The sequence below is a fragment of the Gastrolobium bilobum genome, unplaced genomic scaffold (genome assembly GCF_033153095.1).
Source record: "Gastrolobium bilobum isolate Gb01-03AN ecotype WA unplaced genomic scaffold, APGP_CSIRO_Gbil_v1 utg8591, whole genome shotgun sequence".
NCBI classification, from domain to species: Eukaryota; Viridiplantae; Streptophyta; class Magnoliopsida; order Fabales; family Fabaceae; genus Gastrolobium; species Gastrolobium bilobum.
Window position 1 is genome coordinate 74,835 of NW_026897887.1, and position 71,901 is coordinate 146,735.

At 37.1% G+C, this 71,901-nt stretch overlaps 6 protein-coding genes across 7 annotated transcripts; all 6 read right to left on the bottom strand.

Moving 5' to 3' along the window:
• Positions 1–59: 59 nt before the first annotated feature.
• On the bottom strand, positions 60–1,256 carry LOC133311210 (uncharacterized). The gene is made up of 2 exons (XM_061512225.1): positions 618–1,256; positions 60–512 (listed from the first exon to the last, which is right to left on the bottom strand). The coding sequence occupies exons 1-2, from the start codon at positions 1,254–1,256 to the stop codon at positions 60–62; spliced, it is 1,092 nt and encodes a 363-aa protein (XP_061368209.1).
• A 4,250-nt stretch (positions 1,257–5,506) lies between these two features.
• LOC133311193 (putative E3 ubiquitin-protein ligase RING1a) lies at positions 5,507–11,979 on the bottom strand. Of its 2 annotated transcripts, none has more exons than XM_061512199.1 (10): positions 11,632–11,979; positions 11,420–11,462; positions 8,672–8,730; positions 7,915–7,996; positions 7,642–7,762; positions 7,504–7,545; positions 6,605–7,120; positions 6,371–6,478; positions 5,852–6,079; positions 5,507–5,772 (listed from the first exon to the last, which is right to left on the bottom strand). In XM_061512199.1, the coding sequence occupies exons 1-10, from the start codon at positions 11,945–11,947 to the stop codon at positions 5,740–5,742; spliced, it is 1,548 nt and encodes a 515-aa protein (XP_061368183.1). In that variant the 5' UTR covers positions 11,948–11,979; the 3' UTR covers positions 5,507–5,739. The 2 variants fall into 2 exon arrangements, with proteins under 2 accessions (XP_061368183.1, XP_061368184.1); XM_061512200.1 differs by having other exon boundaries at positions 10,950–11,462; positions 11,632–11,731.
• Positions 11,980–27,958: 15,979 nt separating this feature from the next.
• LOC133311211 (glutenin, low molecular weight subunit-like) lies at positions 27,959–28,630 on the bottom strand. Its single transcript, XM_061512226.1, has one exon. It carries the CDS (start codon positions 28,628–28,630, stop codon positions 27,959–27,961), a length of 672 nt encoding a protein of 223 aa, XP_061368210.1.
• Positions 28,631–31,893: 3,263 nt separating this feature from the next.
• Positions 31,894–34,709, bottom strand: LOC133311212 (zinc finger CCCH domain-containing protein 15-like). The gene is made up of 2 exons (XM_061512227.1): positions 34,011–34,709; positions 31,894–32,202 (listed from the first exon to the last, which is right to left on the bottom strand). Exons 1-2 carry the CDS (start codon positions 34,707–34,709, stop codon positions 31,894–31,896), a joined length of 1,008 nt encoding a protein of 335 aa, XP_061368211.1.
• Positions 34,710–45,121: 10,412 nt separating this feature from the next.
• Positions 45,122–52,308, bottom strand: LOC133311195 (lipid phosphate phosphatase 2-like). Its single transcript, XM_061512203.1, has 8 exons — positions 52,219–52,308; positions 48,979–49,201; positions 48,769–48,856; positions 48,567–48,676; positions 48,352–48,445; positions 47,416–47,604; positions 47,259–47,318; positions 45,122–45,617 (listed from the first exon to the last, which is right to left on the bottom strand). Exons 2-8 carry the CDS (start codon positions 49,192–49,194, stop codon positions 45,451–45,453), a joined length of 924 nt encoding a protein of 307 aa, XP_061368187.1. The 5' UTR covers positions 49,195–49,201; positions 52,219–52,308; the 3' UTR covers positions 45,122–45,450.
• A 6,987-nt stretch (positions 52,309–59,295) lies between these two features.
• LOC133311201 (uncharacterized) lies at positions 59,296–61,812 on the bottom strand. The gene is made up of 2 exons (XM_061512215.1): positions 60,652–61,812; positions 59,296–60,494 (listed from the first exon to the last, which is right to left on the bottom strand). Exons 1-2 carry the CDS (start codon positions 61,752–61,754, stop codon positions 59,627–59,629), a joined length of 1,971 nt encoding a protein of 656 aa, XP_061368199.1. The 5' UTR covers positions 61,755–61,812; the 3' UTR covers positions 59,296–59,626.
• Positions 61,813–71,901: the final 10,089 nt, after the last annotated feature.

Here is a 71,901-nt window from a genome sequence, read left to right on the forward strand (position 1 = left end):
TATTTTGAACAGCTCCTGACCATTTGAGTCAAAGATCAAACACTTCCCTTCTTCAAATATCACTTTAAATCCCTTTTTACCAACTGCCCCACACTCAGCAAATTCTGATCAATATCAGGCACGTACATCACACCATAAACTAGCTTAGTTCCAGCATAGCTCTCTATTGCTACAGTCCCTTTACCTTTCACTTCTAGATACTCTCCATTTCCAATTCTCACTCTTGACTGCAATGACTTGTCAAGGTCTCTAAATAGCTTTTCATCACTTGTCATGTGGTTTGTGCAACCACTATCAACAAGCCAACTATCACATGGAGCACTAGAGGAGAAACAACAGGCAGCAAATAATTGATCTGCCTCATGCTGGTCTGCAACATGTGCCTCACCTTGCTGCTGATCTCCCTTTTCTTTGCAGAACCTTTCAATGTGTCCAAGCCTATGACACTTTCTACACTTTTCATCTGGCCTCTTCCAACATCTGAAGTGTGGGTGATTCTTCTTTCCACAATGCTTACATGAGGAATGCCCGCCCCAATTGTTCTTAGAGTTGATTGCATTGTTCTCTCCTGTAGCAGCTTCTGAACCACTACTGTCATCTCATTTCTTCCATCTTACATTATACTGTTCTTTAGCCTGCAAAGCTCCTTCTGTACTTCCTTCAACCCTCATTAACCTTCTCTGCTCTTGTGCTTGCAGAGCACTTAGCAATTCTGCCAACTTGATTTGAGACAAATCCTTGGTATTCTCCAAAGATGCAATGGTTGCTTCAAACCTTTCGGGCAAGGAGACAAGAACCTTTTGCACTAGCCTATTATCAGAGAGGTCAGTGCCAAGAGCTCTTGCTTGATTTGCAATATTTACCAACTTATCAGAATACTCCTTAATTGTTTCAGACTCCTTCATATGCAATCTCTCAAATTGTGTGATTAGATTCAGCCCATTCATGCTTCTAATCCTCTCATCTCCTTTATACTCATCTTTGAGGAAGTCCCAAATAGCTTGAGCTGATTCACAAGCCATAATTCTGCTGAAAATGGCAGGTGAGACAGCAGCATATAAACAAGACTTTGCCTTTGCTTTTCTTGTTATCCTCTCCTTATGAAACTTGATCTGATTGATGGTTGGATTATCAGGAAGGGGAGCAACTTCATAATCTTGTTCTACAGCTTCCCAAAAATCGCAACCCTCTAGATAGGCTTGCATTCTCACTGCCCATGCTTGATAATTTTCTCCATCGAATATTGGTGGAGCCATTGCTGAAAAACCACTCGATCCTCCCTCCATTAATTTCTCAAGTCACTCACAGCCCCTTAAGATCAATAAGGCTCTTGATACCAATGTTGATCTTTTATGAGAAAAACAAACATCAGAAACAATATTGTGCAACAGCTTATTTTTTATTCTGACTAATGAACTTGTTTTAAATACAAAACTGAGCTCATGCGGTTGCCACTAACCAGCTGATTTTGTTGGTCCACAAAATCAGCAACAAACTAACAAAGCAATAACAGTAAAATGCAGTAAACAAACTCCTAAACAAAAGACTAATCAATTTTAAAAACAACTAATTAACTCCTAAAAAATAGGACATCAACAGCAGCCTTGAAACACCAACACTTTCTTCTTTTTGGCTCATGATCCAACAATAGTTGCTTGGCAATTCCATAATTGCAAATAACAGTTCAAGAGTGTCCATATTTGCAACAACAAGCATCTCACCATCAATCAGAATTGCAGTCATTGCAGTTGATCCTCCATTTCCCAAGACAACTGCTTGTTCCAATATTTACTTATATGTTTTAAGGTAAGCTCTCTTTACTGCACTTCTTGTTTCAGTCCAGAATTCATGCAGCATGCAGTAAAGACAATTACAAATAAAAGAAGAATCACTTGATACAGGTTTGGAAGGAAAAAGGGATATCAAGGTATTGTGGAAACTATCAAACATAGGGGCTACCAAAGAATCATTTCTAAGAAATGTAGCCACACTGAAGTAATATGAAAGTTACTTGTTTTTGTCGAAAAGGTGGTTTCGCAAATAGGTTGCAATATCATGGTCTAAATGCCCATCAAATATGGCAATGATCTAAGCCTGATTTTTTGTCCTGTTCTTGCCTAAATTTTGAAACTACATCATATTCCATGGGGTGAGAGCACAGGACTTTGGCCATGTTAGCCATCTTGCTAATAATGCACATCTGATGCAATGCACTCAATAACTTCTGATTTATGTCATCACATTCACATAACATTTTCTCATATACATTTTTAAGAAAGACATGGAAAGAACATTAATATTTGAGTACAAACCCATATAAAATACTAAAAAAAACTTCTCAATTACTGTTCAGCAAATGAGTTGAAAGACTAAACAAGTTGTATTACTTGAACATTCACATTATTTACCGTTTTGGGTTCCACCTTTACCACTTGTTCTTCAGTCTCATTTGCAATTTTTTCCATGAAAGCGAAGGAAATTTACTAAGTCATAGAGTTATAACCTATCCTAATAGCTTTAGTTTAAATAATGTCAAAATGATTGGATTCCAGTTCGTGGCTAAATAACATATGAAGTCAGGAACGAGAAAAACTTCTGTGAAAATGCTGACAGATAACAACCATACAAATTTTCTATAGCAATTTTGGCAAACTTTGTCCAAACCTAATCACCACATCTTATGTGGTGATTCTAAAGTTTACTAATAGTGCTACTACAAAATTCATTTCAAGTTTTCAGCAATTCTCCTATTCTACAATGTTATTAAATGGTGCATTTAGCAGCACTTGCCTTAAAAACCATCCTTTCCAAAAGAATAATCTCACTCAGATTTTGTTAATTATGGTACGCATTTGAAATTCAGTATTCTTTCGTGATGAATAATTTATGTTTTCCCAGCTACAACCTTTTGTGTTCATATGACAGCCATTAGACAATTTCAAACAAGAGATCTTATATGTCTTTCCTCAACTCTACAGATTCTTAGACAATGAACTGCATCACGTGTGAATAACAGGATAAGGATGATACTAATCAGACCACGTTTATTTAGATTTTTTCCTTATATAAATTTATTTTTTTGGTAAACTGGAGATAAATATTTCCCTTTCTTTCACCTGTATGCAAAGTAATTAATAAGGATAAGGGAAAAGTGTGTCTCCTTTTAAATGACACAAATTTAAGTTTTTTTAAAAGAGATATAGACACAAAGAAATGTGGAATCCACTGAAAAAATAAAGACAAAAAAAAAATAAAGGTGTGGATTCCACCTCTTTGTGTCTGTCTCTTTTACAAGGACTTAAGTTTGTGTCATTTAAAATGACACACATTTTTCCTAAATATAAATATTCATTTTTCCTCTGTAATTTTAAGTTTGATCTATAAAGAGGGCGATCCTAAGAGGTAGTAAAATTGTTCCTTTGTAATTGAAAGTTCACGGGTTCAAATCTGAAAAATAGATTCTTTCCAATTATGCAAGGTAAAGCTGCGTACAAGAATTGTCATCACCTCACCCTTGCTAGCTCACCCTTGTGGGTTTAATGGGAAGTGATTTTAATTTAAGTTTGATCTCTGCCTTCACTTCTCACCTACAAATTATACCTATAGTTAATTTGGGTCATCAGTAGCATACATACCCAGAATTGATCTTTGCCGCCAGAGAAAGAACAACAATAAGTGTGAACATTTTGAAATAAAAATTACTTTACAATTGTTTGATACAATAAAATGTGGAGAAGCTATAACATAAAATGTACTTTATTTTCACTCATGATTATAAACCTGTCTTTTATTTTTCACCTTCCCACTTTCCAGCAAGACACCATAAAGGTTTCTCTATTCAGTGAATCCTGCAGAAAGACAAAGACCTTATTATATCTGTTGTGTGTGTGTATATATATATATATATATATATATATATATATATATGTGTGTGTGTGTGTGTGGTAAAATCATTTCTGCAGCTGCTTTATGTACAGTAACTACAGTGTATGGTTATGATTCCCCACATTTAATGCTTTCAAATATATATATGGTAAATATTTGATTGCTGCACAGACAGCAGCTGCAGAATTGTAAACTCCTATATATATATATAGGTAAAATCATTTCTGCAGCCGCTTTACGTATAGCAACGATAGGTATATGGTTATGATTCCCCACATTTAATGCTTTCATTTTTTGTATGGTTATAATTTTCTGCATTCAATGCATTCAAGTATATATATGACAAATATTTGATTGCTGCACGTACATCAGCTGTAGAAATGTAAACTCATATATATATATATATATATATATATATATATATATATATATATATATAAACAAAGGGAAAGAGAGATAGTGTATTGGAAGAAGATTTACTCGGAGCAATTTAAGCTATTAGAAATGGGGAAAGTAATTGGTATGTGACACCTCCCCTGAAGAGCTACAATACGAGACACATCAAATTGGATACCTACACCCTTTGCCAAGTTCTCAATACATTGACAAATAGTTTGTGTGTTTTGCTCTGCTTCCATGTTGAGTTGGGCTACAGATTTACAACAGTGGATTGTGGGGTCCGATTCATAACCTGCAAGGTACCTTAGGCACGTAACAAAATCCCAGTACACATGATCACAAGCTATGGATGAAGTTTGAGCCATTCCTGATCCACATATCAGGATAAAAAGGGTAAGAAAAGCTAGAAGGCGAGCCATTGCTAATATTGTTTTGCTAGTTGAGGGCTTCAGTTATACTAGTGCTTTTGAAGATAAAGCTCTCTCAAAACAAGCACGTAATGTACATATTAAATGTGCAAATATCATGGCCCATGAATTATGGTAAGTTGTTAAGGTTTTTTCTTGTAAAAAACTCCCAGCACTTAACCATGGGAACAGTTGGAGAGTCTGAAAGTGATTGATATAACAAACAGTTGATTAAATTTACTCATCTCATGTTACAGAAATCATGTATCATATACGACAAGGTTTATGGAATAATCAACTCCATTCAATACGTAAAATACTTATAAGTTTATGTTAACTTTACAAACATTTATCAAAATGGGTTGTTCCTAAACTAATTAATGGCTACTTTAGGTCCTTTTTACCACACCATTTATCCGATTTTAAATACTTAATATTGGACCATGCTGCATAATGTAATAGGTCTGCTAAGGATACAACAAAACCCAAATCTCCAAACTTGCACGTAATCAACAAAGTAATCACTAATCCTGCTGCTAATACAAGATGATTGCAAGTATCTCACCTTAGGAATCTGTGTAATGCTCATTTTCTGAAAGTATATTTAAATTTTTCTTCAGATGAAGTTGACAGCATCTGTTTTCCATTTTTAAAGCCATACCAGTTTGTGATATATGTTCATTAATGTTTATTTAACAAAATCAATCCTTTGATTAAAACATTCATTTTTCACAACGAAGATGGTGAGATTTGCTACGATAATGATAGAATCAACACGCTCAAAACTTCTGATAATTAAGAGAAATTGAATCAAATTGAAGCTGTAACTAATATTTGAAAAGGAAAGTGTAAAACTTATTGAAGATATTACAATGCTTGCATAACCATTTGGGAGGTTCTTATAAGTATACTAGAGTTTCTTTCTTTCTTTCTTTTTTGGGACTGAGTATGCAACTGGAAAATGGACTAGGCAATTGTTCTTCTTTCTGTATATACAACATAAGCTTACGGCATTGTCTACATCAAAAGTCTGCCAATCAGACCAACACTATAATGCTTCCTTCTGCCTGTATGCCAGAATCTGAAACAGCAAAAAAAAAGGATAAAATTTACTTGTTACTTAAAATAACATTGGGGAATAAACCACCTTTAATACTCACCAAATGCTCCCTTTTAGATATGCATTTGGATCTAAGCCCTGCCAGAGATTCATGTCCTTGCAAAATTTCCAGTTCATCTTTGCGTGGATCTATAACCAACGCTGTTAGCTCATCATGTATCAGGGCTGAATTCTCATCTGATGATTTATCACAATATGAACTGCACCATCCTTTAACTGCCAGTATCTCAACTTCTTCAACTGGCAAAGGTGTCTGAAGAGCAACATACTAAGCAGAAAAAAATATGCAGAAGTATTAGACAATCATTAACAAAACCATATAATGCAATCATTTTCATCAAGAAAGGACAGAAAATAACAGAGCTTATATATTAATAAATCATCCTTTTTTAGCTTCTTCCGCTGTCAAAGGTGCAAACAACAAAGTCAGGTACTGATTTTACAACTTTGATGTAAAAAATACTTAGGCCTTCTGGAAGAGGTATAAACAAATTCAAAGAAAGTTGACCAAAAATTATCACTACTAGAAACAAGTAATCAAAGAAAAACAGGATCTCACTTCGTAAAGATGCTTGACAGACAAAGTTGGTCGACAGCAAAGGTGTGGTTGCTGCAAACTTGGTGTACTTTGTTTGTCCAGAGAAACAAGCATGAGATGGACATCTAACTGCAAATAAGAATATAACATCTTTTTATTGAATTGAGCTGAAATAAGAATAGAATCATACTAAAGAAACATTCAGTAGTTACATCTGTCACCTTAGAGGGGGGAAAAGTGGATAATAAACTATACCTCATTAGTGTTTTCATCCAAGCTTCGGAGATGATCAACCAACTTAGACAATCGACTACTGCGGGAACTTTTGCTACTGCTACCACCACCGCCTCCATGCCTTGTGTGACTTCTAAAACCTCCCCGTCCCCAAGTAAGCTTTCGAGGTTTTGACACCTGCCTTGAAATTCCTCGATTTTCTCTACTTATATCCATATCACTTTCTATGCATCCGCCATCAGGACTTGCCATCGATGATGATGGCTGAGAGGGACGAACTCTGGTCCATCTCTTTCGCCTTCTCTGCCGGAGTTCTGTACACCGCTCATCAGCAGAAGATGAGTCTTTTTCATTGTTGTCATTTTCCTCCTCATTATCTTCAGATCCTTGAAGATCAATCGCTTGGTTTTGTCTCCTTGAATTAACGTTTCGTGGATTACGCTGTGATCTTGTCACAAATGTTCCGGGTGTATCTCTACGTCTCTTAACGAGTGCTTCAGATTGCCGTTGAACTACTTTTGCTATCAAAGCTTGAATCTGCCAGAAAAGCTAGAATGCTAAGATTTGATAATTGATATAATGTTGACTGACGACTGATAAGATTCAATATGAATAAGGAATGAGGATAGACATTAACAAAACCTTTATCCCAAACTAGTTGGGGTGGGCAATCGATGAACCCAAATAAAAAGCAAGAAAAGATTAAGGGAAAAGAGAGGAAAGGTAAAAAAGGAATAAGCATAAACCTGAGCAATAAAAAAAATTCATTTGATATGTATTTAGGAGTTGGTATGCCATTGCCATGGCAGCCATGAACGACTCAACATCAATTAATTAAAAGTGGCATCACTAGTGTAATTATTGTGTACACATCTGAAAGCTGAAACCATGCTTAAATATGTTTATTCAATTAGATTCACCTGCTTATTGCGATTCTTCTCCTCTTCACGAAATTCAAGCTCCTGCAATGGACCAGTGTGTGGTATCACGAGTTAAATTTTGTGAAAGTTCTGTTTGAACACAATCAAATATGAAGTAATAAACCGGTCAACTCATACCTCTTCCTCATACTTCTCAATATCTGGATATAAAGCGGCAATAAGGGCATCATAGTTTGGATCATCTCTCAAAGAACGACGACTTGCACAATGTGTGCGGCAAGCAGGGCATTCATTGTTCCTGAGATAATACATAAATGATAAATCTGGCTGCATACAGAGATTATAACGTGTTTTCTGATGAGCATGATAGAGATAAGGAGGACTTAAATTGCAATTATTAGTTGCATATTAAACAAATTAAAAAGCTTGGAATGGCTTTATGTGACCTACCCTAGTCGCATCGATTTGTCAATGCATTCCCTGCAAAACCGGTGCAAGCATTCCATGACAGTTCTTGTTTTCTTAATAATACCTGTTGAAGCACTAAAAATACTTGGTTAGCTCCTCAGCAAAATAAGACAGTAGCATTTAGTAGACTAGTTAGAAAGGGACAGAACAAAACATATGAGCTTGGTTCTATATTTGGTGCATATTTAAAATAGGACAGAATTTCGCATGGGATTATAAAATGGTAGTGAAGCCAAGAAGAACAAAACTGAACGGAACCATTACATTATGGTCCATTATGTTCTTTTCACGCACCAACTGATAAGAAGTATAAAATTATATCTATTTCTCCATGATCAAGTTTCCAAATATAAAGTAGGTAATAGTATAAGCAACAATAGAGAATATGAATCTAATAAAGACTGGTAATAGTTTCAGAATCATAATCACCTAGTCGCCTACTAAAGATCAGTAACAATTCTACTATTATCTACAGAAATAACAAATATACTACTACATTCCCTCTCCTCGTAACAAAAAAATAAAAGCAGCAGTAGCATAGAAGGCTTTCGATCACACATCATGATCTTGAAGTAAACATAACTGCTTGCCACTGTACATCATTCCGCACATAGAATTGACAATGACGGAAGTATATCCTACCCAATAGCTCTGAGCACATTTTGACAATAGCAAAATCAAAATCACATACAATTAACTGCTCAACTATGCCATCCAAAAAGGTCAAACAAAAACATACCAAGGCAAATTGGACATTGGACATCTTTACGAATTTCCTGAAGTTCTACAAACACGAATCTGCAAACAAACCAAGAGCATGAGCATATATTTACACAAAATTGATACAAAGAACAATTTCATTTAGGATTATGACATATAACTACCAATTGGATAGTAAAAAATCTTATGAAGTCCTAGATAGCCGATAAAATAAATTTAGCAGCTTTTTAATAGTTGAGAGTTAAGACATTGTTAATACTAGACGATGGCCATTACCCATCTTGATCATCTAAATTCTCTAAGCTGCTGTAACAAAAAAAAATCACACCTAGCAGCCACTTTTCACAAAACAGCTAATAATGTCAAAGGCGGCAGAAATACAGTTTTCGAACTTGGTTGCAGTCTTGTAGATATCCAGAGTCAACTTTTCGTTTTGGATATTTAAAATAGTTCCCAATATTGTAAATGATAAACATTCTTCACCATCTTCCACCAAAAAAGATCTCATCCTCTGAAGACCGTTTACAATTATTATTAAGGACTTGCATATATTAAACACACTTTTACAATAAGCCATTAATGTATGCAAACTTTGAATTCCACTGAACTTAGCTAAGAAATGATTCCTCCAAGAAAGAAAAAACCATCAATCACAGCACAGTTGTAATTTCACATTAGTTGTATTTTGGACATAGCTAGTTAAGAACTTATAAAGATTGAAACTTGCTTTATGCACAGATACTGATCCGGCCTTCATAAAAATCATAAACCGAAGTAATGATATTCTGAATTATCATTTCCTATCACAACATGCAGAAATTATATATTTTTCCAACACTGAGTATTAATCAATCCCATTTGGATTTTGCCATTAAGCTTAGATACCTTCAAACACACAAATCTTTATCAAGAACTTCTACTGTTCTACAGCATGTTTGTAAGATCATTTACTCATTTCAAGCAATATATTCATAAGGAGAGAAAAAAATGTTTAAATTGGATCTTCAATTCTTCATAAAAAACATAAGCTTAATTAAATCACAGAACAATGTCATACAGATAAATTAAAACCTAATAGCTTGTGGATGGATCAATTTTTTGGTTGTTTCCTTTCTCCACCCAATGGAAAAGGGAACAGTAACAGAATCATTATTCAAATGTTTTGTAAGAGACATGAGATAGTGACAGATGAAACCTAAACAATTATAGTGATGGTTGGAGAATATAAGCTGCAACAGGAACAAGTATTAAATCACTCCCTATATACATGCAACCACTTCTCTTTTTTCTATCTGGTGAATGTACTCATGCCATCCATCCATAACTTCATGCAAACTGACTAATCAACATATTCAAGACAACATTGAGAAAAAATTAGTCCAAAGAAGAACTCATCCTAATGCACTGTAGAATGAAGAACATATCACTGGTCAACATTATGATAAAGCATCAAACTACTATGAATTTCAATTTTTCAGATGACAAACACAGTGTAGTCAAAGGCACCTAAAGGTGTGACTAAGACACTAAGACAAGGCAACAAAAGGGGCCAGCATCTCTTGTTGATTGAGGCATATGCCTTGGGCTTGCCATTCTGGTTCAGGAAGGCACGCCTTTAGGGCTTTATGAAAACCATAAAGAAAAATCTAAAAAGCGCAGCTATCTAACTTCTGAAATGTTATGCTAAAGGGGTAAAATAGTCATAATGTTAAAAAGTAACCATTTGTCAGTCTTTGGGACTATTAGCAGCAAGCAGCTTACAGTTAATTTATACGATAAAAAAAATGCAAAATGGCAAACATTTAAGTATTTTCTTCTTGTTCTAATGCTAACACCTTTCTTCGGGGAAACATGATTTGTTATCCCCTCTTGCCTCAAGGCATGAAACCTCCCTGCGCCTTTTGCCTTTGACAAACTTGGACAAACATTGAAGGAATGCAGAGGACAAGTCAAGTAATTTAAGCAACTGCACTAATTATGAAATACAGCATCAGGGAAGCAATAACAACTACTTGACAAACTATTAGGAGTTTATTTAATCACTGTCCCAAACCCGTGACATTCAAAAGTTGACCACTGTTACTAAGCCAAATAATAATGACAAGGCTTCAAATAATTTGATTTGAAACGTTTGGCACACAAATCAACACAATTTGTAGAGTTTATATAAGGCAACTTAGAACATTCTGAACCACAACACTGGAGCTCTACCCACTCTACGAAGGCTAATATAGTTCGTAAATCGTAAGTTTATTAACAGTGGCATTTCACAAACTAAAAGGAAAGAACTCATCCACCTCTGGAGGAATGAGATCCAAGGTGCCATGCTGATTGATGTTTAATCCAACGCTGTGAAAAATAACACTAAGGATTCATCTACTTGCACTAAGTAACAAAATCTACGCCAAAATAATTACTTTCTTTGATGATATAACGAACGAACTTAGTCTCAATCATAAACAAGACGAAAATCCAAACATGCAAACGAACTCCGACGAATCAAATGGGGGGAGATTCAGAAAATACAGACACCCCAACTCAAACCACACGAACAGTAAGCATCCCACAGTACAGTGGAAGGAAACCCACCAAAAACCATAATAGAAGCGTTCAGATTCAAAGGAAGAAGCACAGAAATGGCAAAATTCACAACCAGCAGCTACCCCGAAACAGAGACATGGGATCGAAACGTGAATCTAAACCAAGTAACAAAGCACAAAGCAGAAGTTTTGAAGCAATGCGTATAAAAGAGAGAGAGAGGGAGAACTCGGGTTTTTCTTCGGAGCCAGAAGATGGGGTTTCGTCGGAATCTGAAAAGAGAAAAAAAAAAAAAGAATAAAACTTGAGAACATAAATAATCGCAAAGGCAAAACAAAGCGCAACCCAGTTGAGGAAAATCAATTGGGGCATTGAAAAAGCATGCAATCACGAGAGAAAAACCCAAAAAAAAAAAAAAAAAAAAAAACACTGATACGTAACCCTGTGGTTTGTCCTTGTCGTGGTTATGTTGTTGCCCTGCTTCTTCTTGTTGTTGTTGTTCTTCTTCTTCTTCTTCTTCTTCTTGTTGCTCCTCCTCCTGCTGCTGCTGCTGCTCAACATCATGATCGTCCTCATCTTCTTCATGTGGCTGATGCTCTTGTTCTTGTTGTTGTTGTTGTTGTTGTTGTTGTTCGTTGGGTTTAAAGTGTGGGTCACGGTGGGGTTGTTGTTTAACATGGCGGGGATGGTAGAGGTGCTGCTGCGAAGTGTCGCCATCGTCAACAGAGTCAGAGAAAGAACGCTTCTGGGTAGGCATTGCTGAGAGCTATTTGCGCTCTTCGCTGTTGCTCCACACCAACAACAATGAGATTGAGATTTTGGGTATGCAACTATATATTTTTTTATTATTATGATGGCAGTATTTATTTGCGTGTTTATATAATAAATAATAATTTAAGAAAAAAATATCTACTTTCTTGCGTATGAATTATATATTTCTTTTATGTTATTTAAAAAAATAAACACTAAATCCAAAATAATATTAAGAAAAAAATATTTTTTAATTTAAATAATATAATTTTGTATCATTTAAAAAAAATAATAGTATTTTAGTGGTTTTTTTCCTTCACATAAACTCTTTATTTCTTTCTCTTAAATACAAAATACAATTATTTTATTTACAATAATATAAAATTATGTCAATAATAAATATATTTCTCTAATATTAACGTTCTCATTTACAATATAAAAATTCTACACAAAAATATAAAAAACTTGACAAAATTATTTAAAAAAAAAAGAGAGAAAAATATAACCACATATACATTTAGGGAAATTATTTTCTTCAATTGTAGGAGATAATTATTTCATGTTATAGAAAAATAAAAAGACTTGTCTATAATTTCTTTTTTTATTATTTTTTTTTAATTTATGGACTTCATATTTCTTGTTGATGGAAAAAAAAAAATTCTCTCCCGTTAGATAAGAAAAATATTATCTATACATTTATGTGTAGAGGAGATAAAAATATTAATCTTAACATTAATTAGTTACAAAGCGAGGAGTTGGCTGTAAAGTGTTGCGGTGAGGGAAAAGAAGAAAACGGAAGCTCATGGAGGTTCGATGTGAGGCTCGGTGGATGGACTCAAAGCCTGTTTTCGTCATTTCACTAAATTGCGTTTCTTATTTTGATTCGCCCACACTTGTTGCTTTTCTTACCCCTTTTTTTTTTTTAACTCCCATCTAATATATCGTACGTATCTTGTTGCTTTTATTTTTTGCTGTGCAAACACGTGGAATTAACAATAATAAATGACAAAACAAATTCATAAATGGGAGTGGTTTTGCTCTCGGTTTAACACGTAATAGCACCTACAATCGGCCCTTTTTTTTAAGACTTATTACGTATCAGGGCCTTCAAATTGGCCAAATGCCAATAGATCTATAAGTGAATAGATTAGTGTGTCTAAACGGGTCAGACCTCTCGAATAAATTAATAAACCTATTTTTAAATAGACTGACAATGATTTAAGTCTTTTAAATAGGCTAAATAAATCCATAGAACGAGGAATATATATATATATATATATATATATATATATATATATATATATGATAGATTATTCTACTTATTTCTTTTTCTGTCTATCATATTAAAATATCATTAGATCAGAATCTTAATTAATATTTATATTTCCCTCTCTTCTTGAGATTCTGATCTAACGGTGTTGGAGAGTGGTAGGCAGAAAAAATGGTAGGTAGAATATCTTATCCCTATATATGGCTTATTGTTTTTCAAGTTGTTTGAGATAATTTTATCTCCGACTAGTAAATTATAATCATATAAAGATGGATCAATGGTAATGGTGATGAAAGGAGAGAGAGAAAAAAATGGAATCATAACCATTCAAAGGTGAATCAATTAATATAAAAAAATAAATAAAACAAAATGACATAATTTTTTGGTAGACAGACATAAATATATCTCAAGTATATCTCCTATATATATATATTCTTATACAATAGGAGATAAGATATCTCATGTTGTACTCACAAAACTTATGTGGTCCTATTGTACAGGAAAAGAGAAAAAAAAATTGAAGTGGGTCTCACACCTTTTTGAGTAAATTGAAGTGGGTCTCACACCTTATATATGGCTTTAATGTTTATACAGTAAATATTGATAAGTTATCTATATTTATTCTCAAAATGACATCGTTTTGCATTGAAAGTTTAAAAAATTATAATGAGAAAGACTATTATAATCCTGAAATAAATGATAATTACTTTGATTTTCTCCCTAAAACGATGTCGTTTTGGGCCCAATGTAAATAGAAAATGGATATTCTCATGTTTAAAAAAAACATGACATTGTCATGTGGGACAATCATAACCATACAAAGTTAAATCAACGATTATGATTTAGAAACTATTTATTTTAATATTTTTTCTCTCTCATCTTTTATCACCATTGATCCACCTTTATATGATTATGATTGCCCACATGATCATGTCATGTCTTTTTCGACATGAGCGGATCCACTCCCATGTAGATAACTTGTCTACATTAATTAAAAAATAAAATATATATATATATATATGAGAAAAATGTGTATCATTTTAAAGGACACAAAGTTGTGTCATTTTAAGTGAGAGAAAGAGATAAATCATGAGGAGAGAGGGTGGGGGAAACAGTTTTAAAGATGTGGGTCCCAACTCTTTGTGAGAGTGAAAGGATGTAAGATGTGTCATTGAAAATGACACACCTTTTTTCCACACATATATATATATATGGAAAAAGTGTATGTCATTTTTTTTTTTTTGAAATATTCCAATCAGTTCACTGCTTCGCAACTAATCCGATTCGGGGCGGTTCATTGTCATCTGTCATTTTTTACTGTTGACGTAATAATAGTCAGTAGAATAGCTCCAAGTTAGAAAATTATAGTTAGAGAGCTAATATAATGTTGTAAACATCATGAATGAGGTTAGTATATGATTTGATGAAGTTTGTTACCCATATTGTGGTATTTTGGAAAAGTCATTTATGCCGGGTATTTTGTATTGCTTAGAAGCAGCCGGTAGAATCCCAGAACGGGAAAAAGATGAGAAAATGAAAAGAAATACCAATATATGCCTAACAAGTCATAATTAGACCAATAATATTAAAGTTAAGAAGATTATGAAATCCGGGTACAATTAAGAACACCGGTAAAGACTACAGTGCAATTAAACAACTGTTAGTGGATCTGTGATTTACTAATCAAATTTTTAAGTTATGAACATGATAATTAGACAAAATTAATGTTAAGTACTTAAAGTTAGAGTCTTGGGGGTTTCTGGGTAAAAATTTGACAACGGTTCAGATAAAAATTACTCTGGATCTTACTAGAGGACAAAGTGCCACTAAAGTGATATGGCATCCCTAATTAGGGCATCATCCCTTCCCTCCCCATTCAGCAAGCTTCCTCCCCATTCCTCTCTCTCTCTCTCTAAAATCCAAAATTCAAACTTTGCACTCACTTCTTTCTAGAATTTCTCCTCCAAAACCTCTCTAAATCACTAAACCTCATTCACCAAACTTGCTCCCCTCACTCTCCTCTTCACAACCATACCATTTTCATGGTGTGAAGCAAAATTTTGTGTCCCTCACACCCAAGAACATCCACGGTTTTTGAAGCTCCAAGGGCCATGAAGTTGTGTTCTTAAGTTCTCTTAAAGAACAACACTTGTGTGCTTGGTTTTCTTGAGTTTTAGTGTAAGTTTTCTAAATTTTTCTTGAAAAACCTCATATTTCTCTCTTGTGTTCTTGAGCTCTCACTCTTGAGCATATTTTTTAAGGTGTGTTATTGTTTAAAGGAGCATCCTTGTTGGTAAAAAGTGAAGCTTGGAGCTAAAGGTGTGAGCTTGAAGAAGTAAGCACCACTTTGAGAAAAAGATGACCCAAAATCCTTCCTCTCCTCTTGTCCATCTCGGTTTTGTATGGGGGTGGGGAGAATAATGTTGAAAAAATTTAAAGTAAGGGTTTTGATGATTGTTCTTGAGTGTGTGAGAGTTTTGAACCAAGAAATGGTTGGTTTGATGTGTAAAGGTGCAACCTTTGGATCCTTGTGTGAATTTCATGGAAAATGATGAACTTGAACCCTAAAAGAGACACATGAAGGTTCGGCCATTTCATGGAGAACTAAGGTTTGATGACTAAAAAATGTTAAGAGGTTGTTAAGTGTGGAAAAATCTTAAGAGGAACTAAGAAAGATTAATTAAGTGGATTATCTCTAAGTGAAACCTACTAATCTTGATTAAGGATGGCTAAAAACTCTAATAAACATAAATAATCAAATCCGCCCCCTTTGGTATAAGGTGGATTAGTTATGTTAAAAATAAGAAAATCATGGATTAGTGGATTAATTAAGTGTAGGGACTAATTAACTAAAGAAAGGACAAAGAAACAAGCTTAAAAACCCTAATTTGCACACTAAGCAATTCAGCCATGTGGGTTTAAAGTGGGTCACTATGTTAAAATTAATAATAAGACCTAATTAGGACACTAAGCTAGTGGTTAAGTGAGGTGAATTATGCTTAATACACTAATTAAATATTAAATCCTAAAAATTGACCTAATTAGGGTTTAGGAGCACTAATCGTACAATTAGTGAACTTGAGGTACCATGACATAATATGACTAAGTGAGATTTCATAATGAACTTAATTAAGGATAAACCCTAAAATTTAAAGTAACCTAGGGTTCCTAATTAAACCTAATTAGGGTTTGTTAATTAAACCTAATTAAGGAACTAAATGGTAGCCTAAGTTTAGGATGGACTTAAGGACACATGACCATGTGGATTAATGAAAGAAAATCCTAGGTTAGTGATGTATATGGTTCGGCCATTTAGAGAATAATTAGGGTTTAGGGTTGAAAAAATTAAATAATAATGGATTAAGGTTCGATTTGTGTCTAAGGCTTTAATCAACTTGTAACTTGGTGTAACAAGCTATGGTCTTAGAATATCAATGTGTTAATATGCCTAAGTTAATAATTAAAATTACCTAGAGGAGATATACTTATTATAATTATGGATTATGTAAAAATGGAGCTTAACTTAGAAAGAAATAAGGATGAACTAAACATCCATGGAAATCTAACCTGGGCAATATCTAGGCATACAATTCGGCCTTGTCACGTAGTTAAGGCTTGAATGCGTAAAAATAATCTAAGTTACCTAAGTGAGCCTAGAATGTGATTCTAAGTTATGTAAGTGATTGAAGATGAAGGTTTCTTGTAATAATGCACTAAAATACGTAATTATGTAATAATTGGTCTAGACTTATAATGGGCATACTATTGGCATGTAAGAATGAAATGTGGAATCATAAAGTGATTGAGTATTAATGATGTAAATGATTCCTGCTCTAGGTTTGCGTAGAGGACTTGGCACTTGAGGGTTTATTGGAGCATACATGTTTTACTGATGGAGTTGGGCTTGTGATAAGCTCAGTGAGGTAAGCTCCTAGTTCTGGTTGCTCCTTTCTCTTGTAGCCCCACCATCATGGTGGGAATTATGGTAATATTGTATGAAAGTATATGGTATAATGTTGTACAGTTAGGTTCTGTGAGCCCACTACGTACCCTTGAGGGTAACGTTACTATATGGATTATACCACTAGGCGAGGTAAAGACCAGACTAGAAGGTATAGTTCCAAGAGGCAGGCAAGCTAATAGCAATGGCAGATTAATAATATGAGTATGACTTGGAAGTAAATGGACATAACAACAGTACATAAAAGATACCTGTAAGGTGTGCCCAGCAGGGCTATTTATAGGGGAAATGGTGCGGGTTGGTGAGGGAGAGGTCAACTCTCCTTGGGATTTACTCCCATGATGCAGTGTTAGGCGTGCTGGCGCTGTCCTTGTGGCAGTGCTGCGCCCTCTGCATTCTGGCGGTGTCAGCACCGGGCAAAGGGGGAGTTTTCCTTTGTGGTGTCTGTCGTAGTCTCCTTCAGCGGTTAGCGTTCCAAGATGGGACATTTTGGTGTATGCCTTGGGCCTGCTGCTACGTTGGGGGTTGAGGGGGTCCATGTCAGCCCAAAGGGCTGACGTGGGGCAAGGCTGAGGCTGAGCTTGAGCGATTGGGCCAGCTAAGGGTTGGGCCTGTGTAGTTGGGCCACCCCAGTACTTGGGCCATCTAGAACAGGAACCCCCCAGCTTGGTAGCAGCCGTGGGATGGTGCCAAGTTAAAGACTCTGGACGTTCTCGTCAAGGCGGTGTGCGTCCTTCAAGAGGGAGTTACTGGCGCTCTATGGGTATAAGTTGCGCCTTGGTAGATAGGATTTGGCGACGCATTGTTTGGCGATGTGAAATGCTTGAGCACGGGCGATTGCTTTTGGTGATAACTGTCCTACGGTCATTGATGACGGGGATTGGTAGGTGACGGAACCGAAAAGCTGCCTCTTAAAGGTACTTTAAGAGGCTTTTCGGTTTCCGAGGAGCCGTAATGATGAGTTATCCCATCATTACTATTTACTGCAGGCATCCAAGCGTCATAGGGTTCGGTGCATTAATGCGACGCGACTGGTGACTTGTCCCTTTGAAGTGACCGCTTTGCCCTCTTTCCTTAACCGCTCATAACACGATGAGCATGCCATCGTACGGTTAAGTGAGGATTACTTACACGTGTCTGTGTGAGACTTTCCCCCTTTCCTTAACCGCTCATCACACGATGAGCATGCCATCGTACGGTTAAGTGAGGATTACTTACACGTGTCTGTGTGAGACTTGTGTGACTTGCGTGAGGCCTCTCTCTTTCCCCCCCCCCCCCTCTTTTTTTTTATATAAAAAGGGGGAGCCCCCTTGTTAGGGCTCTTCCTTACGCGAAACCTACACTCTTACGCATTGCTCAGAGCCTTTGTTCCTTATCCTCAGTTTGGTGTGATAGTGCCGGTCTTCTTTCTCTTCTTTCCTACGATTCTCAGGTATAGTCCTTCTTCTCTTGTCGTTTCTATTCTCATTTCTGGTTGTCTTCTACTCTTTTTTCTGCTGTATCGATGGTTAGGTTTACAGAACCTATCCCAGGCCTCATACTCCCTGAATTGGAAGTAGAAATTAAGGAAGAGGAGTTTGACGAGGCCTTTGAGGCACTGGGGGATAGTGCGGTGGGGCCAGCTATGCGAGAGTGTCTTGCTAGTTGCGCCCCAAGTCGTCCCTTAGTTCCTGGGGTTGAGAAGTTTCCCCACGGGAAGGTGCCCGAACTTCTGGGTTTTAGCGAAAAGGAGATTCAAAATCTCTTTCCCGAGAGAGCTTTAGGTCCTACCCTACCGTATACTGGTGAGGCGTCATGTTCAATTCCCCGTAGTGGGCGCCACAGAGGGCGCCACGATTTAGTTGGTGAGAAGAACTCCAGATCTGGTGGGCGTTCGCGTGCCGCCTCTAGGAGGCAGATGCTCGCTTCACGCCGTCGCGTTTCTCGGCGTTCTGATTTTGGAGTTGGGCGATTAATTCGACCCGTATCCAACATCAACCGCCTGCGTCAAAACCGTCCCTTAGAATATTATTTTCACCCTCGCCATTCTCCAGTCGCCCGTCGTTCCTCTCATGGTCTAATTCCCCCCATTCCCCAATCTTTCCATCGTCGCATGTATGATGAGTCCACAGAAAACCGTTTGGGTAGATATCACCCGGAGGATGGTCGCCTTACAAGGTATGGCGTGTGGGACGCCATTTTTGAGGATATAGGGCTTTATAAGATACCGCCTGCTTGGTGGCCTTCTAACCTGAGCTATTCAGATTTTTATTCAAGTTCATCAGATACCTCGGATTCTGATGGTGAGTTAACTATATAACTCTTTTTTTTCTTTTTTTGTTCTTGGCGCGGGGGGTGTTGGAGGTGACAAGGATGTTGATAGGGTGGGTTGGAGTATCTCGTTTCCTTTTGCAATGGTCTTCCTGGCGTCAGTGAAGTTTAGAAGATTGACTGTGTGTTTGTCGCTCCTAGGTAGGACTCTCAAGGATTTTCCAGAATTATGGCGACTGTTCCGTCGGACGATGGTCTCGGGGCGCGGGATTGGGTTGACTCAGTGGTGGCCTCAACCTCTTCAAGCTACTCTGACAAGAGCATCTTACGCAGTCACTATAAAGGTGAGCCTAGCTTTAGTATAACTGAAAATGGCGCCATGGAGGCGAAGTGGCAACCGATCGCGGTCGGCGCTGATCGTCGAGTTTGTGACGCGCCTCTTGTGGAGCAGCGATTACGATGGCGATTTATGGTGTACAAAACGCACTTTACTGATCAGAAGGTGAGGTTTCCGTTATCCGAGTTCGAGATGGGGGTGTTATCTCACTTACAGGTTGCGCCTTCACAACTGCATCCCAACGCTTGGGCGTTTGTCCGAGTTTTTGAGAGTATATGCAAGTATTTTGACATGGTCTATTCTGTACGATCATTTTTCTACTGCTTTCAAGTGTCACCATCCAAGAAGACGAAGCTTGGTTGGGTTTCTTTGAAGGCGGGCAACTCGATTGGATCAATATTTGCCCAGTACGCCAACTCTTACAAAAATTGGACGCGTACCTTCTTTTGGATTGAACCAGTGCTAAGCGAGGGCGAGCTCCCTTTCTTTGTTGATCCGTCGAGTGGGGAGTGCCGGTTTCCCCTGTACTGGACTAAGGCTCATTATGAAACGCCGGCCGGTCAGTACTCGTTTGCTCTAAGGGTCTTGTCTCCTGGGGAGGTAAGGGCGATCGGTTGGTTTTTGGAGGTAAAGGGGGGTCTTGACAGGTGGCCCACGAAGCAAGTGTTGTGTCATGGAGGTGTGGTGGCGTTCAAAGTTTTCCTTTTTCTTTAACTTTGTGGCGATTTATTCTGAGACTTCTTGTGTTTACCCTTTCTTGTGTTTATACTGACTCATATCTTATTGTTTGTAGTTGGAAACATGGCAACCGATGCGTTGAAACTTGCGCGTGATGCCGCCGCTAAAGTGAGGGCCAAGCAGGGCGTAGCGCCTCAGACTCAGACCATCCTTCCCTCAAAAAGGAAAAGCTTGGACAAGGGTAAAGCCGTAGAGGTCCGCCACAAAAAGAAGAAAGTTCGGTCTGCTGCTGACATCCCTGCTGGTGAACTTGAGAAGCGGGCTAACCGCCCTATTATTAGAGAGCCCACTGGCGTGACTGGCCACTCTTCTGCAAGTGAATCAACACTTGGTTCTGGGTTACAAGGCGCGACAGCGAGCTTAACACCACCAAGATCTTCCCAGGCAGGGCGCTCTGAGCGTTCTAGGGGCGGTCTGACCCGGGATGGTGCCTCTGAAGGCGATCCGGCTGGGGGAGGTGACCACCCTGTTGAGCCATCTGAGGCTGTAGGTTCACCCCCTCTTCCAGAAATCCTTGTGAGCAGGGCGCTCAGGTTGTCAGAGAGGGACCTCGCCGACGGCTTCCCCAACATCAGGCGTCCCAAGATGGTAATGCCCCCGCGTTTCGACCGCCAGCAATACATGGACTGCACCCAAGTAATAATTGGCCGCCTCCTGGGCCAACAGGAGATTACCCTGGATTTTGAGGAACTATGCACCCGACAAGAGGATCTTATTGTTGACTTGGGGGCAGGTGAATAGCTTGACTGCTGACGTAGGGCGCCTTGGCAAAGAAGTTGCTGACGGGAAAGCTTCTTCAAAATCGTTGATGGCGCAATTAAAAACGGCAGAGGATGCGGTGAAACAATTGACCGCCGATAAAAACAACCTGAGTCTGTCAGTGGAGAATTTGAAGAAGGAAAAGGAGACTCTTTCAGCAGAGCGAGATCAACTCTCTTCAGATTTATTTTCCGCGCACGGGAGCCTTCACGCCAGGGATGACGACTATAAGAAGGCTATTGCGCAAGTGGGGAAGCTGGAAGAGGCTCTGGCAGATCTGATGTATGATTCTTTCAACAACGCCCTCAAGCAGGTTGCCGTGAGGTATCCTGGTGTCAATTTGACTGGCCTGGATCCGTCTTATGATGTAGAGGATGGCCAGATTGTAGAGCGCCTTGAAGGTGGTGGGGTGAAGGTGATTGAAACGTCGCCAGAGACTGATGACGATGAAGGAGCTCGCGGCGTGCTTCCCATGACTGACACGGACAGTGATCATACGCGAGATGGTGCTGGGCGTGTAACGTCAGGCGATCCTGTTGGTATTGCTGGGCAGGATGAAACGGTTCAGGCGTCGGTGGCGGTTGCCCCAGTAGTTGAAGGGGACCCGTCCGTTCAGGATCGGGATGTTTAAGATGCTCTGGCGACCGGTCAGGCGTTTTTTTTTTTTTTTTTTGGCGCGGTTGGTATGTCAACAGCGGCCTTATGTTGTAGAGACTATTAATATCAACGAGTGGATTTCCTTTACCTTTGTCATTTTTCACGCTTTGTCTAAAGAACCGCTTTATTTTTCTTGCCTCTTCTCCAGTGAATTAAGCTTGATTGTAAGAGCGTTGGCTGGGGGTGAGGATCATCCCAGTCCAACTGCGGCGATGGTGGGAACCATCTTGCTTGCTAGGCGTTGGCTGGGGGTGAGGACCGTCCCAGTCCAACTGCGGCGAGGGTGAGAACCATCTCGCTTGTTGGGCGTCGGCTAGGGTGAAGACCCTCGTAGACCAACTATGGCGGGGGTGAGAATCGTCCCGTAGTTGGGCGTTGGATGAGGGTCAGAACCATCCCAGACCAACTATGGCGGGGGTGAGAACCGTCCCGTAGTTGGGCGTTGGCTGGGGGTGAGAACCATCCCAGACCAACTATGGCGGGGGTGAGAACCGTCCCGTAGTTGGGCGTTGGCTGGGGGTGAGAACCATCCCAGACCAACTATGGCGGGGGTGAGAACCGTCCCGTAGGTTGGCGTTGGCTGGGGGTGAGAACCATCCCAGACCAACTATGGCGGGGGTGAGAACCGTCCCGTAGGTTGGCGTTGGCTGGGGGTGAGAACCATCCCAGACCAACTATGGCGGGGGTGAGAACCGTCCCGTAAGTTGGGCGTTGGCTGGGGGTGAGAACCATCCCAGACCAACTATGGCGGGGGTGAGAACCGTCACGAAAGTTGGGCGTTGGCTGGGGGTGAGAACCATCCCAGACCAACTATGGCGGGGGTGAGAACCGTCCCGTAGTCACATTTGATAGTGTTAAATTGAATTGGCGATCTTTATTGAAGCTCAAAACTCTGCCTCGTTAAAAACCTTTCCCAGCAAAACCCTATGGGACAAAAGCCTAGGAAAGGAAAAGAGTGCAGGAGTTGTTACATGATAACTTAACTATAATACATTTTGAGCTTATCGGCGTTCCAAGCCCTTGGCAGCGCCTTTCCTTCTAGTGTTTCTAGGTAGTAGGCTCCATGGCCTAATTTGTTGGTTACCCTGTAAGGTCCTTCCCATGTTGGGGCGAGTTTTCCTTCGCGGGCGTTTTTATTTCCAACGTCTGCTCTTCGAAGCACCAAATCTTTTTCTTGGAAACTCCTGGGGATGACCTTCTTATTGTAGTAAGTAGCTGATTTTTCTTTAGAATGGAGATCAGACTCGGCGGCAGACCTTCTGAGTTCGTCCAGCAGGTCTAATGCTTCTTTCAAATTCTGGGTGTTGTCGATCTCGGTTACGTGCTCTCGCCGCCAGGAGGGTTCACCGATTTCTACTGGGATCATGGCTTCAGCGCCGTAAGTCAGCCTAAACGGAGTTTCTTTTGTGGATGACTGGGCGGTTGTCCTGTACCCCCACAGGACGTTGTCAAGATTGTCAATCCATGCCCCTTTGTGTGCATCTAGCTTCTTTTTAATTCCTTTCCCCAGCATTTTATTGGCTGATTCAACCAAACCGTTGGATTGTGGGTGTTCTACGGCAGCAAAGTGGTGTCGTATGTGCAGGCTGCTCATTAATTCGCGGAACTTGGCATCGGTAAATTGAGTGCCGTTATCCGTGATAACTTCTCCGGGAATGCCGAAACGGTACACGATGCTTCTCCAGAAGAACCGTCTTGCTTTTTGAGAGGTTATAGTCGCCAAGGGTTCTGCTTCTACCCACTTGGTAAAATAGTCGATAGCGACTATCAGCCACTGAATTCGCCCAGCTGCCATAGGGAAAGGACCCAGAATGTCGATGCCCCACTTGTAGAAAGGCCATGATGTGGTGATTGATGTTAACTCTTCTGGCGGCGCTCTATGTATGTCGGCGAACCTCTGACATTTTTCGCATTTTTTGACGTGTTCGTGGGCGTCACGTTCCATAGTTGGCCAATAAAATCCAGCTCTCAACGCCTTCTTTGCTAGTGAGTGACCGCCCATGTGATGGCCGTTGATTCCTTCATGGATTTCTTCTAACACGTATGGAACATCAGTGGGATTTAAACATTTCAAGAGTGGGGTTGAGAGTCCTCGCTTGTACAACCGCCCTTGTACTATGCAGAAGTGGGCGCTTCTACGAATTATCTTTCTAGCATCTTTTTGGTTGGGAGGTACGGCCCCTTCAGCTAAATAATTGACAATGGGCGTGATCCAGGTTTCTTCAGTGGCTCCAGGCTTGCTCTGAGATACACATGACTACGCACGGGTTTGGCATACTCTGCTGGACTATAGAACGATTGTTGCCTGGGCTTTTAGTGCTTGCCAGTTTGGACAGAATGTCTGCCCGGGTATTTTCAGTACGCCGGATATGTTCCACCTCAACACTCTCAAAACTTCCGATTAGCTCTCTGACTTTTTCTAAGTATTTGCACATCAGTGGTCCTTTGGCCTGGTACTCGCCGGAGATTTGAAATGTCACCAGCTGGGAGTCACTAAAGACTTTGAGGCGGTTGGCCCCCATTTCCTTTGCTTGGATCAGACCAGCTATCATGGCCTCATATTCTGCTTGGTTATTTGTGGTGCTGAATTCAAACGATAAAGAATGTTCGATAGCCACGCCATCCGGATTTTCTATTATCATCCCAGCACCGGAGCCTTTGGCGTTTGATGAGCCATCTACGTATAGTTTCCATATTTCTGATAACGGTGTTCCCATGGCTTGGTTCTTGGGTGGGGAGAGTTGCGTCATTTCTGCAATGAAGTCAGTGAGTGCTTGAGCTTTGATGGCAGTTCTAGGCTCATAGGTGATCTGATACTCGGACAACTCGATCGCCCACGACATCATTCTTCCCGCCAAGTCTGGCTTGTGCAGGACTTGGCGGATTGGTTGGTTGGTCCTGACGGTGATTGGATGGCATTGGAAGTACGGTCTTAAACGCCGTGCGGCAAAGATAAGCGTTAAAGCTACCTTTTCCACCTGTTGGTATCGAAGCTCTGCTCCTTGTAGAACCTTGCTGATGAAATATACTGGCTTTTGTCCTTCCTTTGATTCTTTGACAAGGGCTGCACTGATCGCCTCGGTACCTACGGCGAGATACAAATAAAGCATTTCTCCATCGTCTGGTTTGGCGAGCACTGGTGGACAAGAGAGCGCCCTTTTGAATTCCTGGAAGGCGTTCTCACATTCTTCCGACCACAGAAAGGCGGTTCCTTTTTTGAGTAAGCCAAAAAGAGGGAGCGATTTGTGAGCCGAATTGGCCAGAAAACGAGTGAGAGCTACTAACCTTCCTGTGAGTTGCTGAACTTCCTTGATTGTTTGCGGGCTTCGCATTTCAATCACTGCCTTGCACTTATCAGGATTGACTTCAATGCCTCTCTCAGTGAGCATAAAGCCTAGGAATTTGCCCGCGGGAACTCCGAAGGCGCATTTGCTTGGATTCAAGCGCATGTTGAATTTTCTGAGTCTTTCAAAAACACCTTGTAGATCAACCAAATGTTGTTCCGACGTTCTTGATTTAGCGATCATGTCATCGATGTATACTTCGATGCAATTGCCAATCAGGTCTCTGAATACTTCATTCATCATCCTTTGGTAAGTGGCCCCAGCATTTTTTAGACCGAAGGGCATCATTGTATAACAGTAATTGGCGTTCTGAGTGATGAACGCCGTTTTGTCTTGGTCTTCTTCAAGAAGTGGGATCTGATTATAACCAGAGTATGCGTCCATGAATGATAGCATTTTGAATCCGGACGCGTTGTCAACCAACTGATCGATGCTAGGAAAAGGGTAAGCATCCTTTGGACAGACTTTGTTTAGGTCGGTGTAGTCAACGCACATTCGCCATGCGCCGTTTGGCTTTTTAACCAAAACTGGGTTGGATAACCAAGTTGTGTACTTGATTTCCCTGATGAACCCGGCGGCGTGGAGCCTTTTGACCTCTTCATCAATCACCCTCTGGCGGTCGGGACCGAATTTCCTCTTTTTCTGGGCGACTGGCTTGGCTTTGGGATCCACCGACAAACGGTGGCAGCAAACGTTTGGATTGATACCTGGCATGTCAGAGGGCTTCCATGCAAACAAATCTTTGTTTTCCTTGAGCAACTTGATTAACTTGCATTTCATCTCTGGGTCGATGGTGGCCCCGATGGTTGTTGTTTGATGATCCGCATCTCCTAAGACAACATGTTCCAACGCTCCATCAGGCGTGGGTCTGTCATGTTCCACGCGCGGATCGTCTCTAGCATCAAATTCTACCAAAAAACATTGGTCACGCTCTTTTGACTTCTCGCCGAGATTTCTTTCTGATGGCGACGTCGTCCCCTGCTTGAGCGCCCTTTCATCACTGAAGCTAGCTTTGGCCATTGGCCGTAAGGATATGTTGTAGCAGCTTCGGGCTATCGTCTGGTCTCCTCGCACTGTGGCGACTTTGTTGTCCCGGGCAACGAACTTCATTGCCAAGTGGGGGTGTGAAATGCTTGCCTCGAAGGCAGCAAACATCCTTCTACCAAGAATGGCGTTGTAAGCTGATGGGGTGTCGAGCACCAAAAACTGGATGTCTGCGGATCGTGAGGTGGGTGGTGTTCCAAGGGAAAGCCGCAAGGTAATCACTCCCAGTGGCTTTGTGGTGGTAGCGTTGAAACCTGAGAGTTCACCTGTAACAGGAGTTAGACTATCAACAGTGAACCCTAACGCTTTAAAGCATGGTAAAAACAAAATATCGGCTGAGCTGCCGTGGTCAATAAAAACGCGATTAACGCCGAAGTTGGCGATTATAGCTTGAATGACGAGCGGATCGTCATGTCCTGGGAGGACATCGCCTAAATCGCTGGCGTCCCAAACAATTTGAGGCCTTGTTGGACTAGGACTGTGCTTTTCTTTGCTGATCACTTTGCCAGCGACCGCCAGACACTGCTTCAAGTGTTTCTTTCTGGCGTTCGCAGTCTCTCCTCCTCCGCTCAGCCCGCCTGAAATCATGTTGATCACTCCGTGCTTCACCGCGGCTGAATCTTCGTCTACTTCTTCACGCCTTCCTCTACGGTTTGGACTTGCTTGCGCTCTGTGATTCCTGGGGGAATCTTCTCTCCTGTCACGATTGTAGGAGGGTCTGGATCCAGGTTGACGCGTTCTCCTTCTTTCAGGCGATTTGCTGCGCTCTCGATATCGCCTCCCTGCTCCCGAAGGGCGTGAGCCGTCTCCTCCTCGCCTCTGCACTCCGCTTTTGATGAGTTCATCGATTTCGTCTTTGAGGTGCCTGCACTGGTCAGTGTTATGACCGTTGCTGCGATGGAACTTGCAGTACATGATGTTTTCTTTAGGCGGGTTCTGAGACTGTTGGGTGTTCTTGGATTCTTCCTTATACTCCGTTTGCAGGACGGCGTGTGTCTGACGACCTGATGTATCACGCCCGGGAGGGCGGTTTGAATATTTGGCTGGTTTATTTCCTTTCTTACTCTCTTCCATTTGGTTCTTTTGTTTACCGAGTGCCTTTTCTTGACCGTGGGCGTCCTCGACTCGACTTCCTTTGTACTCTTCGATTCGCATGTACTCCTGGGCCACCCTCTTGACTTCTTCCAGGTCAGTGATCTCGTGGCGGGCGAGCTCGTACGCGAACGCACCTTGCCGCAAACCCGAAAGAAGTATATGTACCTGTACTTTTGGGTCCAGGCCTTGCACTTGTAGGGCCTCCTTATCAAAGCGGTCTAAAAAGGACCTGAGGGACTCGCCTTGCTGTTGGCGTACTTTTTCTAGAGAGTGGACGGATTTCGGCACAGGGCGACTGGTTGCAAAGTGAGACTGAAACTTGCTCGCCAACTCATCCCATGAAGCGATACTACCAGTCGGTAGAGTAGTGTACCATGTTAAGGCTCGTCCCCCAAGTAGCGTGGGGAAGGTCCTGCACATGAGGAGGTCGGTTTCACCATGGAGAGTCATGGCCGCCTCAAACTTCTGGATCCATTCAAAAGGATCGGCATCTCCGACATATGTGGTGATATTGGAGGGTCCTTTGAAACCAAGGGGTATGGGAGTTAACCGGAGGATATCAGTCAGGGGTTTGTTGCGCCCTGACGTATGAGCTGGCGTGACTCGTAGGTTGTTGTTTCGGGGGGCCGGTCCGTTTGCGGTTGAGGAGCTTCAACGGAGTAGGAGAGGGCTGGGGCTTGATTGAAAGGTTGTTGGGCGGCATATGGTTGCTGACCCTGGTTTTGATAGGACACTTGGTGTAGTGGAACAGCCGGATTTTGGGGTTGGGCAGCGTAACCTTGGAAAGGAAAACCAGTTGGGTAAAGCTGAGGGAATGGGGCGTATGGTCCCATAGGGAACGGGGTGACCATCGGTGCTCGGTAATCATTGTGCATGGCTACTGGTAGACTTTGGGCTGGTAGTGGATGATGGGCTCGTGGGACGGGAATGACTGGTGGGGCAAAAGTGTGAAGAGGCATTCCAAAACGAACTCCTGGTGGCGGGGGTTGGTCTTGTATCAAGTTTTCTCCTTGCATTTCACGCATAGGTGCGTGATAGTTCAACTGTGCTATCCTGGGTTCGACTGCTTGCATTTGTGGACCGACAGATTGTAGTACTGGCTGGAGCATCTCGCCGGGGGGTCTCTCGGCTGGGGCTGAATGCATCGATGGCGGGGAGTTTGAATGTATTGTTTGTACATGACCGTCAGGTGTAACAGCCCTGGTTTGTTCTGCTCTTCTGGTTGTGACGACCATGTTTGTTACCAAAACGTAAAACACGTCTTGTGGATCTTTGGTAGGAGAATGGGAATAGAAGTTTATAGTTTCCCACAGACGGCGCCAATGTACCGTTAGGTTCTGTGAGCCCACTATGTACCCTATAGGGTAACGTTACTATATGGATTATACCACTAGGCGAGGTAATGACCAGACTAGTAGGTATAGTTCCAAGAGGCAAGCAAGCTAATAGCAATGGCAGATTAATAACAAGAGAATGACTTGGAAGTAAATGGGCATAACAATAGTACATAAAAGATACCTCTGAGGTGTGCCCAGGAGGGCTATTTATAAGGTAAATGGAGCGGGTTGGTGAGGGAGAGGTCAACTCTCCTTGGGATTTACTCCCGTGGTGCAGTGTTAGGCGTGCTGGCGCTGTTATTGTGGCAGTGCTGCGCCCTCTGCACTCTGGCGGTGTCAGCGCCGGGCAAAGGGGGAGTTTCCCTTTGTGGTTTCTGTCGTAGTTGCCTTTAACGGTTAGCGTTCCAAGATGGGACATTTTGGTGTATGCCTTGGGCCTGCTGCTACGTTGGGGGTTGAGGGGGTCCATGCCAGCCCTAAGGGCTGACGTGGGGCAAGGCTGAGGCTGGGCTTGAGTGATTGGGTCAGCTGAGGGTTGGGCCTGTGTAGTTGGGCCGCCCCAGTATTCGGGCCATCCAGAACAGGAGCCCCCCAGCTTGGTAGCAGCCGTGGGGTGGTGCCAAGTTAAAGACTCCGGACGTTCTTGTCAGGGCGGTGTGCGTCCTTCAAGGGGGAGTTACTGGTGCTTTATGGGTATAAGTTGGCGCCTTGGTAGATAGGATTTGGCGACCCATCGTTTGGCGATGTGAAATGCTTGGCGACCCATCGTTTGGCGATGTGAAATGCTTGAGCACGGGCGATTGCTCTTGGTGATAACTGTCCTACGGTCATTGATGACGGGGATTGGTAGGTGATGGAAACGGAAAGCTGCCTCTTAAAGGTACTTTAAGAGGCTTTTCGGTTTCCGAGGAGCCGTAATGATGCGTTATCCCATCATTACTATTTACTGCAGGCATCCAAGCGTCATAGGGTTCGGCGCATTAATGCGACGCGACTCGTGATTTGTCCCTTTGAAATGACCGTTTTGCCCCCTCTCCTTAACCGCTCATCACACGATGAGCATGCCATCGCACGGTTAAGTGAGGGTTACTTATACGCGTCTGTGTGAGACTAGTGTGATTTGCGTAACCGCTCATCCCACGATGAGCATGCCATCGAACGATTAAGTGAGGGTTACTTACACGTGTCTGTATGAGACTAGTGTGATTTGCGTAACCGCTCACAATGTACCGTTAGGTTCTGTGAGCCCACTATGTACCCTATAGAGTAACGTTACTATATGGATTATACCACTAGGCGAGGTAATGACCAGACTAGTAGGTATAGTTCCAAGAGGCAAGCAAGCTAATAGCAATGGCAGATTAACAACAAGATAATGGCTTGGAAGTAAATGGGCATAATAACAGTACATAAAAGATACCTCTAAGGTGTGCCCAGGAGGGCTATTTATAAGGGAAATGGAGCGGGTTGGTGAGGCAGAGGTCAACTCTCCTTGGGATTTACTCCCATGGTGCAGTGTTAGGCGTGCTGGCGCTGTCATTGTGGCAGTGCTGCGCCCTCTGCACTCTGGCGGTGTCAGCGCCGGGCAAAGGGGGAGTTTCCCTTTGTGGTTTCTGTCGTAGTCGCCTTCAACGGTTAGTGTTCCAAGATGGGACATTTTGGTGTATGCCTTGGGCTTGCTGCTACGTTGGGGGTTGAGGGGGTCCATGTCAGCCCTAAGGGCTGACGTGGGGCAAGGCTGAGGCTGAGCTTGAGTGATTGGGCCAGCTGAGGGTTGGGCCTGTGTAGTTGGGCCGCCCCAGTATTCGGGCCATCCAGAACAGGATTTATAAAGTAGTACAAAACATCAGTAACTGATAATAAGATTTGCGAGCATAACTTCTGAAGGCAAGGGATTACAATCTATGTAGCTTGATAAAATATAAGTTTTGAAAAGATCAAGCTTTTTATTTGATTACTAATTCCTTTAATTAATTACGTTCATTAAGATTTGGATATTTCAAGGTGATGGATAATGAGTTTCAAATTCCAAATTTTAGTGACAAAATCTATAAACATTTGTCTTGTTCACCACTGAGGTCGCAATTAGGAGACTGATTTTTTTTTTTAATTTTTCAAAAAAGAAAATGGAGCCGCCAAACAAGATCTTTTAAAGACACGTCAATATTTATAAAATAAGCATAAGTGTGGATTTGTTAATTTTTATTAATTGAAAAAGGGTAAAAGGTAGAATAAGTGAAACAAATCAAACTAAATCAAGAATTTAAAGAATTTTTGTTTCTTTTTTACAATCAAAGTGTTAAAAATAGAGGGCTTGTTCTCAGTTGTTTAATAATTAGATTGAGAGTTGTTGTATCTAACGATAAATTATGGAAAGTTTGGGATAACAAGGCTTACCGTTGATAGGTTCAATTAAGATTTAGGAAGTATTGAAAACAATTACTCTCGTAAGCCTAGTGCTGGAATATGACCTTTAACTCATTTATTATCATTATTTTCCCTCTTCCAAAAATGGATTTAGATCTTTGAAAAAGTGCAGTTATATTATTTGATCACAATTATTCATTGACAAATAAGAGGGAGAGAAATATATAATTTTTAAATGAGTGTCTATAAATCAAATAACATATCTTTTTTACACAGAGAGATCCAAATCCCTTCAAAATTCAGTTTGTTTGCAACTTCAGTTTTTTTCTTTTTTCATGATATATTGTTTATCTGTCATAAAAATCGGATTATTAGACCCAATCCCTGCGAGTGTCCCTTGCTTATTACCTTGCTACGCAGCTATCATATATTGGTTAGCGAGGTTAAAATTTGACTAATAATCAAGTTCCGAACGCAGATGTCAAGAAAACAACAATAACAACCAATCATATTCAAAATCTCATATTAAGAGGGGAAAAAAGAAGACAGATATGACACAAACCATATTCTCCGCAAGAATTATGCTCTACATCTCACTTTGCTGCAAGCCTCCTAGTTTGTTTTTCTTTCTCTAGATTATGAAAGTAGCTTTTATCTCTTGCTTGTTCATGTCTGTAATTACACAATCAAGATTATTATATCGTATTATTTCATTTGAGTGATATGTTTTATCTCTATTTACTCCACCAAACTTTACCAATGTTATCAATAGCTCTGAACTGATTATGTCTTCTTTATCTGGGCTTACTCTCTGCTATGGCTTTCTCTTCTTCAGTGAGAGCATGGCGGAAATGACATCTATGGCCATATGGACATACAACCCCAGCAAGGACCATCCTGCAGACCTCAGTTTTGTAGCGTGGGTGGCGGATGACTGGGCGGAGCTCCCCAATACCGTGAGAAAATTGGCAATGGTCACCGTATGGGCATGTCCCAGTCTGCTGCCATTTGTTACACAGCTCTGTCTTGAACATTCCTTGATTATACACCACCATCTCAAGAGGCTCTTCCTCCTTATTCCCTCCACGCACATGTACCTTTTGCTGTAGCATATCAACATCCGCAAAATTTCAATAACTGTAACCAAACATATTAATTAATTAATAGAGATCCCCGCCCTTCCCCTACTCCTCCAACCTTCGGCCCCCTTTTTCCTTATGGATGGCAACAATCAAATCAAGATGTCATTCATGCATTATAATCAAATGTTGTTTTTGCAGTCTTCAACCATATAGCTGTATTCCATTCTCAAATGATTTTCGTGATGACGCTCAATCCCTTATTTTTTTAGTTACAGGGTACTCGAGCTATCAGCAGTACGTAAGTTTTCCAATTACAAAATCTGTTAGTACTAAAATAAGTTATTATTATTGTTATTATTTCTTTCATCAAGGTGAGATATGTTTGGAAATAGATCCTTTCAAATTAAAATTTCACATTTTGTGTTTATCTCTCTTATTATTATTTCTTTTATCAAGGTGACATATTTGAGAATAGATTCTCTCCTATTAAAATTTCACATAATTAAGTCATGTGAATTATTTGTGTTTATCTCTCTGTTAAGAGAGAAATAAGAGGATCCACTTCCCATAAGTTTAGCAACTTCCAAATTATACAAATCCCTAGAACACTATTGATAACTTTAACTTCTATATTTTCATGTTCTGTGCCGTCAATCTGCTGACTCAATTGACTACAAATTGGCATTGGTAAGAGTCCCTTCATAACCCATAGTATGGTTAATTTCATCTGGCTATTAAACTTTGAGCTTACAAAGCATCAGGGACAAGAAACAGGGGAAGCGGTGTAATGCTAGTAACAACATATTCTAAGACAAATTTCTTATATATTAGTGGCATGTACAACATTATTCATGTGAATTCTCCATATGCTAAAAGTTTTTTATTAAAAATATAAATTGAAGACAGTAGTGAGCGACCCAACTTAATTATGTTACTCACACATACGAGAGTTGATAACATTGTACAATCTCTCCTATTCATATATGTGCTATTTGTTTTGAATTTATCTCTGTGTTAATTGATTACTCCACTTAATCCATTTCGAATATGGTCAGACCCATATAGGGATACTCTCAAGACTCTTTTCTCGATTCTCAATGCTCAATCTCAACACATATGCTTAAAGGAAACAAACATCTTACCATTTAAACCAACAATTGTTGATATATTTGTGTTATTTCTTGTGTCTAAAGGAAATCAGACCTTACGGTTGTATTGAAACTCAACACTGACCAAGACTAAATACAAAAAGAAGAATCCAATACTAAACTTGGGAGTTTACTACTTGTAAATTGATGTTAATATGACTCAGGTTTTAAAAGATAAGTAATATTGTTATCAAAAAAAAAAAAAAAGATAAGTAATATTAATTTAATTCATCAATGATGAAGTTAATACTAAAATTATCCTTTTCCGCACAAACTAGAGAGATTAAATTAATGTCAACTTTTTATAATTAATGAAGTTTATGTCATTTTTATTATTAAGGAATTAATTAATGTTAATTTCTTAAAAGACTAAATTGACGTAACTCTTAATCTTTTAAAAGTTAATTTGATGTCACTTATCATTTTAATTGATAGTCAATCAAACTCTTTCAACGAAAGAAGATTGCACCCTTGCCATGCATATGTAAAACAAACAAACTACCCTAGAGTTCGCTGAGCTACCGGGTAATGAAATTGACAAGCTAGGTTTTACTTCGTGTGTAAGAAAAAAAGTGCTAACAGCTAGCAAATCATCACACAAAAGAAGAAGAGAAGATTAAATTTAAAATAATAATAATAATAATAATAAATGAAATAAAATAAAAAACAGTAAATCCTTACAACAACATCAGGTGGAGTAGTCGATGAGATGCGTGAGCGAGTAGTCCCCTTGGTGCGACTTCCATTGCTGGCACCAGCACCAACACCAGCACCCATACACTGAGACATCATCTTCAAGTAACCGTTCGACCTCACAGATATGCTTTTTGGCAGAGAGAATCGCTCCACTTCAACACCATTGTTCTCAATCACGCTAGTTGGACTATCTTCCAAAACCTCCTGCTCCTTATTCTCATTAATATTGTTCCAATCGGCGTACATGTTCTCTTTACCAATGTCGAGGCCGCCGAACCCCTGCGCAAGATCAAACGGCGTCGTATTTCCGAATCGATTCTCCAGCATGAAGAGGCTCAGCCTCTTCTGCAGCACCAGGTTCAGATCGCGAAGCTGCAAGTTCTCTTTTCGCAGGCCTTCGAGCTCCCTGGAAGTTTCCACGAGGCGGCTGAGGCACATGCTGTGGCGGTTCACCATGTCCTGGTGCTTCTGAATTCCCGAGTCGGTGGTGTATTTCAAGACTTCGTACGGGTGAAGCGAGACGCCACCGCCATTGTTGCAGGTGGCTGATGAAGGAGACGGATCGTCGCTGAACAGCGATGAGTACAATGAATCGAAGACGCCGCCGTTTGACTGCATTTGACAGGTGGCGGTGGCGCCAAATCCGCCATTGGAGGAGGGCGAGCAATTCTCCTTATTATGCATTTTTCTCCAGAGAGAGAGAGAGAGAGAGAGAGAGAGTGCTTGCGTGTTGTGAGGGAGTTTTAGAGAGAGAAATGGAAATGAGAGAGAGCGAGGGTGAGGACATGGCATTTATAGTGCGCCATAGTTGGAGGGTGTAAAGGAATGTAATTTGGTGTTGTGAGGGGAAACTCAGAAAACGAATCTGGAAAACCGTTTCCGACACACTTCCTAACAGAATTCCCTGAAATGCCAGAACTGCCCCTATCGATGCTGTTCTAGTGGGTCCCACTGAACGCTCAGCATTGGCACCCCTTGAGCGCCAATATACACGAAAATTACAACTCTGTCCTCCTCTTTGGAGTTTGTTTAAAATAATGAGCCTCAGCCACTATTACAAATTTGGCTTTAAGTAACACATATTGGTTTCGAAAATACAAAAAGTTCAATAGTACTTACAATAATTACTTTTTCTCTTTTAATATTGCTATATAAAAAAGGAAAAATTACCTTAATAATACGTGTGCACTGCACAGTTATCTTATCGCCCAAATTTATGTGTAATTTCTTATGCATTTTTGTAGTCGAACAGTGTAATTTACACGAGCCACTGACGTAATATAATTGTATTGTGAACTCCAAAACCGTGTTTTCTTTTTGTTTGTACATCTCCCATGGTTGGTCTATAATCTTTTGTAATAATTTTCTTACTAAACCATAATAGCATTTCTCTTACGTCGATAATCTTAATTCAATTAAATTGTATAAACAACATTTTTCAAAAGAATTATTATTGTTATCAAAAAAAAAAAAAAGAATTATTATTAGCTAAATTTTGATACATGTAGAAATTGAGTAGGTGCCTAAATTATAAAAAAATAAAATAAAATGAAGCGATTGAAATTCTTTCTTTCCAAATTTATAGTGCCGTTTTAAAGAGAAAATACTGGAGAGGTAAAAGCTAAATAAATTTAAATTTCATAAAATAAAAAACTATATTTAATAAAATGTACACAGTTTCAACAAATTCACATCTTTGTTTTTTAGTTTAATGGTTAGAGATCATTCACCTAAATCTCTGTTTTTAAGTGCACATTAAATTTTCAGAGTTTAAATTCAAGTAGGAATAAACGTAAATCAAATGTCATTCAATCACATCAAAATCCCACATTAGGGTCCCATTTATATGGTGTAGTCCTTGATTTGAACAGATTTGTAATTTATTTATTTATTTATTTTCACGCTTAACAGAAAGATCATAAGAAGCCGATCGAGGCAGTTTAGAGAGCGCATTCAAAGTGCAGTTGCGGTTAGAATAGCATTTGATTACATGATGCTTGAATTTCAAGGAGAATGCTGGTGATCTTGGCTTGCGTTTTGAATTTACATGACATAAAGTGGATCTAAAACATGTGTCATTTAGTAAGATAAAGTCCATGATGTTCTTTTTTATATGGGGAAATTGAAGGAAAAGGGTTTGCTTCCGTAACACATTTACAACAACCTCCCTCTAATTGTTACTCTATCAATACCTAATATCAAAATGTTTGGTGAATAAAATAACACTCGCCCAAGGACCCCCACATTAATTTCTCTCCCAATAGATGAAGCCCTTCTCGTGCCATGGTTGTTAAGTTAGACGCACAATTCTTCTCAAATAATAGCTTTTCATAAAGCAAACATTGATCAGCTTACCCTTCCCTTTCATACAGCTTGGTTTTGCTACTATTATAACTAAAAATGCCAAGTTAGCAGTTTTGGGGTTTTATCAAAGCCTGAGGACAGAATATCCCCCTCTATTAGGGTCAATGTATTTAGCTACAAGTGAAAATTGCTGCTTGCAGAACATAGGCCAAAACTTTATTTGAATTTAGGACAGAACATACGCATATTAAAAAAATAACTCCCCAATAAATTCGATTAGCGAGAATAGGGATAAAGACAATTATTTGGGAACATTGACTGTACTACCCCTTTTTGAATATAATATACCTGAATGTCATGGAGTCAAATTTTTTTTCAAACTGTCACGGTACCATAATTTTTTTTCCAAAGTGTCATGGTACCATAGTCGCTAAGGTAGTCAGCTACTATAGACACGACACATGTCACTTCCTAAGCGGCTAGAACACCAAAGTAGCTACCTTATGTAGCGACTTCGAGTTGAAAGAGTTGCGTGTCTCGCCTCTGGGGACGTGATATGTATCTAGTCCATAGTAGTTGACTACCTCAGCAACTACGATATCGTGGCAGTTTGAAGAAAAAAATCGACTCCATGAAATTCAAGTATATTATATTCAAAAATGGAACAGTACGGTTAATGTCTCAATTATTTGTACACAACTTTATCTTTATATATATATATATATATATATATATATATATATATATATATATATATATATATATATATATAGGACATCATATGAGATTGAAGGGGAAGTTTGTTTTCTTTAAACAGTACTTTCAAAAAGGAAAAAAAATGTAATTTATCTGACAAAGTTCTTGGATATGTTAACATTTTCATATTTCGATATTAAGTTGCCATTAAATCTCATATGATGCTTGGCAATGAAAATTCACATCCTACGGCACGCATGTCACTACAGCGAAGCACAAAATAAGAGGACTAGTTTACAGTAACACCTAGTTGATATAGAAGAACAGCAGTTACAATCAGTTATACCCTTCAAAGTTACTGGTAAATAGTAAATAATATAATTCTATTTAACCTGTGAAAATCTTCATGACTTTACCTCCACGTTTCCATGTTTTCTTTTATATGGTTGATTCACTTTCTATATTCATATCGAAGTGTATGTAATGAACAAGAGAACCATACATATTTGGAGATCGTGACTTTATCCTGTGAGACCAATTAAACCCTCCTTATTGGTAATTGTTGGGTTTGCTCTTTTACTAAAGCCCAAATGGGTTATTAGTATGAGAAGAGCCCAAGGAACCTAGAGCCCAATGAGCTAGGGTTTCTTGGAACCCATATAAATAGTACCTCTTAAGTCATCAGCCTCCAAGGTCTTTTTTGTGAGAAAGAGGCAAGCTCTGAATCTAATCAGTGCCCACACACTTCCCCTTCCTCCTCGAGAGATAGTTTGGAAGATCTGCCACAGTCCAGCTTCAAGGAGGTTGTTCGTGCTGCGGCGCTGAGGTGAGCTGTTCGTGAAGAGGAATCCTACAAGGGAAGATTCTACACGAGACCTGCGCACCGAGAGGTAATTGTGAAACAATGATGATTCGGTAAGCATACCAATGTACTAGGTCCTAAACCGCTTCCGCATAAATCTAAGATTTCCTTCAATTGGTATCAGAGCCTTGGCTGTACATTGGTATGTGAATCTAGTTTCACTATTCATGTAATTAGTTTTGCTTCTTGAAATGTGGCACCTAGGGTTCTAGGATTATGGTATGAATCTAGCATGTGCATTTTATAATTCATTTTCATAAAAGTTTAAATTTTAATCGATAAAAATGCTTTAATCCATGGTTAGGGTCTCTCGTGTATTTCTCGATTTGTAACAAGGAGGCTAATCCCATATGATTAGGTTTCCTCCTTGCTGTTTTTATTTATTTTCGGAATTTCTGTGTATTTTTCCAATATTTTGTAAAAGTTCAAGATCGAGAAACCGCGAGTAAGATGCGCAGTCAGTACTGTCGGAGACTTTTCGAGGACTTCCCGATCTCGGAATCAGGCGATCTATATATGGTTGGAAAGAGGACGGAAAGACGAACGCAACGGTGGGTGGATAGTCGCCATCGGAGTCCTAACGCTCCTCCACGCGCCTCCACAAGCTTCTGAGAGTGGCCGCCACTCTCCGGCAAAGAATGGGAGAGTGAGAGAGCGTCTGGCCACCTTTTTGGGTGGTTCCGGCGGCGGTGCACTCGTCTCTATGTGGTGGTCCTTCCCCTGGAGTTTCAGCCTGATTTGAGTTCGGGTGACGGCGCGGCAGACCTGACGGCTAGGGTTCCTCTTTCGCGTCCTAGGGTTTCTCGCCAAAGGATTGGGTCTTTGGGCTTTTGGGCCCATGAAACCCTAAAGGGGCTTGAGACAGATACTATGGGCTAGGCGAAAGTTGAATTCCAAAGTTGTATTATTTTATTTTATTTTCTTTAAAATAGGAAGGCCATGGATTAAAGTAATTATGATTTATTATTTAATGCTTTTATTGATTGGTATAAATTATATGATAGATAACATGCTTTATTGCGATAACATGCCATATAGAATAGGTGGTGCCATATTGTTGCATAACTTGTATGATTGCATGAGCATAATAGCTATTATGTCTTCAGCGACTAGTATGATAGTTATTATAGGATTATTTTGATTTTAAATTATCCTAAGAAATTAATTAATAATTATTATGATTTTTATTAAAATCTAGATTAATAATTGAATTAATTAATTTTGGATTATTAACATCAAGACAAATAATCGTTATGGAAATTATTTTGATTTCAAATTATCCTCATAAATGATAATTATTATGATTGTTGCAATCTAGATTAATAATTAAGTCAGCTATTTGGATGATTTAAATCTAGAAAAATAATTAGAGAAAATTTCCTGAGAGAATTCTTTTATTTTGCGAGTAATTTGTGGGTTTTTCTGAAATGGTCATGGAATAACACACGCTGCATACAACATTCATGTATCATGATTGTTTGGAGCACACGCTGACGTAAAGTGACCGGATTTCATGACCTTAATGCTTTCAAAATTATGTTAAGCTTAGTGCACGTTTATCGGCACTCTTACTTATATAGTTTTTGAAATCGAACAAAGGATACTCTCAATTAAATAATTCTTGGAAATTAGAAAATGTTGCTTATGTTGAATGGAAGGAGATTTAAATTAAGAAATTAATTTAACCTTCAAGCGCATTATAAGGACCATTAATAAAATAATCATGTGAAGTCCCATCGAATAAGCATGATTGGATTTTATTAGATTGGACTTAAATATCTATGGGAGGAGATTTAAATTAAGAAATTAATTTAACCTCCAGGCGCATTGTGGGCCTATCAATAAAATAATCATGTGAGGCCCCAACGGATAAGCATGATTGGATTTTATTGGGCCTTAATAATTTCAAAATTTTAATAAAGTATTATACGGCCCATCGTCGATAATACTAAGTTATTAAAGATAATTTTGAAATTAAACAATGAATTCGACTGGCCTTATGAAAATTCTCAAACAAAAATGTTGAATGGGTGAAGGTTTTAAAATTTAATTAATTTTAAAACCTGCGGGCTCCATTTGTGGGTTTATTAGTGAAATGGTTATCGCTGAAGCCCCATCGGATAAGGATAATCAGATTTCACTAGATTAAATCTTAATAATTTCAAAATTTTAGTAAAGTATTGTACGGCCCATCGTCGGCAATGCTTAGACACTAAGGATAATTTTGAAATTAAACAATGGTTAATTACATTCAACTTTGGTAAAATTGTTAACCCTCCCATCGAGGCTCTGGCAATGGCACTGAAGGCCCAAATAACAATTTTGGTTTTTACAAGTGACTTGCCCATCGTAAGCCTTGTAAAGATAAACTGAAGGATTGTTAACAATAAACAAGAGTAGTTATGAGAATCTACTTGCACTTCGTTTGTTTATTGCATTATTTGTTTGTAATTGTGTGCTTTATATGTTTTTCAGAAAATATCTTAGAAATGATTTTGAGTCGAAAACCTCTAGATGGTACCAACTATGAATAAGTGAAAAGCAAATCTTTGATATTGTTCTAAAACATGGAAGCTAAAATTTGTTCTGACAATGTGAGGGCCATAGCAACCTGCAGAGAAAGCGTTTAAGGAAACTAAGATGCATTTCTCAGATTGAGAAAGGGCAGATATGGTAGTTCGTTGCTATATTATTGTCAGTCTTTCCAAATACTTGCAAAAGCAAGTGTACATGATTAAGAGTGGAGTAGAAATGCTTCAGGCTCTTAATGACATGTTTGCTGCGTCTAGCAGTTCTGCTAGACAGAATGCAGTCGGTGCATGCTTTGCTAAGAGTCTTGTTAAATCCAAAGGGAAACCCAAGGGTGGTAACAAGAACAAAATAACTTGGTTATCAGTTGTCAAACCAGTTGCTATGAAGAAGCCGCAAGGCAAGTTCTTCAAGTGCAGACTGAAGGGACACTGAAAGAAAAATTGCCCAGAGGTGATGAAAAGAACCAGACATGGGTATATTAAGGCCTGATCAGTGAATGAATCATTGATTCAGGAATCACTGATTATGTTTGTTACTCTTTGTAGTAGTTCAAACATGGCATACATGTCAGCAATGGACATAGATATTTTAAGCTTGAAATTGGGAACTTGTGTCTGCATTTGCAGTAAGACAAGTTATTTATAAGACTATGGTTTTGGGTGACTGTTTATTTGTTCCAGATTTCAAGAGGAATTCAATTTTTGTTAGTTGTTTTGGTTAAAACATGGGTTGACAATGCAATTGATTCCTCAGTTACATTTCGAAGTTCATCTTCGTCTTGTTTGTTCTGGTACATTGTTTAAATAGTCTTTATTACCTATGGCCTATAACCTTTTTTAAATTTGTTATGTTGAATGGAAAGGATGATGAACAAGGATTTTCACCAAAGAAATAAAAGTTTCAAATGAAACATAACTTTGGCCTTTGTGATTGAGTCACATTATCTCAAGTAGAAAATATGTTTTAGTTAAAAGAGATACTGAAAGTTCAAGAATCTTTTAACTAACAGCTACATGTTAGTCCTATTTGGAAGGTAAAGTGGCCAAGCAATCCTACAAGGGCCAAAAAGGTTTGCGCAACTATTCAACTGGAACTGGTACATACTAATGTATGTGGACCAATTAGCGTTCAGACCAGAAGAGGTGATGAGTACTTCATTATATGAATGTTTACTCTGGATTTGGACAGATGAACCAAGTGCGCCATAAGTCTAAAGCTTTTAGAAATTCCAAGAGGTTTAGTCTGAGGCAGAAAAACATGTAGGTGTTCAAATCAAAACACTTTGGTCTACTAAAGTGTTTGGCTACCTGTCTGGTAATTTCAGGTCTTACCTGATTTAAGAGGGGATAGTTTTTGTAACTGTCAACTCTAAGAACGCGTTAGTTGAATGAAGTTGCAGTATGCAAAAATCAAACATTTCTAGACTTGGTGCAGATCATGTTCAGCTATTCATCTTTGTCAATGTTGTTCAAGGGAGATGCCTAAGAGAAGGAAATGTACCTTCTTAACTTGATTCCGTCAAAGTTTGTTGTAAAGACACCTAGAGAATTATGGAAAGGGTGCAAGCCCAGATCAAACCATATTCGGATTTAGGGTGCTACGGCACACGTCCTACAACAACAGTCAAATGAGATGAAATCTTGTATAGAAGAGTGCATATCTTTTGGCTACCCTAAGAGAACTAGGGATGATTTCTTATTTAGTCTTAAGGACAAGATAATCTAAGTGAGCACTCACATGATTTTCTTAAAGGAGGACTAGATAATAAATTATAAGCTCTTAAGTTAGGTTATTCTTGATGAGATTTATCTCAGATCAAGAATTTCCAGAATCTCTAGAAGCTTCATCCACTGTTCCCTTGATTGTTTAAGAGGGGATAGATATATCTCTAAGTGAACAAACAAGAGAACCATGATTGGAAATTCAACATGATAATATATAAGTGAAACTAGTAGAAATATTAGTATCACATGTAAAGGAACAATATCAAGAATAAGCGGATCCTCAAGAAATTGAAGATCCATCATTTGGCCCACTATTTGTTTTACCTATAAATACACAAGGTCTAGTACAGTACATTCGTAGTGGGAGAGAACCTTGTTAACTCTCAAGTTGTTTCTTGTTGAGTGACATTGATCCTACTAGTTACGATAATGCACTAGAAGATGTTGTTGATCAAGTGTTGCTCAGGCTATGAACAATGAGATGAAATACTTGTATTTCAACTCCGTTCGGTCCTAGTAAAGACACCAAGAAGGGTAAAACCCACAAGGTGCATGTGGACATAAAAGGCAAAGAGAGGATGGACAGAAAGGTGAAAACCTTCAAAGCTAGCTTGGAGGCATTTTTTGCCAGACGCCATGCTTGAGTCTATCCAGATTCTCTTAGTTGCTATAAGTCTCAATTATGAGAATACATTTTGGGAGTTGGATGTCAGGATATCTACATACTACAACCAAAAGGGTTTATAGCAAATGAGTAGGAACACACGGTATGCAAGTTGTGAAAGTCTATTTCATAGACTTAAGCAAGCATCCAGGTCTTGAAACATCAGTTTTGATCAGGTTATCAAAATTTTGATTTTGAGAGAACCTTGATGAATGATGTGTATTTGTATGTAAAGGATACAACGGAAGACAGTAGCTTTTATGGTACTTTATGTAGATGATATGCTCCTTATTAGAAACAATGTGGAGGTAATATCAAGCATAAAGAGTTGGCTAAGTTAGTGTTTTGGTATGGAAGTACTGGGGAAGCCAATTATATTCTTGGTATAAAACTCTTATGAGGCCGGAAGAATAAGTTGTTGGCATCACCTCAGGCTACTTACATTGACAAAACTCTTGCCAAAATTCAACATGAGAATTCTAAGAGAAGAATTATAATTCTCAGATGTGGAATTCATCTTCCTAAGGAGTGACCAAAGACTTCTAAGAAGGAAGAATGCATGAGCAAGATATCTTATGCTTTAGCAAAGGTAGACTCACGCATATCATGTTGGGCGTTAAACCAGACATCTGTCACGCAGTGGGAGTAGTGAGATAGTACCATTTTGAACCTAGAGGAATACTAGATTATTGTTAAGCATGTACTCAAGTATCTTTGGAGAACGAGAGATTATATGCTGATATATTCTAGTGGGAGTCTTGAAAAGCTGAGTTTTCAAATATTCAGTTATTTCAAGTCGATATTGACTCAAGAAAATCAACCTCGAGCTATGAGTTTTTCACTAAACTCAGATAGCATTAGAGGTGGATCTTGCAGACCCAGTTACTAAGAGTTTGCCTGAACTTGTGTTCGAGAGGCATGTTACTTCTTTGGGTCTTAAGAGGATCCCAGACTTGCATTAAGCAAGTGAGAGTTATTGGTTTCATTGTGCTCTTGGAGTAAGACCATGAAACAATAAAATAATTTTCTGAATTTCATAAATAAGGTTTTATTTATTTATTTTGCGCACTATTTACAAACATAAAGGTCCGGATCAAATTGTGGAGTATATGATCATATGGATACGTTCATGGAGGACATGATCATAGGTTCTCACAATTGATGAATGGATTCACAGCTGTTAAATAAAGTTGGGCACTTTATTTAGGCTGCAATATTTTATGAAATGGTTTTGTCTGAATCATTGTAAAATATTGGTGTGAATTAACATTCACATTGAAAGGATCAAGGAGAGATTTGATTAAGGTTGTTCTTTCTGTCATAAGGAATCAAATTTCCAGTTAACTATAGTTATGTGATTGCTCTTAATCCTGAGTTTATTATAAATAGGTAATCAAATAGTTTTCATTCTTTGATTTATCAACGGGTGAGGTTCGATCTATTGACGGCCAATAACTCGGTATTTTGGGAGTGAGATTATTTGATTATCGGTATTTATGAGATAAACAACATGGAATTTGTAGGATATGTCCCCTTGATATGTTTCGGTACTTGGATATTAAAGACACTGGCCAGTGCATGTAATCCATTAAAGAAACTATCATAGTCAAGGGAATAAATAATTGATTGAGTTACAGAGAACTTGTCAATCAATTATAGACATTCTACAAAGGGGCGATGCATATTCATGTTATAAGTGTTGTTAATCTTGGAGTTCAAGTTCGGGCTTTTAGTGGAGTAGCACCGAATTAGATAATCATTCGTTGATTATCAGGAGCCTTGATTAATAACAGATGGTAGATCCCCAAGCTAGCTTGAGACAAGGGATGGGGTATTTTTCGGATAGATGATGACTTATGGGTTACATGATCTTGGGTTTTACGACTCAAGTTTGTATCCAAAAGAGCAAGTGGGAGATTGTTGGGTTTGCTCTTTTACTAAAGCCCAAATGGGTTATTAGTATGAGAAGAGCCCAAGGAACCTAGAGCCCAATGAGCTAGGGTTTCTTGGAACCCATATAAATAGTACCTCTTAAGTCATCAGCCTCCAAGGTCTTTTTTGTGAGAAAGAGGCAAGCTCTGAATCTAATCAGTGCCCACACACTTCCCCTTCCTCCTCGAGAGATAGTTTGGAAGATCTGCCACAGTCCAGCTTCAAGGAGGTTGTTCGTGCTGCGGCGCTGAGGTGAGCTGTTCGTGAAGAGGAATCCTACAAGGGAAGATTCTACACGAGACCTGCGCACCGAGAGGTAATTGTGAAACAATGATGATTCGGTAAGCATACCAATGTACTAGGTCCTAAACCGCTTCCGCATAAATCTAAGATTTCCTTCAGTAATATGATATGTACATAAAACAGTAATTTGACAACTAAAAACTAAGATGACCAACAAAATGTCAACTAACAAGGATGGCCGAAAAGGACAAATCAACAAGATATTCCTAATCCAATAAACATCTCACAACCTAAGTAATCGACATTGTGCATTTTTAACAGTCAATTGATGCTAGAGCGTCGTTAATCTGCAAAAAGATACCCAAACCCCCTATAATTTTTACAGATCACGAACATCTGGTGATCTTTCCAATGACCTTACGAACTCTCAATGGAAAGTCAGAGTATCCTTTCATTTTGTGATCAATCTCATCTATCAGCTCGTGCAGTATCACCATCATGTTGAGGTGGGATATTCACAGATACAGTCTGAAGATCAGCAAGTTGTGCATGAAGACTCGCATTGTTCGCAGAAGAGGGTTCAGCACCATTACGAGATTCAGCCAACATCTGGAAATATGCATGAGGTCCCCAACCTGCAAATAAATCGAAGTAAAGATGTAAACACACAAGAAAGTTGTAAATTATTTCTTTTTTCTTTCAAAATCTGAAAAAGGAACAACAATAGACTGACTTTAATTTTAAAGCCCACAAGCAAGTTAACGTGGTCAGAAGAAAACAGTGAAGCATAGGAGTATTTTTTTTTGGTAAGGAATGCATAGGAGTAGTAAGTTACGTGTAGCTCTCACGTATACCAGCCCAGGTAAGTCGATAAAACATTGCAGTTGAGCTCATAGAATTGTTTAACCAACATGACAAGACATGAGCACTTATACCCATATATTTTTTGGGTTTTATTAATGTTATGTTACATAACTTGAGTTTTGTTTCCAACACACACCACAAAAGGGAGAGAGAAAGTGGAATGATGAAAGAGAAAGAAAAACATGCAGACTCGACCTCTTTAATGTGTGTGTGTAGGAAAGTGAAGTTTTGTTATGTTACATGATAAACATAAAACCTATATTTTTTATCCAAATTAACAACACATTTTGCAATATTATCAAGCAACATAAAAAGCCGCCAAGGCGACAAACAAAATTCTCCCATTACACATGATAGCCTTTGAAACAGACAAAATCCCTCATTTCTTGATCCTTCGTGAAATAAATGATTGATCCATAAACAGAGATACCGATCTATGACATAATCTAACTTAAAGAATATATACAGTGACCAATTTTCGCTGTTTTCCTATCCTTTATGGTTTCATCACTATAAGAAATTAAATAGATTGACTTTAATGAGCGAAAAATCTGTAAATGTAATTACAAGTTGAGAACCATGTTATAAAAGTCGAAAATCCTATAAAAAGCCCCATTAGACCTGATAGAGAGGCTATGCTGTAAGTTGAAAACCCTCGCCCAAAGTCTTTTTTTAATTATTATTATTACTAAAATTGATCCCAACCTAACTCAAATCACAATATCAAATTAAATTTTTATTTTTATTACAGAAAATAAACAATTAATCACTTTTTAAAACAAATTATGTTCAAAACAAACAATTTACGATACTAGACTAGGCTTGTTTAAGCTTGGCAGGTACCTAGCCTAATGATCAGGTCTTCTTGAGGCAATCTAATTACTAGGATGAATATAAAATTATCACAAGTGGGATTAGGAAGAAGGCTCTTTCAAGTCTTCAAAATCTTTTATGCATGTATCTCCCCCAGCTCCAACACCCTGCACTCGTCCCTGCTATTTTTCTCAACTACAAATTAAAGTATCAAACTCCAACATCTGCAACATAATGTTCTTCAAGAAACAAATGGAACAATTCCGCCTACAAGTCATATAGCCCGCAATTTCATATTTTCTCACAAAAAATCATAAAGTATTGGCATTATGTTACCCCAGACATCAGCACGACAGCACCAAGGTTAGTATTGAAAGTATGAGCAAAGAACTTGGCTGACTTGGGTTAAGGATACCAGAGTCATACTGGTCATCTAGCAGGTGCGTGCAGCGGGTGAATTAGTATTACATCAACAAAGATATAACCTCAATATACAAATTACAAAACTATATCAAACAAATTTTAAGGAACAAATGCAGATTGTCACAACAATATCAACAGATACCAAAAAAGATAAAAGTAACAATTCATGGGCATACCATCTACGTCATATGGGGGTGGAAAGAATTGTAAGTAACAAAAGGAAGCAACTGTCAGACCTGCATAAGAGCTCAGATAAAAAAGTCAGCAGAAAGGCATACTGAATCACTGATATATTGATAAATCAAACAAAGAATATTCCAGGCTTCGACAGACCTATAAGCCCTCCAGCAAAAACATCTTGCCAATGATGCCAATAATCATCAACACGAGAGACAGCAATCATAGCTGCCACGAGAAGTGGTAAGAAAATAATACAAAGCTTTGCAACATGGCCCCTACGGTCAAATGCCTTGAGTTTTCCAGATAGATACCACGCAAGAAAACCAAGCCCAGCAAAGGACCCTGCATATCAACAATTGAATCTTTCTGAGAATATATTGCAAAATGAGAACAAACAATATAAATAGGTCGTTCCCAACCCAAGTTAGACCAAATGCCCAGTGACAAAAAAATGCAAATGCTAGCCCCAATATATTTTTTGGCCATTCAGTGGACAAAGAAAATTCACAAGTTTGAGAGACTAAGTATTTACAAAAGCACCAACTATTTCAACATTCTAGAAGTAGTATGATTAAATAAGGAGGTATATAACCTTTTCTTTTTTTTTTAAAAAAAAAGAAAGAAAATTTCCTCTGAACCTGAACATCAATGACAATTTCTGGCCTTGTGATTATATTTATATTTATCCAGAAAAACTTCAGCCTTAATATAGGATTTGAAACATCACAATTTCAAAATTTGATGGGTTTCCCTCTTAATATATATCATTGTTGTCAGTATTGACATGTAGAATGGAACTCTCTTTATTCTTGTTTAATTAGTTACTTAGTTCATCAAAAGATCTATCAGATTATGATGGAGTGAACGATTTGACCAGTGAATATTCAATTCTTCCTTTAACTTGGAATACATGTTTCTTCTAGAACTTGAAACGTTTTCTGAATTTAAAGCATATCATTACCAATATATAGATATCAAGAAGCAATAAGACCATTATTCCAATGGAAATGTAGATCATGGAGGATGAAACAATACATCAAAATAAAAACTAAGCAATACATATATCCTGAGATTGTTCAGTGTACTTACAAGAGGTATGTCCACTTGGAAAACTTTTGTGCCCTTCCTTAATAACACTCTTATCTCCAGTACATCTAACATCACTTGTTACAGGATCAAATACCTGAACATGTCATGCATCAATGCCATGTTTATTGAGCAGATAACTAAGTAAAAGCAATATATATCACATGGTAATGGTATTAATTAGGCAATCTAGGTAATTGACAAAATTGAGAACCCACCCCTTTTCCATCAGGGAAACAACGCCAGAAGAAATCTGGGCGTGGCCGTCCAACACCATCTTTGATAGCATCCGTTATCACCGAAGTAATGAGTACAGAAAATAGAAGCCCTGAATATGCACTTAGCAATATATAGGTTTGTTTATAAAAAAGTGATGTGCAAATGAGGATAGGAAAAGCTTTCTAAAGGTCAGAAATGTACCCAAGATAGCATGGTGGAAGTCATAAACATCCTTTCGAATGAAATAGTAAATAAGAATGACAGCTATTGGCAACAATATTGCTACTATCTGTCAAAAAATTGAAATTCAAGAGCTCAATCAGCTCATATATTAGACGTCAATCAAGGGTCAACATTAAGTCATTAATATAATCTCAATAAGGATGCATAGTTCTTAGAAGCAAAACATACCGGAACAGCCCAAAAGGGTATAGTGTTATCTTTCAAAGGATAACTCAGATCGGTCATCATCCCCTCTCCAACAAAGCGGTGAAATGGCTCTATCACATTCAAGATGACATCAATGATCACAATAAGTAAAAGAATCAACCAGTCATGCATATGTATCCTTGCCACTTTAGCTCCATGTGATCTGATGGTGTGTGTGCCCAACTGAACTTCTGGCATCTTTTTGCTGTGAATGACAAAACAGGAAGGTTAACAAGAGCAAGGAAGCACGGACACTTGTAAAAACAGGAAGAGTCGGGTCCGACACGCTCCGACACGGTGTCGGACACGCGGTTGACTTTTTCCGACACGTTGACCATTCCGACACGTGAATTTGACCGTGTCCGACACGGTCAAATGGCATTTTCGTAAAAAAAAAAATTTAAAAAATTTAGTTTTTTTAAAAGTTAAAATATATTAATAAAGCTTCCACCTGATCATATCAATTTTATCTTTCTGTCTTTTTTCCCCTTAAGTAGATAATCACGCTCTTGTTGTATCTTCTTCTCTCTGATCTCTCTCTAATATGATTTGATCTCTCTATCTGATATTATATCTCTCTCTCATCCCAGTTCTTATTTTTTTTATTAAAGCTTCCATCTTTATAACGTGTTGATGGGTATTATTAATTTAGTTTCATTTTTTTGTTAAATTATTAAATATTAAATGAAATATACACTATATAAATTAAAAATATTATTTAATATTAAAACGTGTCCCAACGTGTCGAAATCCATAATTTTTTAGGATTGACGTGTCGGAGTGTCGTGTCGTGTCGCGTGTCGTATCGGTGCTACATAGAACAAGAGTAGGGGTAAGGGTAATACTTATACATAGCCTTACTCTTACATATTTGCAAAGAGGTTGTTTCCCGGATTCAAACCCGTAATCTTTCAGTCACAAAGACTAGCTTTACCACTAACTAAAGCAACAAAAATTTGGTACGTGGGTAAATTTTAGATTCCGGGGAAACTAACATTGGGAATCCTATTTAACCACATTTGGTATAAGGATTGTGAAAATTTTCCTGGAAAAATCAGATTCACAGGATTTATTTTTGTGAAGCAAAATCTCATTGAAGAATACCACCGGGTGGGTGGTATTCTTGGATTCCCACTCAGTGGAAAAATTTCCCAAATTTTTTCGGACAATAATACCCCTGCCTCTTCGTTCCAAATCCGTTGCTCTCTTTGTCTCTTCGTCCCTGCCTCACGCCGCCGAAAAGAATTCGAAGCAGAAACAAGAATCCAAAGCCCCAACTACAGATCCAAATTTAGAGGGAACCGTTAGTGATACCTGACATGGCGAAACGGAAAAAATTTGATGGGTTTCAACGGCTTTGTTGGCTTTCCTCTCACAAACACTATTGCTTGTGGGTTTTGTTTTTTTAAGATTGTGGAAGTGGGTTATGTCCTATGTCCCGAGCTAAGGGGTTGGGAAGGGAGAGAGAAAGGAAGACGATGAAGAGAGAGTTTCAACAAGGATCATAAAATTGGAAAGAGTAGTTTTGTAAAATCAACTCATATTCTCAGCAATAAGTGACAATCAACCAAATATAGAATCAAGAAACTTGAGCCAATATTCCTAGGAATATTTTGGCCTACCAAATAGCTTTTTGGTAACTTTTCTAGGAAATTCACTTTTCAAGCATATTCCTCGTAATCGTAATTCACAGGCACAAAAAATTTATCCTCTACCAAACGCCCCCCAAGTAACTATGCAATTTGGTGGCTGAAGAATATTGGTGCAATCTTTTCCACAGAGACCCCCATTTTTAGCCCTTTTCCTTGTCTGCTAAAGGGCGTAGCCTTGTAGGACAAGGAAACCACAATTTCACATGGTTTCAACTTACAAGTTCATTTTCGTGGTGTTATTGGACATAGTGAAGATGAAGGCTATCTGAATATATTGCCCCAGTTTCCATTATATTAGTTTTAAGTAATACTGTGCCTTGTACTCGTTCATGAAAAATATAAAATATGTAGTAATGTATAATTGGCATTGCTATTAACATTATACTCTAGGATCTCATTATGCATTCTATTTCTGTATATGTACATTCCGCAATCATTTGAAGACTATGCAGTTCACTTCAGCCACAAAATTCACAAAGGTCATTTAATAGAAAGCACAAAAACAGAAAATTCGAACTGAGTATTTCACGTATTGCGGCAAGAAGCACTGGTAAATGGTATTAAACTGAAAGTAACAAAGGATAACAGAGACCGGGAGAAACCCAAAAACTAAGCAGCTTGAACCCAGAAAACAAAAGGGTGAAATCACTTATTTGGTCCCTATAGTGTCACACTAAATACAATTTGGTTCCTACATTTCAAAATTCATAAAACATGTCCTTAGAGTAATATGACATGACAAACATGATATATACTGTGATGACGAATGTGACTGTTTGAAACGGCATTGATGGTAGGGATCCAGTGTTTGAAAGTTATAAAGAAAATTTTGAACATTTTGAAAACGAGGCTGGATCAACTTCCGAAGCAACAAGTCTTACACTCAATTTTTTTTTTTTTGGTATACCACCCTAGTTATCTCTTTTAGACAAGTAGGCTTCCGAATATCCCCACAAACTTCAATTTTTAGAGCCATTTACGGGACTAATTCTGAGTCGGGATTTAGTTACATTTAAAGATTTTCACCCCGAATGTATTTGGTGGCAATCGAGTCAGGTTCTCTCCCCACCTACTCAGTATGTATTGCCAACTGAACTACACCGGTTGAGTTCTTATACTCAATTTTAGCCCTAACAAAAACATGACTAATTCGAGCGTAATGAATGTAGGACTTACTCTCTCGTAAGATAATCCTTCCCAACTATTATAAGAACCAGTTCAATTAGTTTTGGACTACGAAGGCTAAATTGTATATTGCGTGAGCCCAAACCTATAAGAACCAAATAAGCAACTTAACCAAAAAAAAAAAAAAAAAATAGTGAGAATTGTCTCAAACAAAAGCAAACGGATTGTAATTAAACTCAGATAACCATAAAATAATTAATTGATCACAGTGTCAGCTCACAAATCTCCAACAATGATTGTTCTCTCTCAGAGATTTCAGAATAAACAAGTGGATATTAAAGGAAGGGACAAGATGCGAACGCTAGACACGGTTTAAACAAAAAAAAGAAAGAATGTAAGTTAAAGAAAAATGCATACTAAGCAAGAGAAAGAAGGAGGAACTCACCAGCACGAGGTTCGGTGTAACTGAGAATGCAAACGAAATGGAATTTAGAGAAAAGGTTTAACAGAGAAAATGCAACATTTTAAAAGAAGGAAGGTTTACACGGAAAATGACGAAATGGGAAAGACTCATCATAATAATGGAAAAGGACAAAAGGTCTTTTATTTAATTAAAAAAAAGTAATAATAATTTTCGTTTGTTCATTTATTAATTAATACTCAAAAGTAAAGAAGGATAAAGGATTTGTCAGCTAGCGTGGACTACCGAGAATAGGGGGAGAGATATCAGGGATTCAGGTACAGGATGGTAAGCGGAAAACAGATAGAACTAAATCACTAAATCACGCCAGACAGTTACAGTTGTTCTATTTATTATTTTATTTTATTTTTATTTTTATTTTTACTTTTATTAAAAAGGCTAACCAATATGGGTCGTTTACGCGTAAGTTCGAAAAAAAACAGATGATCTTAATACAAAGAGACAGAAGGGCAGAATTTTTAAATAAAAAATCATTTTAATCTAATATGTTATTTCTTATTATTATAATAATTTCTTCGATATATTTATTATAATAAATATCTCTTATATGAGGTAGGATATTGTAACAACCAATTAGTGTGACTGTTACTACCAATCAATTTTTGGACTATGATTGGAAAAAGACCCAAGTAAGTAAATGATAAGATTAGGGAATAATTGGATCGGTTTGGATTGGATCAGTTTTCACCAACCCATCCAAAAACCGATCCAATCCAATTAAATTTTTCGATTTTTTTGATTTTTTATTTTTCAGTTAATTCAGTTTTCGGTTAGCCACCGCGGTTTGAATCAGTTTGGATCGGTTGATGAACATCCCTAACAGTGGTGGAGCCACTTAGGGGCAAGTGAGGCCTTTCACCTCGGTTAAAATCTAAAAATTAATCACGTTTTTAAAATAATTAAGTAATTGTGGCTAAATTTTTGGATAAAATTAAGTATTATGTCTCATCTAAATTTTTATTGACCATAACTCAATGAATGGGATGGCTCCGTCACCGCTTATGTGAGTGTGATTAAAAAAAAAAAACTTGTATTAAAAAAAAAAAAAAATTTGCAACAAAAACAGAAATATTATAAGCATTGCATATGTAAAATTTGAGTAACACATACACTCCTGCAAAAAAATGCTAAACATTAATAAAAAGTAAATTTAATATTGTAAAATAATTAGATATAGGACACTTGCGCATTTAATATTATAAAAATTTGTCGTCTTTAATAAATCAACTTCTGATGAGAAATTTCTAGAGCTACTACGCAGAAATGTTGTATTCTCTTTGGAAAGTAGTCTAATAATTTTTCTAATTACGTAGAAATTAAGAAAAGGCCTGGCGTTTCAATATTAAATGCACTGATCTTTGTAATATTTTCATTCTTCGTTGAATAATGAAGACTTGGATTTCAAAAAATAATAATGAAGACTTCATGCCTAAGTTTTGGGGCTCGTATCATATAGGAGACTGAATTGAAGCCCAAGACCACTACTTCTATTGGGTAGCTTGCTCCACGTGGACTTGATACATGTGATCATTCCATGAATAATAATAATAATAATAAGTTTTCTTATGCAATAAATGAACATTTCACTTCATTATCCCTGTTCATGCAAAGATTTTTCTTGATGCTGTTACTCTTATGCATTGCTTCATTTGCTTGTTTGGTTGTATCTACCAACCATCGTTGGAAAAAAAGAGGTGGTGGTATAGAAAAGTATGTGGATTAAAAGAGAATGGGAAGGAAAAATTGGTTTGTTCAGTGGCATATTATTGGGAGATAAAAAAAGTATGAGAGTTAATATATAAGAGATATAACAAAAAAAAATTGTGTGTTTTATTCAACGGCTTAAGTTTTTTTTTTTTTTTGGAGAGTTATATGATTATGTGTTGTAGAGTTCATTCTTTGTTGCCCTTATTTTTTAAATAAAAAAATAAGTTGAATTTAAGGTTATTAAAAAAATAAAACGCCTATGTATTATCCACATCTCAAAATCCAAAGGATTTCTGCATAAGGAAATATGTCAAGAGATATAATAAAATTATTCATGTACATTCAACTAGCAGTTTAAGCTTTTGTGAAAATTAATTACATGATAATTAGAGCCTTATTGACCCTATAATATTATATTTCGAATAAAAGATTAAATAACAAATATTTGTTAATTTTAAAATTATTTGTTTGATAATAAATATAGACATCATTTATGTATCATTATCTCAGATTTTATGATAGTTTAGAGTTGATATTTACCGGCCTCGTTCTTCTTATTGTGATATTTTAGTGTATTTTTATATGAGGGGATATAATAAAAAATACGTATAAAAATCATGTGTATAATCTGTTAGGTATCAATCTATCAGAGAGAGGAAATGATAGAGAACAAAGAACAATCAACAAGTTTATTATTTAGATATCTTTTTCTGAATACATCAATCTCTTTTATACCATTGTTTACAATCAAAGATTATGTAACAAACTAGCTAGCCAACTAAGTAACTGTGACTCTAACTACATTCCATGTCACACCTCTAGCTACAACTCATATAACACGTGATATAACAAGTGGCCTTAAGCTACATAGTTCCTTAGCCTACTTGAATGTTGTCTTTCCTTAGACACCCTTCTCCTAATATATTCACTAATGAACTAAGCTTTTGAGAGAATTGATTATGAAAAAACAAGTTATCAACTCGGTAAAACTGGCGAGACGGCATTGGTAAAGGTGATTGCAATACAGATTTTTTAAGTGTTCCTTGATATCATACTATTGCTATCTCCTTCGAAAACGAATGGTTTGGATTGTCTTAGTACTGGTTTTGCTAGTGTTTCACTAAAGGTGTGGTTATGTGGTATGTTCAATGTTGGTTCTCATGAGTGTGAGTTGAATGAACCAAAGACTCGTCACTACTTCTTCCAGGTCCTCCACTCCCAGCTCTATCATTTTCACCTCTTTCGGCATCGTTTTGGTTAGAGGTTTACATATTTATTCTTGTATGCCCCTAATCACAAAGTGAGGCATTAGCTTGAGAGTGATGTGCATGCTTGACAAATTAGCTCGTGCAGCGGCGGAGCCAGCAAGATTAATGAACCAAGAGCAAAAAAAAAATTTAGTTAGTGTCAACTATTAAATTTTATCCGTTCAACTTAATCACGATTATTTATCCAAATCTAAAGCATGGCTAATTTTTAAAAATTAAACATGGCTCCACCACTGCTCATACGAAATCTCGAGTATACTTACTTGAAAGGAAAAGATAGTTGGGGTGGTGATTTTTAGAAGTAATATTAGAACGGTAAAATTTATTCCATCACCAAGTATAAATTAATTTTTGTTTCAAATTCTTAAATTTTTCACTCAAGTCATGAAAGTATTTGCGCCAATTGTGTGCATTATCTTAGTAGGCATTAAATCAACGTGGAGTGCCCCCATTGTCACTAGGGGTGTGAAAAAAACTGGTTCACTTGCCCTGCCCTTGATCCGACCTTGACCCGACCCATAAATACCCATATTTTTAGAACTGGTTTACATACTGACCCACTTTTATTTGGGTCAGTTTTAGACCTGACTCGTTTTAATATTGACCCACTAACCCAAAACTTGACCCATACCCATTATGTGAATTTTTTTTTTTCACAATTACATTAAAAAAAAAGTTTTAACGTAAAAAAATTATGTCAAAATTTCAAATGAAACATTTTCCTCAAAACAATTTCCATTGAAAATTTCGACGAAACATATTTTCATCAAAAAATTTCGACGGCAAAAAATTCCATTAAAATTCTTTACAGATTTCAAATTTCGGAGAAAGTTTTCGACGGAAATATTTTCGTCATCAAAAAATTTTGATGGCAAAAAATTTTGACGGCAAAAAATTTAATCAAAATTCTTTATAGATTTCAAATTTTGGCGAAAGTTTTCGACGGAAACATTTTCGTCATCAAAAAATTTTGACGGCCAAAAATATCGACGGCAAAAAATTTCATCAAAATTCTTTACATATTTCAAATTTCGGCAAAAGTTTTCGACGGAAATATTTTTGTCATCAAAAAATTTTGACGGCAAAAAATTTCGACTGCAAAAAAATTCATCAAAATTCTTTACACATTTCAAATTTCGGCGAAAGTTTTCGACGAACATATTTTCGTTAAATTTTTGGACAAAAAAGAATTTTCGTCGAAATTTTTAGCGAAATACATTTCCATCGAAAATTTTCAACTAAATATTTTCGTCAAGTTTTTTGATAAAAAATTTCCATCAAAATTTTCAACGAAACACATTTATATAAAAAATTCCGTAAATTTTTTTGACAAAAAAAACCATTTGACGAAAAAAATATTCTGTCAAAATTCTTTAGAGAATCTAAATTTCGTCGAAAGTTTCAAATGAAACATTTCCCTCGAAATAATTTCCGTCAAAATTTTCGTCAGAACACATTCCCATCGAAATTTTGAACAAAAAAATATTCCGTCAAATTTTTTGACAAAATTCTTTTTTCGTTTAAAACATTTGATGGAAGAAATCATTTTCGTCAAAACTGTTGACGGAAACAAAATTTCAATAGAAAATTTTTTTTTTTGTACAAATTTCGACGAAAAAATAATTTTGTGACGAAATTTTCGTCTTTTGCAACGTAAAAATTTCGACAAAATTTTGTGAGAAAACCAAGTCAAAAACGGGTCAGGTCAGATTTGACCCAGTTCAGAAACCAAGTCAGACCCACTTCAGAAACCAAGTCAGGTCAGATCCAAACTGGTTCTGAACTAGTTCAACAAAATCCAATCCAAGTCAGACCTGACTTGGATCAAATTAAAGCGAGTCGGGTCAAAATACCTGACCTATAAAAACCAAATTGGGTCGAGTCGGACAAAAACCTGACCCTACCTGACCCATGCACAGCCCTAATTGTCACATAGGCGCATTGGGTCCCTCAAACGCTCAAGGAAGATTAAATATAACAGAGAAATCAACTTCCAAGATAATAGAAACTCCGAGATCCATTGACAATTTCTAACTCAATCATTTTGGTAGATGATATTGTTAATAATTAATGTATGATATTGTTAATAATTAATGTTCACCTTGACTCAGGGGGATGCATCTTCAAACGGTGTAAGCATCAACAATCTGTCCCAAATTTAAGTCAAAGATGACAACATTTGAGTGTAGGCAGCGACTTTAGCGTGTAGATGCGTTGCTGAATAATTTTGGAATAATTTTGTCCATGTTAGAAGCTTTTATTATTTAATGAATATCAATGTAATATCCTTGTTTTTTACAGTACCCATGAAATAAAGTTATGAATATCAGTGTAAATATACTTGTTATTGAGAAAACATAATTGAATGTTAATTAATTTATAACTACAATAAATTAAAATTTAAGATTGAGTGCAATTTTCTTCAACCAAACATATCCAATACTTTTAATAATATTATATAAAAAATAAAATTTCGACATATGAGTTTTGTATTATATGTCTTCTTAGTACCTTTTTTCATTCTAAACTTAACTTCTTTAATAAGTTTCATTCACAATGTTAAACTCACATTTTTAAAATGTAAAAATAATAATAAAAAAATAATATTAATTAAATATTAATATAATATGATCAATTATAAAATATAATAACAAAATCATTCCTCGTACATGTAATTCGCTCAATATTAAAATAGTAATAAAGAATAATTGAAATTGATTTATGATTATATAAATAATTTAAAAAGTATAATTATCGACTTTAAAAATAATAGTGATGAACTAAAGTAAAATATGTTACCCAATGGATGCAGCTCAGTTGGTAATTTGGCGCTGAGTTAGTGGGGTTGGACATGTGTTCGATTCCTGCTGAATGCATTCTTAGGGAGGGGGCTGAACCTTTAGTCATCACTGCTCCCCCGCACTCCGGATTAGTCCCATAGCCGGCTCAAAGAGTCGAAGCTCGTAGGGATACCGGAGGGAGCCAACTCGCCTCAAAGAGGTAATTAAGGTTGGGTAACTCAAAAAAAAAAAAGTAAAATATGTTTCATCCAAAGGGAATGAAATTGTTCTCTGTATAATGTACAGGATAATTTTATTTTTTTTAAATATTATACTATTTTTATACTTTTTATGATTTTGGAAAAAGATAAAAATGTTTAATTTTTACTTTGTTATTCGAAAAAACAACATAAAAATCAGTACTAAAAATAATGTAAAAACAACATTACCTCCGTAAACAGCTCAATTATCTTACCCATGTCTTACCCGTATAAGAAATTAACCTCTATGTAAGAAAAAAAAAAAATCAACCTTTGATTAGTACATAGGTTTTTTCGGTGATTGGTTACATAATACATACTTAATACAATAAAATGTGTAGTTTACCATTAAGGTCAATTAAAATTCCGTAAAACTAACATGTAACTGCGCTATGTAACGCAAGTTTTATTATAATCTTAAAGCACACTGTACGTCAAAAATTGCAACTCATCAGCTCTTTTGTTTAACATCGTTATCATACGGTGTCTTGGTCGTGAATTTCGTCATGTTTCCCTCAAGTACTTACCAACGTTTATTGCATTTACATCAGCTCTTTTTTGAATCTTAAATCGTTTGAATTCCTATGACACAAAAGTTCTCATAACAATTAACATTGTAGAGGAATTATATGATCATATCTACGCTCATGTTCATGCACAATAAGAAAAATAAGCCGTTAAACGAGAACCAGCTAATTATGATGCAGTTGTGTGACTAAAGAACGGCCTAGTCACTGTGATACTCTGCTGCATGGAATCATCATAAATATTAACGAAAAAAAAAAAGAAAAAAGGAAAGAACCATTTCTATGTGATGCGTGTAAAAGTTGGCCTCTTAATAATTAGAAGGTATGGATTCCATAAAAAAGATTCAAGCTCAAACTTGGCAAAGACAATTTTGTTCGGTCATGCGTAGCATAAACACTACTAGCACTGGTTGAGGTCACATAAGGAACCAAACAAAAGCTCCAAGACAGACTCCAAATGGCCACACCTATTGCCCTTGTCAAAATATGAAAAGTTTCGACAGAGAATTTTTTCATGAACCCATGAATCACAGACCAGAGCCATAAACAATGCAGGCTTATTTACGTGACATTCATTTCAACAATGGATATATGAAGTTCACAATAAAATGCTTGAAAGTTAGAATTTTACACTTTCCTTCACTATAAATTATGACATACAAGCTAGAAAGTGTACAAGATAATCACAGTTTCTTTATTATTTATCAGCAACACATACCACAAAACAGGCAACATCAAGAAGGCAGGAGCTACGATAGAAAAAATATGGGGAAACCAAACCTATTTCTTTAAAATTGTTTCTTTTTCTTTTCTTTTTTTAATAGACTCTTTTATAATTGCTGTGAGGTTCTTATCTGCTGCTTCATGTTATCCGAGGGAAGCTGAGCAGAAACTTCCGCAGGTGTCATGGTCTGGTACTGCGAAGGCATGGAGGGTGCCAAAGGTTGAGTATAAAATATTTCAGCATAAGCAGAATCCGCATAGTCATAAGCATAATTAGCAGGTACTGCAGAATTAGGGGCCACTGGTTGAGAAGGATGATGATGAATCTGGGAGTATGCAACATATTGTTGCTGATGCTGACCAGCAGGAACTTGAACAAATTGAGGGGTGGCAGCTGCTGTTCTGTACGAACCTGCAGCCATTTCAGATATAGGTAAGGGAGCATTTCTCATGGGGTTGTAAGCAGCAGATGGAGCAGGGTTTGGCTGATTTTGGGGCTGGCTAGAAGAGATAGTTGTGGCAGATTCACCAATATTAGCCTGCTGCATGGACAAGTTGTATGGTTGGGCCTGTCTTGCGGGCACATAGTAAACCTGATATTGTTGATCAAGCTGATGGTGATGCTGAGGATGGAGCTGTTGCTGATATACAGGATAATATGCAGGGATTGGCACAGGCCCTGAAGGGGTATGGTGAATTAAATGTGTGCCATGTATAAACTGTTGTGCCTGTTGAGCCTCCTGATGCTGATGATGCTGCTGCTGCTGCTGCTGCTGCTGATCAAATTGCTGTTGCAATACATATCCATGTTCCTGTAAATGTTGCTGCATCTGGATCCCACCATATGGATCAGACATATAAAGATTCGGATCAACAGACGTATTAGGAACCCGTGAAGTTCCAGATTGAATTTGAACTTGGTCTTGATAGATTACAGGTATTGGGCGTGACATAGCATTTGAAAGACTACGATCGCTGCAGAATATGATACAAATAAATAATTCAAGTACCTAATTCATAAAGAAGTATAGCACCCCAGATATAATACAATTGAGTCTAATCTAATCTAGTTAAAGACCCTGTCAAAACCAGATAGAGAAAAAGAAAAAAAAAAAAAGGAATTTGAAAATACCTTGAAACTGAATCAGGAGAAGGCAAATCAACAACACCAGCTGACTTCTGTTGAAATTGAGGAGGCAGAGCTTGAGATTGAGGCTGTGTCTGAGTCTGAGACTGTGAAGCAGCCACGGAAACATTAGCTGCCGGCGCCGGCGGCTGATGCTGCGGCTGCGAATTCTGTTCCACACCACCAACACCCAATTGAGCAAACTGTTCCTCAATCCCCAACACCTTCTGATCCTGCTCCCTAGTCCCAAAACCACCACCACCGTTACCACCACCGTCCTCGGCATGAACCCTTATCGGCGGCAAATTCGCAATTGATGGCAACGACGAAGTAGACCCAAAAGACGAATTCGTCTCCAGCATAGGCGAATCCGGCACAGAATGAACATCCTGTCCCTGCTTCAAATTCTTCCCATTCCCGGGATGGGATGAATTGAGGTTGTTGCTGTTGTTGCTGTTGTCGTTCCCGACAGCAGCAGCAGCAGCAGCAGCAACCTCGTCGTCGAGTCCGAGGAGGCAATTCACGGATGAGGAGTCCGACAGAACCCGGCCGGTATTCAGTGCATCAAGGAACCAGTCGTCAGACTTAGTCGTAGCCGAGCCCGGTTGAACCGGCCCAATGGACTGAAGCGAATTGGGCTGGGCCGGGAAAAGGAAGAGACGGATTCGCGAGGGTTTGGAGGAAGAAGAGAGGGTTCGGTGATCGTACTCGTCGATCATGTTATCGAGGTCTTCATCGGTGGTGACAGAGACAAGTGAATCGAGGTCCTCGCTTGGGAGCTGGTATTTAAGGGAGAAGGGATTACCGTTAAGGAAGGTTTTGGAGAGTCGCGCTGAGAGATCCGAGAGTGAGGTGTGGCGGTCCACCACCAATATGCGGGTGTCGCCGCCGACGTAGCAGAGGGACCTGTCGTGAGGGCGAGGGACGATGTGGCCGCCGTAGCTGCACATGAGGCGGAGCTTATTGGAGGTTGGTGGAGGGTAGGGCTCGTCCCATGAGTCGGTGTTCCGGGAGCGCGGGGAGGAATCTACGGAGTCAGGGTAGCTGTGATGGGGCGAAACGGAGGAGAGTGGAGGAGGAGTGGGTTGTTGTGTAGATTGCGCCTCCATGTGTGGTGGCGGAGGAATGGGAAGGTGTTTTCTTTTCTCGGTGGTGCAATTTGAAGCAAAGAGCGTGAAAGAGAGTAGAAAAAAAGAGGGCTTTGTAGCGTTGAAGTTTAGGTTCTTTATAGGTAATTATTCTCCCACCTGAACTGGTCCTCTTCTTTGCTTAGATTTTTCTTTTTTACTTAATTATTTTTTTCATGATTTAATTATATATAATTAATCACTTTTTTGGTAGAATATTAATTAATCACTTTATCCTTATTAAAATAAATTATTTGGTGAAATAAAATAAAATTTATTTTTAATAACTTCTAAACATAAAATTTGATGAATTATTCTTATTTTTAAATGCTTCAAACACAAGGGCAGAATAATTTATATTATTCTAAACTTTTTTTAAAAAAAAAAATTCAATTCAAATTCAATCTCCCATCTCCCTTTCAATTTACTTATTACATATATCATCGTTTTAATTTTAAACTTATTTATTTTCTTTTTTAATTTTTCGTAATTTCTTTACTACTTTCTATTTAATTTTTTCATGCTTTTTAAAAAATAATATCAGATATTTTAAAATATATTTTTAAAATTTAATTATATATAATTTTTAATGGATAAGATCATTTGACATCGGTGTCAAATTTTAAAATTTGATATCAAATCTTAACAGTTGATCTTCATCCATCAATATTTATCATTTATTGGAAATTAAATTTATCAAATAATTATTAATTTTCAATAAATAATAATCTTGATTAACAAAAATCAACTAATAAGATTTGATGTCAAATTTTAAAATTTAAGACGGATGTTAAGAATATGCAATACAAGCAAATTGCGTAGTTTTTCATTTTCAAACAAAAAAAGGAAATTGCGTATTTTTGGAAAAGTTAGGAGTGAGAAAGGAATACGTGCGAAGAGAGATAAAGAAGCTTTGACAGCAAGTTGCCGGTTGCATTTGAGATTTTTCTTTGTGTCTTCGGGGTGTACTAGACAAGAATCGTGAAGCAAGTTGAGCTTTTTTATAAATAAATAGATTGAAAAAAGTTTTTGTCATTTTAAATGACAGAAAGTTATAGGAATGTTCAGGGTCTGGATTGGATCAGTTTTGAAAGCAAAAATTATCTGATCCAATCCTTTCGGTTTGATCATATAATCATCCATTCGGTTTGGATTTTTTTTCAAATCCGATCCGATCCAATCCAATTTTTTTCGGTTTGGATTGGATCGATTTTCGGTTTTTTGAAAATCCTAAAATTTATTTCATAATTATTATGCAAATAACATCTTTTGTATATATTGGCTTTGTAAATTATTATTTTTTAAATACAAAAGCATAAGTAAACTATAATATAATTATTTTTTTGGGGCAATAAGATATGAAGCTCTACAAAGATAAAATTTTGTTGATGAAATGTGACTAGATTTTTTCTTGGGTTTAGTTGATACCCAATGGGTCTTGGGTTTAGAAATTTTTGGACTATGATTGGAAAAAAGACCCAAGTAGGTAGAGGGGAATTAATATATTGGATCGGTTTGGATTAGATCGATTTTCATCAACCCATCCAAAAATCGATCCAATCCGATTAAAATTTGCAGTTTTTTTTCGGTTTTCGATTTTTCGGTTTTCGGTTTTCGGTTTATTCGGTTATTGATTTTTCGGTTCGGTCACCGCGGTTTGAATCGGTTTGGATCGGTTGATGAACACCCCTAGAAAGTTATGTCATTTTAAGAGAGATACAGACACAAAAAATTTGAATTTTAAATTAAAAAAAAAACCACCCACTTTCTCTCTCCCATGATTTCCGTTTTTCTGTGTCTATCTCTCTCCTAAAATGACATAACTTATATCATTTAAAATGACAAACAACAAACCCAAATAGAAAATCAAAATTTTAATATAGTTTTTTTTAATTGTATTTATATTCTTTTATTTTAATGTGAATAGTCAAATATAAGTTGAGTTTGATGTGACTATTAATATGAAAGTATCGCCACAAAAATAGAGGTAATATGTTCTATCATAGAAGATAATTGTCCATGAATCTTGAGCATCATAAAAAGGATAAAATTGTCTTAAGCATACCGTGTCTAACACTGGGCTCAAGTTTTTTCTTGTCACATTCATATATTTTCGTACGGTACACTTTAATTGTGTGTTATTGCATATTTCAACTTCATGTGTATATTTCACAAAACTGAGTGTATTGTTTAAGTGACTTCTCTAAGACATATTATCCCTTCTAAATGATTTTAACATCATTTGGTTAACAATCTATAAGATAATACACAATTGTCATGTCATTTACAACATTCAAGATAATCTCACATTGGCTTTGATCATGCCATCACTAAGATAGCCCTTTCAAGTTTAGAGGTGACAATACGGGTTAGCCTATCCCGACCCGCTGTGAACCCGCCAAGAAATGGGTTGGTCTGCCCCGCCTCTTGAATAGGGGTTGAAAAGTCTAACCCGCCCCGTTTTATGAATTTGTATTTATGAATTTTATAATATTACTTATTTTAATTTCACACTCTCCTTAGTTTTTTTCAATCTCAAGCTTAAATGTATGCTAATATTCACTAAGACATTTTTTAGCAACTTATTTTTGCCTTTATATACGGATAACCTTTGTCATATTTAAAGTTTTTCTTCTTTATTTTTCTAGGATAGTAATAAGATAAAAAAAATGGATATCACAAAAGCTTATAGCATGTTTAGTGCACAATATAAGATAAGACCTAAGGGCATGTTTGGTGCATAGTATAGGATAAGACCTGATAGTATAAGACCTGATAGTATAAGACCTGATAGTATAAGGCCTAATTGTATAAGACCTGATTGAATTTTAATACTATCTAGCGTTTGGCACGGTATTGTATAAAATAATATATTATAAAAGATAATACCATCTAGTATTTGGTAATGCACTGTATAATACTATATATGATAATAATAAATATTTTTAATAAAAATATCATTTAATAAATAATTTATATAATTCTTCAAAAAATGTCATATGATATTAATTTTTATAAAATTTTATTGATCAGTGTGTCCAAAATATAAATTAATTTTTATAAAAATAAAAATATTCAATATTTTAAAAAGTAATATATTGAAAAATAAATTTTTATTTTAATAGATTAATATTAAAATAATATATTAATTTTTGAGAATTACATTGGTCAACGATATTAACACATCAATCTGCCGGATTAAGTTATACATCGTTTTGATATATTAAGGGATTATGCTGTATAAGCTTATACTATACGGTGGTCACACCAAACAACTGAAAATGTCATAACGTATAATATAAGCTTATACTACCATGCCTTATACGTCACACTAAACAGGTCCTAATAGTATAAGATCTGATAGTATAAGGCCTGATTGTATAAGACCTAATTAAATTTTAGTATTATCTAGCATTTGGCATGATATTGTATAAGATAATGTATTGTATAGTATAATATCATCCAGTATTTGTTAATGCACTGCATAATACTAAATAGAATAAAAATAAATATTTTTAACAAAAATATCATTTAATAAAGAATTTATATAATTCTTCTAAATATGTCATATGATATTAATTTTTATAAAAATCTATTAATCAGTGTGTCCAAAAAATATATTAATTTTTATAAAAATAAAAATCTCTAATATATTAAAAAATTAATTTTTATTTTAATCTATTAATATTGAAATAATATATTAATTCTTGAGAATTGCATTGATCTGTAATATTAATGGGTTCGTTTTTCTGCAGTTACTGTAGATAAGTTATCTGCAGTAAGCCCAATACGACGTCGTTTAGGGACGGAAATCATGGTGTTTTTGTAATTTTAATTTATTTTAGGATTATTATAGTCTTTATAATTATAATTTTTTAATATTTTCATCTCAAAATGACGTCGTTTTGAAAATAAATGCAGATAACTTATCTGCAGTAACTGTAGAAATATTTTTCTGAATATTAATACATCAATCTCTTATCAGACATAATCTCACACCCTTAGGCCTGATTAAGTTATATATCATTTTGATGGTTGTATAAGCTTATACTATACGATGGTTATACTAAACAACTAAAAATGTTATAACGTATAGTATAAACTTATACTATCAGGTCTTATACATCTTACCGAACAGGCCCTTAGTGACAAATAAAATACTATCTAATAGTAAAAAAAATGATCCGACAAGCCAACCCGCCGCCAATCCATTTTGACCCGCCAGTTGAGACCAATTGAGGGAGATTGGTAGGTTAAGATATGTAACTCAACTTACCCCATTTTGACGAGTTAATGGATTGATCCATCGTATTCAATCCATATTACCACCTCTATCCGAGTTTACATAAAATTAAATATTTCACTGGATATAAAACTCTTGTATCCATTACTACCACAAATTGCGTTATAGACAAGAATTATTACTTATCTTAATCATAAAGTCAAAATTAAATATACATATAGAGACTTTATGACTTTATCACAATCAATTCATATCATAAATATTTGTCATTCAAATACATATAATTCACCTATAACATTTCAGTATGCATATAAACGCATCATATGGACCGCTTACCACCAAATCCATTACATTTCAAATGCATTGAGACAAAAAAATTCCATGTCATCTCAAATGCACAATTAAACCAAAGTGAAAGCAAGTTTATGGGGTTTTGACAAAAAAAAGAAGAAGCAAATTTTAAAAAAATCCACCTGTTTAGTTCGTTGACCAAGCGTTTTACCGGACTAATGCAGGAAGACGCGTTTCAAGTGATTACGCGTTTAGTCGCGCACCTGACACATGCGCGTTTTTTACAAATCTGAACACGTCTGTACCAGGTACATGTCTAAATACGTCTGTACCATATGCGCGTTTCTGACAAGTCTGATGAGCACAATACCAAGATGCGTCATATTCAGGCACACATTCTGTGACATAGTCGCATCACAGTCAGAAACGCGCACCTGGTACAAGCGTGTTTAGACACGTACCTAGTACAAACGTGTTCAGATTTGTAAGAAACGCGCATGTGTCAGGTGCGCGACTAAATGTGTAACCACCTGAAACACGTCTTCCTGCATTAGTCCAGTAAAATGTTTGGTCAACGAACTAAACAGGTAGATTTTTTTTAAAACTTGCATTTTAGGGTCAAAAACCCGTTTCCAAATACATGTAGTAATTAACATCTACCAACATTATGTCAATTCAATACGTTGATACATCAATACATGCATATAAAGCCAAATGCTCATATTTCGAATATTCAATAACCATGCATGTGTATATAAAGCATTTCACGGAGATCAAGGCATCAATTCATCAAATATTTCCTATACCATTTCATTGGTTCATAATCCATGGCTAAAACAGATACATAAGCCATTTATATTAAGAATTTGGTGTTGGTATTTTAAATGATATAAGTTATGTTATTTTAGCAGAGAAATAAACACAAAAAAATAAAAATTATAGAAGAGAAAAAGTGAGTGATTTTTTTTAATTTAAAATTTAAATAAATAAAAAAATTATGTGTCTGTCTCTCTCTTAAAAGAACAGAGTGTTATGTCATTTTAAAAACACATTTCCCTTATAATAAATACCTTAAAAGGAAAAACAAAATTCCAAAACCCATACTGCATAACCCATCAATCGGTCATAGATAAGCTTTACGTATGTATCTAAGCATATTATGTATAAAAACCGATGCATATCACTTTTCAAATTTTAAAGGAACGGTTGCAATGTCCATAACTGTCAATTGAAAAATCGAGTCTTCAAAACTAATCTATTCGTTTATGTGAAAAATGTTTTTCATTTTAAATGACATAAAATTATGTCATTTTAAAATAGAGATGAACATAAAATAATATTTTTTTATTTAAAATGTAAATTAAAAATATAACTCATTTTCTCTTTTATGATTTTCATTCTTTGTGTCTATCTCTTTTTTAAAATGATATAACTTATGTCCTTTAAAAGCACCAACATCAAACCCTTCATTTATCCAGGGAAGCCATGTCCCACGAGATTATAGTGCCATAGACAAGAGGACTTTGATATGCATTTGATCATTATGTAATACAATTTATATATATATATATAGGGGAAAGTGTTTGTCATTTTAAATGACATAAGATTATGTCATTTTAAGAGAGAGACAGACACATAATTTTTTTTTATTTAAATTTTAAATTAAAAAAAATCACTCACTTTCTCTCTTTCATGATTTCTGTTTTTCTATGTCTATCTCTCTCTTAAAATGACATAACTTGTGTCATTTAAAATGACAAACACCAAATTCATATATATATATATATATATATATATATATATATACACTGAAATCCAGCGCAAAATGATTCAACATGTCAACTTTCCAATTTGAACCGATGCATCAAATTGATTTGTCCATGAAGAATTCAGTTCAAAGTTTTTTTTTTTTTTTTCAAAAGGAAAAAACAAAACAACCAATTCAACTGAAATACACAAACGGTTAATTTTTCCCCTTTTTAAAAAAGAAAAAAAGAAAAAGAAAAACGTGAATCAATCATCAAACAATGAAGCCACCGTATGAAATCATGAAGTATGGTCTTTGATGCACTTGATGCTTCCATTCAAGAACGTCAAATCAAATGAGTGCATCAATATATAAGGGATTTGATTTTCTCATGTTGCATGAGGATTCAATTCTCATATTGTGACACAACTAATGGTGGGCCCCACATATATTAAAAAGAGAAAAAGAAAAGAAAAATTTTGCACGCAAATCGAATAGTCACAACATGAGAATTGAATTCTCATGCATCATGAGAAAATGTTTTCCCAATATATATAAAGATATAAACCACCTAGTGGTAACAATTCTAATACTTTGCACTGCAGAAATAGTTCATCACGAAGCACAAAACCGTTTCACGAACATTATAAGTTATATATATTTTGGGAGAGGTTATATTTACTACCTATTTTTCTTACTACTTGTTACTATTAAATCTTAACCATTGATTTCCGTGAATCTAACGGTTATAATTTATTACAAATTAATAATTAATTAATAAGTATGATCTCATAAATTATAACCGTTAGATTGACGGAAATCAACGGTTAAGATTTAGTAGTAACAAGTAGTAAAAAAAATAGGTAGTAAGTATAACCTTTCCCATATATTTTTGCGATTAACCGTATGAAAAATGTTAGGGAGTGTTTGGTAGAGATTTTTGGTATAGATACCTAAGCAACTTCCATTGGATTTTTAACTTGACCACGTTTGGTATAAGACTACAAAAAATTTAACCAGCCAAATTGTTTCCTCAGCCATTGTGTTTTGTTTGTAAAATTTCATGTTTATCATTGTTTTAGAAAACCAATTGCATAGTGGTATTTTGAGTTTACGGAAGAAATGAATAAGTGAGCATGCATTTGTAGACGAAAATGACCCTCGTCTTGTTGCATTTTGGGTATCACTGTCTGACTAAACTTTTGTTGCATTTGGCGAAGTCTTGTTGCATAAATCCATCGTGCGTTAGTGTCAAGGCTACTCTGAGAGGATGAAGCTGATCATCTGCCGTGATAATTGCCACTGATATGATTAGCCCATTATGCTTCATATGTTAAAGTGATATCAACAATTGTCGTTCCTATCCAGAACAACGTCGTAATGTCCAAGCTTGTGACACAGCTACCGTGCCGAAGTTATAGTGGCAACTTTGAAATGAGAGATTGAGAGAAAGAGTTATTGTGTTGAATTTGAAGTTGGTAGCAAATTTACAGACTATTTTAGCTTAGGGTTAATTTTTTATTTTATATTCAAAAGTTAAAAAGGTTACTCTCATAATTTACAGCCATTATCCCATCAATTTTTTTACCTTCAATGAAACATAGACTCAGAAAATTTAACTTAATTTTTTCGGTAATATTTTGGCATACCAAATTTTTTTTTTTAAACTTTTCTACCAAATTCAATTTTTCACTATTTCCCTAGTAATTGTATTTTCCTGGTAAAAAGAATTTTCTCCTCTACCAAATGCCCCCTTATGGAATATATTTGTCTCAACAGCATGAGATGATAAAGGTAAGGAGATAAAACCCATATTCCTTCAAATAAGAGGTTAAATCCTACATAAACTGGCCAATCTACAGGGCCCAAGACCAAGAGGTAACCCCTATAAATAAAGGGCTAAAGACTCTAGGTATACACTTTTGACCTATTTACTATTATTGCCAACACTATGCACACACTCACGTCTTGGCTACACGCCCATTGATAGTGCGCAATGATTGGAGTATTAGTTATAAGCCAATCGGATATCTATCTCTTAGATATCTCTGAGCGCATACCCTTAAGGTATCCTTATACGGTTCAATAGAACCAAACAGAAACAATAATGTACAGAAGCAATGAATTTCTTAAACACAGATTAAAATTCACACAATATTGTCTTAAAAGTTTTATATCCAGCGAAATATTTAATTTTATATGAACTCGAAAAGGCTATCTTAGTAATGGCATGATCGAAGTCAATGTTATTACCTTGAATGTTGTAGATGATATGACAATTGTGTATTATCTTATGGTTAAGTTGGAATTTATTATTTGGTAAATGTGTTATAGTCAAATAATGTTAAGAAAATTAAAGCTGTAAGGAGCGATCGAGGGAAAGAGTATGATGATCCCTTCGAGGGATTTCGTTTGGAGTATTATATTATACACCAAACGATTGCTTCTTATGTTCAAAATCCAATGAGATTGCTGAGAGAAAGAATCGAATATTAAATGAAATGATGTTGTTGACGTCTAGTTTACCATAAAATTTGTGGGGGAAAGTCATTTTAATGAAAAATTATATAATCAATAGAGTATCTCATAAAAAAATAAAGAACATCCCCTTGAAATGTGGAAAGGTAGGAAGCCTCCCTTGAATTATGTTAAAGTGTGGGGGTGTTAGGCAAAGGTCGCGATTCTAAAACCAAAAAGAGTTAAGATTGGACCAAAGACAGTGGACTTTGTGTTCATTAAATATGTACATAATAATGGAGCATATCGATTGTGATGCAAATTGAATCACCAACTCTAGTGACACCACCAAATCCACAAGTGGGTATGTGTACATACTTGGTGGGGGTGTTGTGTTTGGAAATCATCCAAGCAAGCATATACTACAAGGTCGACCATGGAAGCAAAAACTTATTGCCTCACATAGAGTTGGTGGGGTAGCCGAGTGGCTTTGTAACTTCCTTAGGGGTATTCTGAATTGGCTGAAATTAGTGTTTGCTATGTGCATCCACTATGATAGTAAGGTAGCAGTCGAAATTGCAAGGAGTATTATATATAATGGTAAGTCTTGATATATATATATATTAGAGACATGATAACGTGAGGCAATTACTCTCTAGTGGTATTATTTACGGATTCGTTAACTAAATGTGTAACTAAAGAGTTGATGCATAGTTTGTCGAAATGAATGAGTTGAAGGCCATTAAAATGTTGATCATTTGTAGACACTCTATCTAGAAGAGTAGAGATCCCACGAACTAGGTTCAAAGAGAAAACCAAGTTATGATTGACGTATAAGCACTGTGGAGTTTTTCAAACTCATACCTATTCCTAGAAAAGACAATGCATAAGTAAAGAGTAAGCAAGCAGACTTTTTATGATTTCTGATTTTGATGTGTTTAGACGCTGTATGTTGGGATACACCGCCAGAAATCACCTATATGGGTGTCAAGTGGGGGTCGCTTCTATAAGAATATTGCAAGGTCATATTCTTTAACGCACATGCAGAACCAGGAGGTATCAAAGGTCAAAATGGACACAAATAGAGGATCAATCATGTCCGAGGAACAATGTGTGTTTCTTATTATCTTGGTTTACACACATGGTCGATGGTTACAACGCATTGCGTCCACTGATTGATCGAGTAAATTCGATAAGTCTCACTAGGGCCGGTTACAAGGCATTGCATCAACCGAACTTGATGCATTTGTTCCTCATTGATCAGTCGCACATTGCATTTGAGTCTTATATGCATATGGTTTCGATTGTTGAACTTCTTATTCATGTGGGGGATTGTTGGAATTAATTTTGAATTAATTATTTTTATGAATAAGAAGTTTGATATGGAAAAT

Bases quoted from the DNA above. Each gene is read 5' to 3' on its own strand.
- LOC133311195 (XM_061512203.1), bottom strand. From the start codon at position 49,194: ATGCCAGAAGTTCAGTTGGGCACACACACCATCAGATCACATGGAGCT. The intron at 48,857-48,978 runs GTATGTTTTGCT...ATTTTTTGACAG, and splicing joins TACCCTTTTGGGCTGTTCCG to ATAGTAGCAATATTGTTGCC. The intron at 47,605-48,351 runs GTAAGTACACTG...GTTGATATGCAG, and splicing joins TCCAAGTGGACATACCTCTT to GGTCCTTTGCTGGGCTTGGT.
- LOC133311201 (XM_061512215.1), bottom strand. From the start codon at position 61,754: ATGGAGGCGCAATCTACACAACAACCCACTCCTCCTCCACTCTCCTCC. The intron at 60,495-60,651 runs GTATTTTCAAAT...CATATTCTGCAG, and splicing joins TCTCCTGATTCAGTTTCAAG to CGATCGTAGTCTTTCAAATG.
- LOC133311193 (XM_061512199.1), bottom strand. From the start codon at position 11,947: ATGCCTACCCAGAAGCGTTCTTTCTCTGACTCTGTTGACGATGGCGAC. The intron at 11,463-11,631 runs GTTACGTATCAG...TTCTCTTTTCAG, and splicing joins CGACAAGGACAAACCACAGG to ATTCCGACGAAACCCCATCT. The intron at 7,121-7,503 runs GTGAATCTAATT...CTTTTCTGGCAG, and splicing joins AGAAGAATCGCAATAAGCAG to ATTCAAGCTTTGATAGCAAA.
- LOC133311210 (XM_061512225.1), bottom strand. From the start codon at position 1,256: ATGGCTCCACCAATATTCGATGGAGAAAATTATCAAGCATGGGCAGTG. The intron at 513-617 runs GTAAGATGGAAG...TCCTCATGTAAG, and splicing joins AGGCTAAAGAACAGTATAAT to CATTGTGGAAAGAAGAATCA.
- LOC133311212 (XM_061512227.1), bottom strand. From the start codon at position 34,709: ATGCATAATAAGGAGAATTGCTCGCCCTCCTCCAATGGCGGATTTGGC. The intron at 32,203-34,010 runs GTAAGGATTTAC...GATATGCTACAG, and splicing joins CTACTCCACCTGATGTTGTT to CAAAAGGTACATGTGCGTGG.
- LOC133311211 (XM_061512226.1), bottom strand. From the start codon at position 28,630: ATGGTCGTCACAACCAGAAGAGCAGAACAAACCAGGGCTGTTACACCT.